The sequence below is a fragment of the Halictus rubicundus genome, unplaced genomic scaffold (genome assembly GCF_050948215.1).
Source record: "Halictus rubicundus isolate RS-2024b unplaced genomic scaffold, iyHalRubi1_principal scaffold0712, whole genome shotgun sequence".
Lineage (NCBI taxonomy): Eukaryota > Metazoa > Arthropoda > Insecta > Hymenoptera > Halictidae > Halictus > Halictus rubicundus.
Genome location: NW_027489253.1, coordinates 1 through 63,677, shown reverse-complemented (window position 1 = coordinate 63,677; position 63,677 = coordinate 1). Strand labels below are relative to the sequence as shown.

General features: G+C 41.4%; 2 protein-coding genes across 2 annotated transcripts; one reads left to right on the top strand and one right to left on the bottom strand.

Annotated features, from left to right (window-relative positions):
* The first annotated feature begins 32,256 nt into the window (after window positions 1–32,256).
* Window positions 32,257–44,184, top strand: LOC143364580 (gastrin/cholecystokinin type B receptor-like). The gene is made up of 5 exons (XM_076804855.1): window positions 32,257–32,283; window positions 32,892–33,098; window positions 33,375–33,519; window positions 43,763–43,960; window positions 44,129–44,184. Exons 1-5 carry the CDS (start codon window positions 32,257–32,259, stop codon window positions 44,182–44,184), a joined length of 633 nt encoding a protein of 210 aa, XP_076660970.1.
* A 2,247-nt stretch (window positions 44,185–46,431) lies between these two features.
* LOC143364579 (uncharacterized) lies at window positions 46,432–55,542 on the bottom strand. The gene is made up of 7 exons (XM_076804854.1): window positions 55,454–55,542; window positions 53,296–53,988; window positions 52,312–52,715; window positions 51,950–52,170; window positions 51,409–51,580; window positions 46,946–47,030; window positions 46,432–46,537 (listed from the first exon to the last, which is right to left on the bottom strand). Exons 1-7 carry the CDS (start codon window positions 55,540–55,542, stop codon window positions 46,432–46,434), a joined length of 1,770 nt encoding a protein of 589 aa, XP_076660969.1.
* Window positions 55,543–63,677: the final 8,135 nt, after the last annotated feature.

Sequence of the window (63,677 nt, the reverse complement as noted above, 5' to 3'; positions counted from 1 at the left end):
AAATGTTCTAACAATGCTGTGAAGAATGAGATACAGCGAATTAAAATTTCTTGGCATGGTGTGAAAATCTAAACAGTATATCACAGTATTAAGCGTTCCATACAAGGAATAGCAAATAGTTAATAATTGACATCGATCGATCGAGTATCCACTTACTTTTTCTGTAAAAATCGACTGATTTTAAGGAAATCGATTGCGCGTTGACTAACTCGGAGCGATGCCTAATTCAGATCTCGCCATCATCTTTTTAAAAATACTCGAAAATTTCTGTGAGCCACTCTGGGAATTTAAAGGTGGGAAAATTATACAGGGTGAATCACGAATCGTGATCAGTAAAGATTACTGTATGATTAATTGGCCAGCTCGTTCGCCCGATCTTATCCCATAAGATTACTTTTTATGGGGTACATTAAAAGAAGAAGTTTATGCAGATGCTCCAACAATACCGGAAGATATGAGACGAAGGATTGTGGATTTATACTCACAATCAGCTATCAGTGCAGAGGCCATAAAAAATGCTAAATAATCTTTTATTCACCGTCTACGCGAGTGCATTGCAGCTCGTGGACACCATTTTGAACATCGCTATAATTAAGGATGGTAAATTTTGATTTGTCAAAAAACATTCGAACGCGTACAACGGCGTAGCATATGATACTCCTTGTAATACAAAGTTTTTTAATTTTTTCTCGACCCAGACGAAAAAAAGATATGTGCCGATATTTACCGAATTCGTCTTGAAATCCTCTAACAGATAGGCGTAAAGAAATTATATGTTTATTTACAGTAAATTCAAGGTGACCTTGAAAAAAACATTAAGAAAGAGAGTTGACAAATCATTTTTTATAATCACGTTAAAACTCTCTTGAAACCATGCAAAAGCTGATAAAAATATTTTCGATCGTACTGCTAATAACAGAATAATCTCTACTGATCACGATTCGCGATTTACCCTGTATATTTTACGGTTCAATTCCTGTTAAGCAATGAACGACAATTAAGCGAAAAGGAATGATTAAACTGGATACATTGCATTCGACAACGCTGCAGTTTCATGTAATAATCTCTGCGTCGGCCGTTTCACACACATCTGTTTTCCCAGGAAATGTTATTCAACGGTAAATATCCGATTGTAAATACCTGCGTACCATACCATGCGTAAATACCATACCAGCTGATATTACCATGATTTCCCTGATCATCAAAGTACTGTTGCACGGTTACTCGGGTAATGAAATTTCTCATTAGTCACGTACAACCGATTATATGCTTATTGCTTTTCTGCTTTCCCGGTTGGTGCGTTGTTTGCAGACTATTCTATCAATCCCTAACTCGATGAGCATTTTCGATAAAGTACAGCATGGTTGCAACAGAAACTTTGCCTTTCAAAGGCACACAAACTTTTTTTATCGTTTGTTCTTTAATATAGAATGCATTTCACACTGTAATGAAAATGTAAAAAACGTAATAGAATGGAAAAATAAACTTCATTTCGTTCGAGGGTGCACGTTGTCTGCCCTGCATCGGTGAGCTTATGATAATCCGTTCATCAGTACAGTGAATCGGGGGTGTACATACATTCACACATCGTCGAGCATTTTATTTAGCCGACATCGCATTATCCCCACTACCCCGGGGTATATCCCGTGAGGGGCCGAAGCTGGAGAGCCACCGCCGTCGCCGCCGCCGCCGTCGTATATCGGTGTAAAACCAGGATACCACTACTAATCCAATAACAAAACTTCTTTATTTTTCATTATTTTTTACGAAACTTTTATCAACATATTCGTCACATTTTTCTGATTAAAATGAAACCAAATATGATATATTTCCGATGATGTTTACGTGTGTAATGAACGATTAAAGTTTCGCGTAGAAAACAAGGGCAACGTATGGGAAAGAAAGAGAGACGCGGAGAGTCGAAGCGTTCGGGAAAAATGAAAGACTGACGTGAGCTCAGGCCTTTAAATCAAAATTTAAACTTTTTATTATTAATTATTTATTTACGAGACTTTCACTAATATATTTGCTAAATTTTGTTTACTAAAATGATACAAAACGCGATACAATTCGGATCATTTTACACTAATTTTCCGTTAATATAATTGTAATGGGAAGTAACTTTCATCGTTCATTACACAAGTAAATATCATTGAAATTATATCATATTTGGTATCATTTTAGTCAGAAAAATTCCACAAATATTTGTATGAAAGGAGAAGGATATTTTCGCAGTCTTCTTGTCTCTAGCGCTTAGTGGTCATAGGTTTTTTTATGACTGGTAGACGGATATGACTCTTAGGGGTCCAGCGTGCCCTGTGTATTTCAAATGCGACGCTCGGCGAGAACCTCCGATTTCGTATAATAGTCAGTCGCCACAATCGCGCAACTGGCTTATGACGAGAATTCACTGTATAGTGCGTACAGGGTGCATATATAATTCATGCACAGTGCACGCTAATGAAAGGACATTTTCCACTTGGATGCACGCACTGCGCTGTGACGTATTTCATTTTGTTGGCTAATGAAACTTTCGACTGTTTTATTAACACGTGTTCGAACACCATTTTATCTCTGTTCCTCTTCCCTTTTCCCTTTTTCGAATTTGCTAATATATTATGATTTTATTTCTCGTTAACACTTTGAGTAACACATCGGTCACATGCTAGTGACATAATATTTTTTTATATAAGACGATTGATCGGGGCGGCTTCGGTCATCACCTGCGAAATTTTAAAGTGCATCGCCTGAAACGTTAGCTTTTATTGTCGATATTATTGCATTTTATTTTGACGGAGAAAACGAGACTGGACGGGCATGGCTTTCGAGAGGCTTTCAAGAGAATGCAATGAAATTTTGATTTCTTGCTGGAAAATGTCTACAGAGAGAAAATCGTTTTATTTCCGTCTACACCATGTAGGTGCTGAGTAGGATAAATAAATTCCGTGTTTTAACAGCAGGGTCTTGTGCAGCTCAATTGTTTTGTTTTGTATCATTATTCAATACCAGGCGTGGGATGAGTAGCTAGTATACCTTCAAGTATTTTGTTTCGGTGAACGTACCAGAAATGTATTGAAATATATTTCTTGAATGATCTTCCGTGAATGCGTTTGCACACTATCTCGCCACTCGTAGATTAAATAATACTGAATCCGTTATTTTGACGCGGCCTCTAGTTTTAGTGTTACTATACGTACTTTTTAAACAAATCGATATGTGGGAATTTTTAAGAGGTTGAATTGACCATTAAAAAATGTTTTTCTCGACAATTTTCGTGTAGAATGAATTGTTTCCACTATTTACTTGAAACGAAGTCAAGACGTTGACCTGTCTTGATTATGAATTCTGGGTCACAGGTGACACATTCCGAATTTCGCATTTACCGGTTGCTTCTGAAGGAACAGGGTTATATAAGGCGGGTGCCTTAGAATAATTGTTCAAATCAGGTGTACGTGACTGAGTCGTTTATTTACAATAAAGAGTGATGTCGCGAGAGCGTCCGGGGTGGTTCGACTAAAACCGGCGATTCGCTTCGACTCGCGGTTGAACTGTTCTTGCAACTTAGCAACGACCGGACTAGACTCTAAGTCACTCGGCGGATACGCGGCTGTGTCTCGACTTCGTGACTTCCTTTTCGCGTCGGTAGTCTCTGCCTTATATTCTCAAAAATGCTTGTCGGCTGATTGGTGGAAGTCCTTGCGGGGAACTTCCACCAATCCGTGCATTTTGCATAACACGCCCACGTTCCACGCCTCTCGTGCGTGAGAAGGGTGAGCGTGTCGTTCTGTTAAAAATCTAATTTTGGTGATGCAGCGGGGTGTCTTCCGGGCCCCGTGCTAAGTGCGGTACGTGACTGCTGGCTTACGTCAATGGGCCCAGCTTTCCCGGGTGATAGAAACCAGGCACGCGTCGCTGGGACACTCTAGGCTGGAGACCCTTAGACTACCCAAAATTTATGGCGTCCACTTGCGCTATTGAGTTCGTCGCTAGGAACTACAAGGACACATCTGTCCGCTAAGTGGCCAAAAACGTTAAAGACGTTTTCTCACAAATAGCGTCTTATGCTGTGCAAACCATAAATCTTTCTTGGCGCTGGTGCGCTGAAGATTTCTCTTCCGGCGCCCAGCTAGCCGCTACACTTCTTTTTGTTCTCTTCTCTTCTAGCCAACTATCTCATTATAAGAATCTCGTGACTCACACATGCGAGAGCAGTCTTTTATTCGCTTTCCGCCGCCATCTTGTTCGTTAGATCGTTATTAATTAAACGGCTTGTCGTTTTGGAACGACTTCAAAGAGACTCAAAATGAGAATTTAATTCGCGTCGCGAAACATGGGATTGGACTACTAACCAAAACTTGTACGGTGACTACGGCGAGTGAGAACTAAGTTACAATGTATCGGACGGCGAGTTAGATGTTAGATGTTGTTGCTTTGCCGGGTTTTCGAGAGTCTCATCTTTCCTGGTCTGCATGCGAACCGAGCGTTGGCGGGGGATTGATTTCTCGAAATTTAATTGGCGGAATATTTTTGTCAGAAGACGCTTCTTGTGGGGGTGGACTAACGCTGGGAATTTCCCGGTTCGTCAGCGCAGGTAGTTGACGATTACGGCAATAAAACAATTTAGACGTTCCGAAGTTTATCGCGTGTTCATAAATGCCCAACCGTTTTGTCGGCAGACGCAGATTAGAAGGTTGTACAAATTACGGTTTTTACGGCGTTTTACTGGTAATTCTATTGCACCCCTGATTAATTTTAAATACGGAGTTTGTGCCACGCTACCCAAAGGCATCCCTGACCGGTATGCTGCACGGCAAGGCAGGCTATACGATATTTTATTTTTTCTTCGTTTGACAATTTAACGGTTCGCTGTTGTTACGCAGTAACAAGGATGTTCTTAATTGTTCAACAATATAACGTATTTTCATAATTGGATCGTGGTTACAAAGTTTCGGATAACGACTTGTTTGCTCTACGGCCAATGCAACAGTGACGCGAAGTTTCGGTGGGCTCGAGAACGCGGATGCGAGGCGTCCCCCACTTTCCTAATCTTTTCTTCCGCCAATCGCTGTCGCGTGCCCTATGATCGCTACGCAGAAACGCAACCCGACGGGAGGGCCCCTGACCTACTCATCTCCCGATTTCCCTAACGATCGCGTTTCTGCGACCGGGAATGTCCAATGACATTCCAGGTCTCCTCGAGCCGCTTCCGCAGGGGTCCATCGGAGTTGCGGGGCGAGGCGTCGGCGGGACTTCGAATCGGTTGTCTTCTGGGTCCCCTTGGTCCCTCGTCGGCGCCTCCGGCTTGCTTGGCCCGGGCTCGGGATCCTTTTCGTTCCTCCCCGGGGAGATTTCCAATAGTTCAGGCGAAGTGAGTGTCCCCAAGTCACGACAGCAGAGGATATTGATTGAAGAAAATGCATCCAGGCCCCTTGGGCCCGGGTTACGGTTCTGAAACTTTTCATCGCGCGATTAGACACGACGCACGAAATGCGCTAGTATTTGTCTCTTAATTTCTCGGACGTCCCTGTGAGAGCGTTCGCAACTATCTTTTCGGAAAAGTCCTGCCACAGGGCGGTCCGGTCCTTCGTACTTGACTGCTGGAGATTCCTCTCTAGCTTCAGAGGAACCGAGGCAGTTTTGTCACCTTATAATATATACAGGGTGGCCCACATAACTCTGAACAGCTCAATATCTCGAAAACTATGCCATCGATTTTAAAGTTCTTAGTCTTAAATTGCATGGAACTGAAGGGCCTTCCTGACTACATAAACGTGAAGTGGCCTCCCTTCCCTTTTAACGGGGGAGGGGAGGTACCTTTATAATTTTAAATGGAACCCCCTATAAAATGTTACATATTTAGATTCTACAGGAAAAAACAAGTCAATTTTGTCGGAAACATTTTTTTGTCAGATACTTCCATGATGAGATATAACAGTTTGAAGTTTCGAGTTGTAGGTACTTGAAGCGCTCGGAAATAGCGTTATGGAATAATACGCGCTTGAGTCCTTTGCTTATTCGTGAAGAAATAAAATGTACTTTAAATTAAATGTTCAAAATGTCCACCACGGGCTTGTAAACATTTACTTACTCGAAACATCAAAGTTGTTCTAACATTTTTTAACATTTCGGGAGTCACTGAAGCGCAAGCGTCACGTATTCTTTGTTTCATATCCTCTTTTGTCGTCGGTGGTTCAAACATAACTTTGTCCTTTACATATCCCCATAAGAAAAAATCTAATGGTTTTAGATCGGGGAACGAGGAGTCCATTGACGAGGTCCCCCACGACCTATCCATTTGTTCCCAAATTTTTCGTTCAAAAATTGCCTGGTGATGATTGCAAAATGTGGAGGAGCGCCGTCTTGTTGGAACCACATTTCTCTTCTAACGTGCAGTGGCACATCTTCCAAAAGCGCAGGCAAATGATTTTTTAAGAAATCACAATAACTTGCAGATGTTACAGTTTCTTGAAAAAAATAAGGTCCAATCACAAAGTCTCCTATTAGGCCACACCAAACATTTAAAGACCATCGATGTTGAAAGGGAACACATCGCATCCAATTTGGGTTTTCCACGGCCCAATAATGCAGATTATGTCTATTTACATGCCCTGAATTCATAAAAGTGGCCTCATCGGAAAAAAGTATTTTGCACAAAAAGTCATTTTTCACAACACCCTGCAGCCACTCACAAAATCTTACGCGGTGATCGTAATCTGCTATCGAAAGCTCTTGTGATAAAACCATGTGATATGGATGATACTTTTGCCGTTTTTAAATTCGTTGAATTGATGAACGACTAATATGTGATGTTTGTGCAAGTGTACGTTGACTAATATGAGGATTTAATGTAATTGCAACAAGAATACTGGCACTATTATTTTCATTAGTGACAGCTTTAAGTTTATTGCGAGTTTTTTTACACAATTCACCGTGCTCGCGAAGCCGCTTTTCTAAATTATGAAATGTTGCATGACATTTTTTGATCCCATAACGTTCAAAAAACACCTAACGTTAATAACATATTCACTTCTGTGTCAAAAGTAGCCATAATCACAATGTTACTGCTTGAATAACAGCTCTAAACTGAAAACGTTTTCATAGATAAGTGAGTCAAACTCAAGAATTGTAAATATTATTGTTTGTGTTTCTTCATGAATAAGAAAAGAACTCAAGCGCGTATTATTCCATAACGCTATTTCCGAGCGCTTCAAGTACCTACAACTCGAAACTTCAAACTGTTATATCTCATCATGGAAGTATCTGACAAAAAAATGTTTCCGACAAAATTGACTTGTTTTTTCCTGTAGAATCTAAATATGTAACATTTTATAGGGGGTTCCATTTAAAATTATAAAGGTACCTCCCCTCCCCCGTTAAAAGGGAAGGGAGGCCACTTCACGTTTATGTAGTCAGGAAGGCCCTTCAGTTCCATGCAATTTAAGACTAAGAACTTTAAAATCGATGGCATAGTTTTCGAGATATTGAGCTGTTCAGAGTTATGTGGGCCACCCTGTATATATGTGACGTTGCAAATTTTGCAACGATCTTCTATCGACAAACCCATGGCTGTTACAAGGAAAAATCATCTGCACAGATCTTTTGAAAATGGAAACGTTGCACACGGGCCAGACAACCCGGAGGCGACGACGCGGGACGAAGGACTATGTCGGACATCAGACAAGGGGGTCCCGGCGAGGATGGTGCAGTCGTCCCATGGGGTGGTCAGATTATCGCTTTGATAATAATGCTTGTAAACATATCAAATCGATGAAAGGAGAATACGAATGTCTGTTTACAAGCACCAGGAACAATTACACGGTACACCGTTTCAATGAAATTTAAATTCCTTCATTTACCGTCCCCGAACGCATAAACGACGCCCCTGAAGTTACTGACAAACATTTCATAATTTCCTCGCTAAGGGTCACGTGAATGTCAACACATTACACCTCGTTGGATTTGTTTTTTCATAAGCTAAGTATAAGACTGTTGTAGTGGAAATATGCGTTCCCATTTAAGAAAACATACGATGACCTTGAAATCTCGAAAAAAATGACCATGAGAAAAAAATTCGGCCCATCACCGCATTGGCGCCTTCAAACAGAATATTTTCTACCCCTGACATTTTTTCTATCATGCAAAATAAGCGATATATTTAAGGTGGTCAAGTTAGGTGAAATATTCTGTATATACTGGGTTATACAGGGTGTTCGGTAACTGATGGTATAAGCGAAAAGGGGATGATTCTACATGAAAAAATAAGTCGAAAATATGGAACAAAATTTTTTCATGTGAGGCTTTGTTTTCGAGAAAATCGACTTTGAATTTTCGCCGGGTACGCGTGCACTTGATCGTGTCTCGTTATAACGGATCTCTCCTTGCCTCTTACTGTTCAATTAATTAGAGTAAGTGTTCGACATTTTGACCTTCAACTTCAATACACTTATTAATCCTTTCTTCAAATGACTGTACACAGGACAGAAGCATATCTGCGGGAATTTCAGCGCAAGCGTTTCTTATGCGTTCTACCATGTTTTCACGAATTGTTGACACTTGTTGATAAACCTTATCTTTTAGGTAGCCCCACAGAAAGAAATCCGGCGATGTCAAATCAGGCGACCTAGCAGGCCAATTAATCGGCCCACCTCTGCCAATCCGCCGACCATTGTATTCACGGTCTAATACTTCCCGTACTGCTATTGAGTAATGCGCTGGGCTACCGTCATGCTGAAACCACATACTTTGTCGAACGTCCAAGATAATATGTTCAAGTAGTGATGGTGGTTCCTGTTCCAGGACATTTCGATATTTGATTCCATTCAAATTACCTTCAATAAAATAAGGACCAATGAGTTTTTTCCCCATGATGCCACACCAAACGTTAACCGACCAAAGACGTTGATGTTCAACTTGTCGTAACCAGTGGGGATTTTCTACACTCCAGTAATGCATGTTATGCCGATTAATGCCACCATGGTTTATTAAATATTATTATTATTAAATAGTACATTAGCAATGAAATTGGGGCTCCAGATGTCCCGGACAACGAGCTCCTGCTCCTTCAGCAACCCCTCCATCTAGGCGTGGGCGGACCTCTCGTTATCGGTTCGGAAGGACGTAGGCAATTCTGCGACGTCACAATATATGTATGTTTTTTATGCACACCCTAAAAATTTCATCGAAATCGATATAGACACGAGCTACAAGCGGTTAAAAGTGACGTAAATCGTAGTAGACGCTGTAAGTCGATGATCGTTTTCAAATGCTGTTCCATAATTGTTGCGAGGGAAAGAATGTACCGCGCGGAAGTGGAGAGGAAAATGCACGGTGCTTATCACTGATCTGTGTTAACAATGTATATTTTATAAGTAGTTATTAACTTGGTTTAACAATGATACTTTTGATGTATATATATAAGGTGGAACGGTTCTATTCTTTTAAAACGTGTGGATACTACGCACGACCACGACAGAGTTTTTATTACGACGCAGGTACGAACCACGTCGGCTTGGTTCGGTAACTCTCGGGTTGCTTCGGCATCCCTCTCCATGCATGCGCACAGAGATTACTTTCTTTACAATAATATTACCATGTTTTGGGTTTGCTGGTTTCCTGAAAATTTAGATTTTTGTTTACAAATAGGTACTTCCATATTTAAATTCGTTTACATAGTTCTATTAACTTACCAATACTTATAGAATTCATCGATACCTCATCTGTCTTATTTTGTTTGACGTCAACAGTCCTGTCGCTGCATCTACCTGAAAACAATAATCATAGTTGATATACCGATATACGTAATGATTATTGATGAAAAATAATTAAACAATTAGCACAATTAGTAACATACAAGTTTTTATATACATACCTAACTCGAAAGCATTTTTAAATAATATGTAGTAGGGGGCCGAGACGCGCGGCCGTGTGTAAACTCGGCGTAGCCTTTGGATGAATACCGAAATCGTTACAATACCGAAACCGACATGATTCTACAAATTACATTTCTTAAATTTTCGTTACAATCCCAAAACAAAAATAGTTGTGAAACGGAACTTTAATAATATTTCTGCCACTGCTAGTAGATTCGAATTCATGGAAAACAGTACTATCATCTACAAATTGAGAGACAGTGACAGAGCTCATTACATTATCGGAGATATTGGCAACATAAATGATATATAGCAAAGGGCTAAGAACGCCGCCCTGAGGGGCGCCCCTACAGACAACTCTGTTCGTATCTTCAGAAAGAGTAGAGAACGCAAATCTTTCATGAGTTAAGAACTTGATGAATTTTAGGATATTAAGTGAGCAGCCAATATTCGCAAGTTTGGAAAGAAGAATATCAACACAAACATTATCAAAAGCTTCATGAACATCAAGAAACGCAGCTAACACCTCCTTTCTTTCTGGTAGTTTTCTTTCTTTCTTTCTGGTAGTTCAAACAATATATGAGCCGTTTATTTTGAAAGTGGCCTAAGTCCATTTATACTTAAATTGAGATATTTATTATTGATAATGTCCGAAGGCAGTAATGAAGGTAATTTTAATTAATTAGTATTTAACAAGTTAACCTCAGTTTTACAAAAAACGGTGCTCAAGAAATAGCTTCATGCATCCTAAAACATGTTAAAAATTTAAGAAGTGAAAGACACATTATAGCTTACAGTGACATGTGTGCAGGACAAAATAGAAACATTAAAGTAGCTTTAATGTGGCTAAAAATTGTACAAACTGTTGAAAATAATGTGGAAATCATAGATCACAAATTCTTAATATCAGGATATTCGTTTTTACCAAATGATAGAGATTTTGGCGTGGTAGAAATGTCATTAAAAAAAAATAATTTACTGTTTGTCCCCCAACATTATTATAATATTATCAAAAAGTGCCGAAAAGGTAATAACTTTATTGTAAATTAAATGAAACAAGAAGATTTTGTATCAACAAAATTATTAGAAGACGCAATTTTTAAAAGGGTAAAAAATTCTAACGGAGAATCGATAAACTGGTTAAAAATATGTTGGATGCGTTTTGTCAGAAATGAACCGTGTAAAATTTTCTATAAGACATTAGTGAATGAGAATGAACATTTTGAAGTCCTGGAATTATTACCACATCGGGGTAGACCAAGAAAGTTCGAATATATTGTATTGACACAACTGTATAAAAATATCAGACACATTACAACAGCAAAATACAAGGATATAATGGACCTACTACGATATATACCACCGGAATATCATAATTTCTTCGAATCCCTTTCACACACACAAAATGTAGATGAGCAGTAAATTGTTTTGTAATTTATGTAGTTAAAAAATGTTTTGAATCGCATAAATTATGTTTTTGAAGTGTTGTAAAGATATATAAAATAAATTGAGTATTGTTTTTTTCGATTTGAAGCATCTTAAATTATGTTGAATGGACTTGGGCTCCTTCAAATTTTATAACGAATCTGGTTGTTAATTTTGAAATTGGCCTAACTCCATTCTTGATAAGAAAACGCATATTATTCACTTAATAATTGCCATTATTTTAATAGGAACTATAAATTTAACTCCTTTATATACACTTAAGCGGTATGACTCATTAGTATTCTGTACGTAGATTTTTAATTGCATTGAAACACAAACCCTTAAATATCTCAATTTAAGTATAAATGGACTTGGGCCACTTTCAAAATAAACAGCTCATATATATATATGTGGGAGCGCGAGCGTTCCCTCTGCGAAGGCGTCTCGATGCGACGTTTCGGAACGTTGCGATCGTTCCCGCCATGGAGACGCATCGACGATTCAGGAAGCTTCGAGAAGCGTGGCGACCGTTGCGAGTATCGACAATTCGGAAGCTTCGAGAAGCGTGGCGACCGTTGCGATCATCGAAGATTCGAGAACGCGGAAAAACAAATAAAACGCGCGGAGGCGCCGGGCCTGGGGGTCTTTCGTCTTCGAACCACGAGCGTGAGCAGTTGATTGTACGTTGAACCTATTTTCTGGACCTTTCATATTAAATTCTTGTTTTATTGAACACTTTGTTAGTCCGTTACCCGTCTCAATCCTACAATTGGGGGCTCGTCCGGGATAAAGCCAAAATTTCGATATAAATCGGTACGCGATCACTCGTGACGATTTTGAGACAACAGCGTAACGGGCGAAGAGAAAAGCGAAACGAGGCATTCGTCGGTACGGTACAGTTATCGCGCAAGTAAAAGTGAAAGTGAAACAATAAGTGAGTGATAACTGACGGAACAGCACGAATTGCTTTAGTGAAAAGACTGATAAAGGAAAAGTGAAAGAAGAAAGGGGAACAATGGCAGATGGAATCAACAATGTGATAACCGCCTCATGTTCGGAAGAAAGCGAAATAGACGAGACCATCTTGGACACGCGAAAAACAAAAGAGACCAAAATAGACGAAATGAAAATACAGGAATTAAGGAAGAAGCTGAAACAATTACATTTAAACACGAAGGGCACGAAATCAGAACTGCAGGAACGATTGAAAGAATACGAAGGAATGCAGGATGAAGAAGCGAGAACTGAAGAATCGGAATACGAATAGTTCGAATCTGAAGAATCCGTAATAGAAGAGAACGAGGTTGAGAGAAAACAAAGAAAAAAGATGAAGAAACGACAGACGGAAACACAAACAAGCATATTCACGATCCGCGACGTCGAGGAATCATTGCCGTGTTTCACAGGCGATGACAAATTGTCGATCCGCAAATGGCTCGACGAATTTGAAGAAACCGGTGCACTACTGCAGTGGAATGACCTGCAGATGTTCGTCTATGGGAAAAGGATGTTGAAAGGGTCAGCCAGGCAATTTTTGACATCACAAAGAGGTGTTACCTCTTGGAAAATTTTAAAGGAACGATTACAAAAAGAATTTAAAACCGTGGTGAACAGTGCTCAAGTGCACGCACAGCTGTCAAGACGGAAGAGGAAGCCGCACGAGACAGGGCGACAGTACATATACGCAATGATGGAAATTGCTAGCGAAAGTAATATAGAAGACAACGCACTGATCGAACACATCGTAGACGGCATACAGGATCAGGAACACAATAAAATGATACTGTATCAGGCAGATACAATCGAACAATTAAAAGCTAATTTAGATGTATACGATCGGATGAAGAAGAAATCGGATCGGAAAGTATATCCGAAGAAAAAAGATGAAACGACAGGAAGCAGAGAAAAACCGAACGTGGCAAGCAAACCACGGGCACCACGCTGCAACACCTGCGGAATACCCGATCACGAAGCAAAGAACTGCCCAGAACGCGGAAAAGGACCGAAATGCTTTAAATGCAACAACTTCGGACATATCGCAAGTCGTTGCCCAAATCAAGAAAACAGTAACAACGCAGTCAACGTAAACTGCATCTCCAGGTCAAGAACGACACGCGATATACGAATAAACGATATACAGTGCCATGCTTTGATCGATTCTGGAAGTGAACTTTCGTTAATTTCAAAAGTAAAATATCAAGAAGCAGGCTGTCCCTCGCTCAAAGCAACACCCACGGTTATTACGGGAGCAGGTAACGCACTGACGCCGGTTATCGGCACGTTTGAAAACCACGTGAGGATAGAGAACGAAGAATACGATCTGAATTTGTTTGTGGTACCGACGCACACGATACCATACGACGTGATACTGGGGCAAGATTTCTTGGCGAACGTGGAAATACAGCTACGACAAGGAGAAATAATAAAAATGCAGAGGATACCACCAGCAACCGAACAAGCAGAGGAAGTTCCAGTCAACGTCACCGACGGGAAGGAGGAGGCAGGGAAGGACCGGGAAGAAGCAGACGCGGAAAACAACAGTGAAACAGTGTGTAGTGAACTGATGAGAGTGTTGTGCACCGAAGTGAATGCTAAAGAATTAGACGTCGAGCGTAAATATAAGGACAGATTAGAGACTGTAATTGCGGAATACACGCCTGAACGTACGGTAAGCACAAAAATCGAAACAGTTATATCGGTAAACGATCATTCGCCAGTTAGCTTGAAACCACGGAGATTGGCACCAAAAGAAAAGACTGTATTAAACAAGCAAATAAATGAATGGTTGAAGGACGGAGTGATCCAACCGAGTAAAAGCGAGTATGCGAGTCCAGTGGTTATTGTACCAAAAAAAAAAAAAACGGTTCGTATAGGGTTTGCGTAGACTACCGCGAATTGAACAAGCGAATTAAGGGGGCCGGCAGGCATTTGGCCTTGACTGTCACGCCAATCCTCGAACGGTCCTCGAACGGTCAGTAGGGAAAACTGATTGTGGAATGATTAAAATTTTTTTTGTGGAACTACATCGCGTCTACGACATATCGGTAAAAAAGAATATATGAAATGCCGACTTGAAAAGTAGTGGAAAAGAGAAACGAAAATTGAGAGAGAAAGCTAGCGACTAGACATGGTTGCCACATATCATCTTCGCCTCACTGTTGCCATGTCATCAAACCCGTAAATTTACAAGCGTTTCGTGAAACTGATTTCTGCATGAGCCCGATTCAGCCGACCAACACATGCTAACACGTACATTGCCACGGGCGCATAGATATACACAGGACTCGTTGTCACATTACCTTTGCAGTTTTTTGCTACTATCTCTGAAATCAAACTCACGTGTATGCAAAAGCTAAGGAAATCATTTGATTTATATTAAATTGAATCAGTTTATTCTTAACATTATAATAATTTTATACATATATTAACAGGACTTCTTTTAAAAAGAAAATGAGTCAGAATTTACTTCCTGTCAGAAAGAAAATTATATTCAAAATGAAATTAAAGCAGCTTTTTTTATGCCACAAAGCGCATAAAAAATTAAACAAAATTTGTCATATTTTTTTACTTTAGATGTCAAATCTGAAGTTAAGAAACAAACAAATACAAATTTACAACTAAAGACTAAACGTAAAATAAACTTGAATAATATCATATATATATAAAAGTTTATAGCATTTTCCAAAGTTTTATATATGTTTACAATATATAAAACCGAGAAGTTAGCCGCGTTGTCTTAGTGACGACAATACAACGAAGACCATTCGGCGTGATGTCTCGATATCGTAACATATCGATACTCGTAACACTATATTTGACAAAGTGACGAAGTTTCTGTCAAAATCAAAGAACTTTCGATAGAAATGAGATAGAGCTATGATTTTTTTTTTAGAAGTTAAAATATTGCAAAAGAAGGGAAAAATAGAGAGACTATGGTACAAACATGTTTTAACTTTGAAAATAAACTTGGAATATTTAAACAAAATTGTGATTTATCCAATGCCATGCACTGTTAGATTTTTCTTGACATTCTGTACATCTGTTCTCGTAGATTTTATCACGCTGACATCAAATCCGATCACAAAATTTGTCTGTCACCTCAGGATTTTGGAAAAAATCGATTTCTGCGAAAAGAAACTAATGAAATCACAATTTTTCCGTTGAAATGATTTGATAACTCTCTGGTTATTCTGGTTCAGAGGCCAAAATGTGAATTTCGCGAGGCGTTCGAAACAAGCGTGGCGTCACGAGATGCTAAGGCGAAGCCACGACCTTCGGCCTGCTATATTTTATCAAAATTAAATCGGTACTTTGAAGTGAAATTGATATTATATATATACAATGATAAAACATAATGAAATTTAAAAAAATACGTTAGTAGACAGGATTTGAACACTGGTCGTCCGGTTGAAAACTTGGTACGCTGCAGTCACGCCAAACCGAATCTTGTTGTACCGTAGAAAAAAATACGGCATTACATAGGAAATAATGAAACTTCAATCGTTAATATCGCGAAAATTATTGAGTATCTGCCCCTATAATGGTGTACATTTGTGAACAGGACAACGAGATCTATAAGTATGCAAAGTTTCAACAGAATCGATGACCCGAAGGTCGTGGCCTCTTTCGAAACGTGCAAGGGTCAGAAAATTTTCAAATTGCCGCTTCAATATTGCAATGAGCAGTTTCTAAATGGTCAATTGTCTTTCCTAAAGGTTCAATCTAGGTCTGTCCAGAGGCCAAAATGCGAATTTCTGCCTCATCGTCGATTAATTAGCAATATTCGGCAACATACCGCCAGTCGCGAGGCGTTCGAGGCAAGCGTGACGTCACGAGATGCGTAGCGAAACGTGCAAGGGTCGAAATCTTGACAAATTGACGCTTCAATATTGCAATGAGCAGTTTAAAAGTGGTCACTTGTGTTTCCTAAAAGTCCAATCTACGTCTGTCCAGAGCCCAAACTGCGAATTTATACCTCATCGTCGAGTAATTTGCAATATTCGGCAGCATACTGCCAGTCGCGAGGCGTTCGAAGCAAGCGTGACGTTACGAGATGCGTAGCGAAACGTGCAGGGGTCAAAATCTTGACAAATTGACGCTTCAATTTTGCAATGAGTAGTTTAAAACTGGTCACTTGTGTTTCCTAAAAGTCCAATCTACGTCTGTCCAGAGCCCAAATTGCGAATTTATACCTCATCGTCGAGTAATTTGCAATATTCGGCAGCATACATATCGTACATATGTAAACCTGTAATATCGACCTGCATTATCGACCGTATTCTATCGCAAGGTACAGTGTTTGCCGCGGGGAGACCGGGGCGCTAGTAAGCGGAACCGCGAAATGGTGCGTTTTTTTCTAGACATTTTACGCCTTAAATTATTTAAGTAATTATAGTAAGTAATCAATTAAAAATGCATACCACCGTGTTCGTACATGTCTTTGCTATGTCTGTCCAGAGCGTTTTTTTCGATACGAACACTAAATCTCTCGAAATTAAGAGAATCTCTCTGCGGCAGCCATCTTGTGACGTCATCCTTGCTTCAGAAAGCGAGATTTCTGCCGAATATTACAAATTACTCGACGATGAGGTAGAAATTCGCAATTTGGGCTCTGGACAGACCTAGATTGGACTTTTAGGAAACCCAAGTGACCACTTTTAAACTGCTCATTGCGATATTGAAGCGTCAATTTGTCAACATTTTGACCCTTGCAAGTTCATATACGTATATGGATTTCATGTATGTGTGTGGTTACACAGAGTCGACCTGCCGGCCCCCTTAAGAGAGATCATTTTCCAATGCCACTTATAGAGGACAGAATAGACGAATTAAGGAAAGCCCGCATCTTTTCAGTAATAGATCTTAAAAACGGCTTCTTTCACGTACCAATGGCAGAACAAAGTAGGAAATATACGTCATTCGTAACGCCCGACGGACAATATGAATTTTTAAAAACACCTTTCGGACTATCAATTAGCCCTACTAGTTTTCTTAGATTCATTGACGAAATATTTAAAGATCTAGTGAGACGCAAAGTAGTTTTTACGTACGTAGACGATATTATTATTCCCGGAGAAAACGATGAACAGGCATTCGAAAATTTATTAGAGACGTTAAAAGTAGCGGAAGAAAACGGGTTAATGATCAACTGGAACAAATGTCAATTCTTCAAAACGCGAATCGAATACCTTGGTCAGGAAATCGAAAACGGAAACGTGTACCCAAGCGAATCAAAAATCAAAGCAGTCGAAAAATTTCCGATACCGAAAAGTAAGAAAGCCGTGCAAAGCTTCCTAGGATTGACGGGATATTTTCGTAAATTTATCCATGATTATTCAAAGATGGCTCGACCTTTGTCGGACTTGATTAAGAAAGAGCAGGCATTCGTATGGGATAGTAGTCAGAGGGAGGCATTTCAAAAATTGAAGTTAGTATTATCCGTGAAGCCAGTACTACGTATCTATGATCCGCAAGCTATCACAGAACTGCATACTGATGCCAGCAAGGAAGGCTACGGGGCAATTCTCCTACAAAAGACTGACGAAGACAGTAAATTTCATCCGGTTCACTATTACAGTAAGAAAACGACTGACGCAGAAAAGAAACTACACTCTTACGAATTAGAGGTGCTAGCCATAATTAACGCAGTAAAGAAACTACGTATTTATTTATTCGGTATCAGATTTAAAATAGTTACGGATTGCGAGGCGTTTAAAAAGACTCTAACTAAAAAAGATTTGTCTCCGAAGGTAGCGCGATGGGCACTAACCCTCGAAGAGTTCGATTACGAGGTAGAACACAGAAGTGGAACGCGACTTAAACATGCGGACGCGCTCAGTAGACATCCCGCGTTAGTTGTTACGAATCATTTACATGCGATGATAAAGAAAAAGCAATTTGAAGACGAGCGATTACACGCGATCAAATGCATTTTGCAAAACGAACCATATGATAACTATTTCATAGATCACGATATTTTAATGAAGCGAAAGAATGATAGGGATTTAATAGTAGAGCCATCCTGTTTGCAAACCGAAATAATACGGAACACACACGAAAACGGCCATTTCGGTATTAAGAAAATGAAAGAAACTATAGAAACCGAATATTATATCCCGCGGCTAGAGGATAAACTAAACAATTTTATTAGCTGCTGTATCCCATGTATCATATCCGATAAGAAAGCCGGTAAGAAAGAGGGAGAGTTAGTGCCGTTGCCAAAAGGCGATAAACCGTTAAATACCTACCATGTTGATCATGTAGGACCGATGTCAGCGACAACTAAAGCTTACCGATATATTTTCGTAGTAATAGACAGTTTTTCAAAATTTATTTGGTTATATCCTACTAAAAGTGTCAACGCGAAGGAAGTTATCAATAAGCTAAGCGGGCAGCAGAAAGTTTTCGGAAATCCCGAGAGAATCATTTCCGATCGAGGAGCGGCGTTTACTTCGGTCGACTTTCAAAACTATTGTATGGATGAAGGGATTCGACATATCTTGGTTACGACGGGGGTTCCAAGAGGGAACGGGCAGGTCGAGAGAACGATTAGGACGATAATTCCGGTACTTACAAAATTATCTTTGGACAAACCCGATCAATGGTACAAATTCGTCGAAAAAGTACAATTATGCGTTAACAGTACCTACCAGCGGAGCGTTGGCATGACTCCCTTTGAAGTCATGTTCGGCATGCGAATGCGACACAAACGAGACCATGATATCCTCGCGATAATTGAACAAGAAACAATTCAATTATTTCAGGAAGATCGCGATGAATTGCGGTTAGTTGCTAAGGAAAATCTCTTAAAAGTACAAGAAGAAAATAGAAAAACTTACAACAAGAAATGTAAACCCGCGAGAAAATACCAGGAGGGCGATTTGGTGTTCATTAAAAGAACGCAATTCGGCCGGCAATTAAAAATCAAACAGAAGTATTTAGGGCCGTAGAAAGTCGTGAAAGTTAAGCGTAATGATCGTTACGACGTAATTCGCATCAGTGATGGGGAGGGACCACACGTAACGAGTACCGCAGTAGATTACATGAAACCCTTCGATTGTAACGAGGAATTAAATGAATGATGTCTTCGAGGGCGAAGAAAATGCAGGAAAGGCCGAGTGTGGGAGCGCGAGCGTTCCCTCCGCGATAACACTTTAAATTAATTTCATTTAATTTCACTTTGTTTCTAACTGATGCCTGTTGCATCCTGCGACTCGACGTTAACTATATTTACGATGTATCGTTGTAGAACTATAATTGAGTGGTATTTTAATGTAAAAGTGACACGAACGAGCGAGAGAGAGGGAGAGAAAGAGAGAGAGAGATTGGAGTATAACGATATATAGAACTAATAGAGGAGGGGCGAAAGAAGTGAAATGAGAAGCGAAATTGCTCACCGGGAACGAAGAATATTCTGCCGAATAAAATCCGAGACTCTAGAAAAAACGTTGCTCGACGACAGAGCACGATAGACAATAGACAAACACCAGGAAACGAACTATACGAAAAAATAAACAATAATAGGAAAAACCCCCTTGGAAAAGTAACAAAATTTCAGCAGAATGAAAATTGATCCACACGTCACTTCGCTTCTTTACACGCGCCCGTCCAGTACGGATTAGAGTCGAGCAAACGAATTATTTGGACCCCAGGTCCGTCGCCTCCGCGCGTTTTATTTGTTTTTCCGCGTTCTCGAATCTTCGATGATCGCAACGGTCGCCACGCTTCTCGAAGCTTCCGAATTGTCGATACTCGCAACGGTCCGAAACGTCGCATCGAGACGCCTTCGCGGAGGGAACGCTCGCGCTCCCACACTCGGCCTTTCCTGCATTTTCTTCGCCCTCGAAGACATCATTCATTTAATTCCTCGTTACAATCGAAGGGTTTCATGTAATCTACTGCGGTACTCGTTACGTGTGGTCCCTCCCCATCACTGATGCGAATTACGTCGTAACGATCATTACGCTTAACTTTCACGACTTTCTACGGCCCTAAATTAAATTAAAGTGATTAGACTTGCGATATGTCCGAAGTTGTTGCATTTAAAGCATTTCGGTCCTTTTCCGCGTTCTGGGCAGTTCTTTGCTTCGTGATCGGGTATTCCGCAGGTGTTGCAGCGTGGTGCCCGTGGTTTGCTTGCCACGTTCAGTTTTTCTCTGCTTCCTGTCGTTTCATCTTTTTTCTTCGGATATACTTTCCGATCCGATTTCTTCTTCATCCGATCGTATACATCTAAATTAGCTTTTAATTGTTCGATTGTATCTGCCTGATACAGTATCATTTTATTGTGTTTATATTAAATTCTTGTTTTATTGAACACTTTGTTAGTCCGTTACCCGTCTCAATCCTACACACACACATATATATATATATATATATTTATAATATAACAACAATTCTATTTCTTATTAGAGAGTGGGCGAATTTTCATCTGCGGATTTTCAACGTGCGAAGGTTTAAAAATTTGCGAGTACTATAATTAGCATTGGTTGCGAGAAGTGCGAGTAAATTCGAAATTTATATCGCCTGTTCACAATTTAAATGGAGATAATACACGATACTAGAGATCATAAACGCGTAAAAATTTATTTTATGTGGGGAAATTATAAATTATTGTATGCGGGGAATGAAGGAATAAATAATAATTGCTATCTCTGTTTGCAACGAAAGTGAAAACAAGACATTTCAGATAATTGCAATGCAGGAAAAGTGAAATTTAAGGTGCACATATTACATTATTGTACGAAAGTACACTTCACAGGTGTACGTAGGTAGACTATGTTAAAATCAACTAATTAGTTTTTAGTACCTCGTTCATTTCAGTGTGTAGTAATGCATGTATTCGGAGATCCGTTGCAGAACCGCGCTTTAGAATATATGTACTTGTAATCCACAACTATATAAACAGGAAAATTTTGATATAAACTAATGATTTAACCCAAAAAGTATGTAAAATTAATTTATTAATGTTTTAGACAATACATCAATTTCAGAAAGATCACATCATTATACTTGTCATTCACATAATTATCAATTCAATGAATAGCCCATTGCAATATTTTTGTAGGTCGAGTATGTTCAAGAATATTTCGATTTTATCGATTGTCGTTGCACACGTCACTATATATTAATGTTTTCACGTAAATGAACCGAGAGCAATATTATAATAATGAATATATGATGACATGTAGTAGTGACACGCACACACACACATATAAATTAATATTGTTAAATTACTTAACAGAAAAATAGTGGAATGTTCGACTTCAATGTCAATCATCCCAAAATTTGACAATTATTGCAGCTTACTGCGAAAATCAATATACAAGAAGAAAATGCATCTACACATGTTATTGATGTCTAACACAAGAAAATAAAATAGCTAATTATTACCTAAACCTCAACATTTGATCCTGAAGTTTTCACATATACAATGTTTTCTCGATATATGTCCACAACACGGGTCTAGCAAAGGGTCTAGGGACATCTATCGGCCAGGAGATACTATTCTTTGATCCACGCGATGCCTCGGCGACCGAGGTCTTTCGAGCTATATCGATTTCATCGTTCTACCTCGTTTCTATCGAATGTTCTTTGATTTTGAATCCGATTTCGTCCAAATTGACCTCTGTGCCTCGCGGTAATTAGCACCGCGTCACGCTGCTACATGCGCCACCTTCTTTAGCTACTAATAAAACAATAAACGACACATAACCCAGTGGTATTGTTTGAAATACTATACACGTTTATACTAAATGCTTATATTTCGATAAAACAAGCCAGAATTCCTTCCTACGCACGCCAGGTGCAAGACTATCTTCCATTATGCATAATTATTGTTAAATGGCAAAAAAAAGAAAATCCTGAAACATGTATCCCCTATTTTGTATCAAAGATAACACCCGTTTCATCAAAATCGGATTTTCGCATCTGAATATGTTCCCTTGTTAGACGAGAAAAAGAATTGAATGCCCGTATCCTGAATCGCGCGCATGCGCAAAAGGGAGGCAAGCTTGCCTGTCATGAGAAGCTTGTGGAGAGAGGAGGTGCGTGGTGAGCACCCACGCAGGGTGCCAGTCGTGTTCGGGTAGCGTCGCGATGCCTCTGATCGGCATTCCCGCGTAGACGCAAAGTCGTGGTGCCCGGCGTCGTCGAGCAGTGAACCGTAATTCGTTCCGAGTCTCGTCACATCAAGAGGACCTCGGGAAGAAGAGGGAGCCTTCCCTGGAGACCTTTTCGGGAGCCTTTTCGACACCTTTGGGGACCTTTTTCTCGGTGCCAACAGGTGAGCCGACTCCGTTTGCGAAAAACGCCGGAAAAACTGCCAGCCAGCGTCGCTAACTAATTAGTTTTAATTCCACTTACCGCGAGTGCTTCCTTCGACTTTTACTTTCCTAAAATGTTTTCACTGCGTGATTCAATTTTTCTGCTGCTTTTCCGAAATAAATATCAATTTTGAACATCGTTATTAAGCGATTGAAAATTAAACCGGATTTGAATTACTTGCATGGAGCTGTTACGTATGGAGACGTTTCTCCACGTTCATTTCGATTAGAAGTTCTAATCTCTTTTCTGAGAACGAAAAGCGTCCCAACAGGCCCCTTGTCTAATGATTGTACTCCGGCTGGACGCAGCTGGCACGAAGCATGATTCAGTAACAGCACCGTACGATTTCCTAATATGGAAATCTTTAAAACATCCCCTTCTGGAATGTTTTGTCAAGATAGTCTTTGATAGGAAACATCCTGGCTAACCCTTCGTTTTACCCCTATAAACAAAAGATCCAGCTGCAAACCTTAAACTCACTAGAAACGACAAATACGAGTATGCGACCGTAAAATAAAACAGATACATTCCCCTCTCATTTTTAGGGTATATAAACCCATGCATTTTCATCCTCTTCGGTTAGTCGAGAAGCGGTTCAGTCAAGATTCAGACGCGGTTCAGTACTCGTGCAGTCACGTCGCGTCAAGTCTAGTGAGATCGGGTTAAAGTCCCTTTCGAATCAACTCGTAACCTTATAGATTCCGTCAGTTCGGTATATATTCTATTTGGCATTCAACAATCGCTATCTAACCCCGCATTGCCAGTGCGTCAACACCGTGCATCATTAGGTAACAATTTCTCTAATTGTACACTTACTACATCCACTCGCGACACAAACAATCATACTTGTAACTATTCCAAATCAGAATATATTTGTCTTGTTTGTTAACTCGCGTAATCTACAACCTTTAATTATTGCCTGATATCCTAATCTAATAATTGAACGTTCCCACATGATACAATCTTACCGCTCGGATTGTATCCATTAAATTATATATAAGTTACGAGGCTTACTAATCTTAGATTCAATTCAACGAAGATTTCTCCAACCTAGTGGCTCCCCGGTTTCGCATTGGGTGCGTCCACGAAAATTATACCATCCTAGCGGAACCCTGATTTCGCATTGGGTTCTTCCGTATCCTAGCAGCTCCCTGGTCTCGCATCAGGTGCGTCTGTGAGTTATCCACCTTCCTTTGAATCGGGTTCGCCGCGTGTCTCTCCTAGTGACTCCCCGATTCCGCATTGGGTGCGTTCACGAAGTTTCATCCTCCTAGTAGCTCCTCGGTTTCGCATCGGGTGCGTCTGCGTACTTAACTCCAACCTCCCAGAGGTTCCCTGATTTCGCATCAGGTGCGTCCTCGACGTCAACTATCCTAGCGGCTCCCCGATCTCGCATCGGGTGCGTCCGCGTACTTAACTAACAAATTGAAACCATATTCCTGGGGTAACAACCCCTCGCCGGCCTCTCGCGTTGCTCGCAGCCCTGGCTCGTAACAGAGCTGAGGAAAATAACGTGACAGTGTAATTCATTTTTTTTTTATGTAGTCGTTGTTTTATATTGTTCAATAGCGACAGTCACTTTATTCGTAAATCAGTATAACATACCAGAAACACATAAAGCAGTCTAGTAATTAATTAATCATTTTTCTTGGAGCTACGACATGACGAAGATGATCAAACTCCTCTTTGGAGGGGGGACAGAATGATTGGTCTTTGAAGTATTAGTTCCCTTTTATAGGATGGACAGTCCATTGTTTCAATAGGATATTGATTTGATCTTTTATCTAATGCGCGTCATTCTTACCATGGGATTAGTGTGCCTTCTTGGAACTTGGCGCAACTGGACACACTTTCTGTTTATTTTTCGGGGTGACATCGATCTTTGCTGCGTCTCTCGCAGGAGGATAATTGGAATTGTTTTGTTCGCTATCTAATTTTCTAGAAATTTTAACGCCTATCCTAATCCTATTTATTTCCTTCTCCTTGCGTGACATTATTGGGTTTCAACAATAGTTCATAATAATTCTTTGTCTGATGTTTTATTCGTTTGATTCTTAAGCGGTCGAATCACCGGACATGACACCGTCTTACTTCCTAGAATCTTAAGGCTTATCTTAATCTTATTTATTCTTCTCTCCTCGCGTGGCATAATTTTTATTTGAAGTTTTATTTGTCTTATTCATGAGCGATCGAACCACCGGACGTGACAGTGTCATCGAGAATTGACAGCGGAATCTCTGTCGTGTCGAAGAAGTTGTCAGCAATCATTTGCTTTGCGAGCCACTTTTTCTTCCCGCATTCCTCCGCTCTCGGCGCAGAAGGAAATAATCGAGCAACTCGACGGTGAAACGCGAAACTTTTGTCGACTCATTCAGCTTCTCAGAGCTCGTGGAATATTAGTTCGAAGTTTGGTCTACGCGAGCGGAAAATATGCGACCGTGGACGGTGTTTCCCCGATGCAATTCAAATTTCCCGCCGCTCGCGGGGACGTTCCTGCGATCGTTATGATGCAACATGAACAGCATCCTCTGGTTACTGTTTACTGTCAGTGTAATTTCCAAGATGGAGGAGTAGGCGACTAGTTGGCCAACAAATGAAGCATAAGAGTGTAACAGACCTGGCTGCGCCAGGCCTGTTCCGAGCCGAACACGGCCGACGGATACCGAGATCCGCCGGCACCCGCGAGCGCCCCTGCGATCCCCGCACCACCGAACCGATCTTGGCGGGAACCGGAACCCGCCATGATGAAATACCGTCGCGCCGGATACAGGACGACGCCGGAAAAGTCGGCCGCGAACCGTACCGCACCGCACCCCCTCGCCTAGAAGACGAGAGAGACGAGCCGGAAAACGGCCTCTTTGGCTTTCCGCCACGCTCGCGTACGGACGTGTCCCGAGTTACGATCGCCAGTCGATACAGTATCGAACCGCTCGATCCCGCCGAGAACCGCCTAGCCGCGACGCCAAAATCGCCGAAGATAAATCCGCGCAGTCCGCGTATTGACACCCGCGAGAGTATAACCGGGAGTGTACCAACGTGTGTCCGCGAACCACAACCCCGGACACGCCGCAGCGTGCCGAACTTCCTGGAGCGCCGACCCGAACGCCGAGCGATCGAGACCGGAACCAGGGTGAGTAGCCTTCCGTCCTATTAAACCCGGCATCTCCGCTTCCGTCCCGCACCCACGGAGAGCGAACCACCCGCGACCGGCATCTCGCCGGTCGTCCTGGGGCACGGGCTCTCCGTCCGCCGAGATTGCCCTGGTCCTGATGCGCCGCTGCGTACGGCCACGACCCCGCCGTGACACGAGTCTCGAATCGCGACCGCCGACCGCCGAAATGCGAAGCCGGGACCGCGACGAACATTACGAGGAAACGTGTCGCTAAACGGCCCCGCCGTAACCCTCGCGTTATCCCGCGTGAACCCGGCTGCGCCAGGCCTGTTCCTGACCGCACGCGCCCGAATCCGAGCCCCCGAACACGACCGACGGATACCGAGCTCCGCCGGTACCCGCGAGCGCCCCCGCGAGCCCCGCATCACCGAACCGATCTTGGCGGGAACCGGAACCCGCCATGATGCGACACCGGCGCGCCGGATGCGTGACGACACCGGAAAAGCCGGCCGCGAACCGTACCGCACCGCACCCCCTCGCCCGGCAAGACGAGAGAGACGAACCGGAAAACGGTCTCTTGGGTTTTCCGCCGTCATAGCGATCAGTCGGATGATCGAACCGTATTCCCCAGCCGCCGATATCGACCGCCCGGATACGCTCGAACCCGCGCTGTTCCGACGCCGAGAAACCGCCCGCCGATTCTCGCGGAGTACTATTTTACCCGCGGGTCTTATAACCGCGAGTGTGCCGAGTTATTCGCGACCCGCGAACACCGATCTACGCCGCAGCGTGCCAGACCACCTGGAGAGCCGCCCCGAACGCCGAGCGATCGAGGACCGGACCCAGGGTAAGTACCTTACTTTCCCGTTAACCCGATACCTCCGCTTCCGCCCACACACCCACGGAGAGCGAACCACCCGCAGCCGGCGCCTCGCCGGCCGTCCTGGGGCACGGGCTCTCCGCCCGCCGAAATTACCCTGGTCCGGATACGCCGCCGCGTACGGCCCCGACCCCGCCGTAACCTGAGGCACGAACCGCGACCGCCGACCGCCGGAACGCGAAGCCGGGACAGTGACGAACATTTGGAATACTCGTGTCGTTAACCACCCGTGCCCGACCGTCCGCGTCCCGCCGTAACCCTCGCGTTATCTTGCGAGAACCCTGGCACGGCGAGCCAAATCCGGCCGCGAGGAATTCCGTTGTTACGAGATCCGCCGGGAAACGGACTCGTTACAATATTCTGATAAGAAATAGCCCGGATAACCTTCATTAACCACTTTTTCCAAAATCTAACTGAGGCCAGCTTTTCATTAGAAATGACAAAAAATGTGACTGTGACCCTACGTGACATTAAATCTTAAACAGAGTACCCCTTTCATTTTCAAGGTATATAAACCCGTTCATTTTCATCCTCTTCGGTTCAGTTGAGATTCAGAAACGGTTCCGTAACGTTATAGTAATCGTGCAGTCACGTCGCGTTACAGAGTCAAGTCTAGTGAGATCGGGTTAAAGTCCCTTTCGAATCAATTCATAACCTTATAGATTCCGTTAGTTCGGTATATATTCTATTTGGCATTCAACAATCGCCATCTAACCCCGCATTGCCAGTGCGTCAACACCGTGCAACATAGGTAAACAATTCCTCTAATTGTACATTTATTATATTCATTCGCGACACAAACAACAACACTTGTAATAATTTCAATTCAGAATAAATTGTCTTGTTTGTTAACTCGCGTATCCTTAATTATTGCCTAAAATCCTAATATAATAATTGAACGTTCCCACACGATACAATCTAACCGCTCGGATTGTATCAATTAAATTATATAGAAGTTACGAGGCTTACTAATCTTAGATTCAATTCAACGAAGATTTTTCCAACCTAGTGGCTCCTCGATTACGCATTGAGTGCGTCCACGAAATTATACCATCCTAGGCGGATCCCCGATTTCGCATTGGGTTCTTCCGTATCCTAGCAGCTCCCTGATTTCGCATCAGGTGCGTCCGCGTACCTAACTAACAATTGAAACCATATTCCTGGGGTAAAAATCCCCTCGCCGGCCTCTCGCGTCGCTCATAGCCCTGGCTCGTAACAGCCAAAAGAGCAAAAATAAATTACGTTGTCCATGAGAAACACTGTAGCTTTCTCTGCCTTAGAATAACAGACCAGATGTCATCGGGCCCATAGGCCTGGTATTTGTCGTACCCGAGGACCAGAGCAATAAACGATGCAGGCCTGGGTTTTTCCCTTATTTCAAGTGGACGAAAGATTTCTCTTTCGCCCCTGCTTTTTCTTTTCTTCACTTCGAGTCCGTTAGCCGAACTTGTTACATCGTCCTTCCGCGCTGTTTAATAAAACAGCTATAGAAAGAATTCTCCAGTGAAGTCGATTATTTAAATACCCAATCCTAATAAATTCAAATTCAAATTCAAATTAAAATTCAAATTACAATTACAATTAAAATTACAATTCAAATTACAATTCAAATTACAATTAAAATTGCAATTAAAATTAAAATCAAAATCAGAATGAAAATTACAGTTACAACTAATATTAAAATTAAACTTAAAATAACTTATTAGTAACGTTTATGCGGTCGGACGCCCTCTTCAGCCATAATTGTATTGACGTTTCTGAATCTCTCTTACTGCCGTGGATATTGGCCCTTTCTGCAGCACCTTGAATAAGAATTTCTTTTTTTAGTGATTTGCATACGAATCATCGTTATTATGGTAACACCAAAGTAAGGGTAATAATTACACATTACGATCTCCGCGATCTTGGAGCAGTGGAAGGGCTTCTTCCCTTTCCTCCCCATCCAACTGTACTGCAGAGCAACTTCATTGGTTAGGAGGGTCGTCAGTACTCTCTTCACGAAGGAATACAAATTGTCTCCTCCTATTTTAGACATTTCCGTAACCTAAAATAAAATTTTATTAATAGGACATTCTGTTAACTAAATGAAAATGAAAGATCAATTACTATTAGTTTATTTATTACATCTGTAAATTGTACTTACTCCATAATCAAATTCCTTCGGATTGCTTAGAACTTCTTGAAGCAACGTTACCTCTTCTAACGATTTTAGCGGGAATTTTAAATTCGGGAATTTGTTGAGAAACGACACGCTGCGTGATCCTCCTGCGTTATTGATGTGTGTTGTCTCCTTCAGTGCTCGCACCTCTGCTAATATTTCTGTGAGCAGAACTATCGTTAAATGGTTCCCCTTGCAGCAGTTATTTTCCGTTTGCTCTCCTATTAATTGTTTGTTAGATATTATATTTTTTAAAGTGAACTTATTTATCTCTAAAATATTTTTCTTAACTTACCAATACTACACTGCTTATCGTAATGTATCTCATCCTCTTACCCCTCTCCCTGCGATTCCTCGCCAACAGAGTGCGAACAAGTGGCTGAAAAGAAAATATATTTTGATTAAAAAGATATACTAATTACAGAACCAGAATGATTTATAACTATGAATGTAATATATAATGTTTTATCGAGTGCTTCCTTTTGAATTGACATACCTATGTTCCTCTGTTTTTTCAAATCTGGAGCAGGGTAGAAAACTGCTGCCTTGTCAGAGGAGGTACTGTCTTCTAATGTAAACGCTGGCCTCTTTCTTCTCTCCAATGGTGACTCTGCCTCCGATTGCAGATCGCTCGTCTCCTCTGCGGCCTTTGCCCTGTTTCTGGCCTTCATGTAGTCATCTAGAAGCATTAAACGAAAACGTTACAAGCGTTATTATTTCAATTGTACATTTAGAGTGTATAATAATTGTAACTTACCGAAAGTGCTGTTTCTAAAAATCTTGACCTTGTACTTGGTCCATAAATTGTTACTGGCCTCCATTTTTTTGATTGCGGTCATGAAACGACCCCGTTGCAGTGGTGGCCAGTAACAATTTTCGCCCTCTAACCACTTTGTTGGCACTGCCTCCACGCTGCCATCTTCGATGAACTGAACCACCGTCCATGTTGCAGTTTCCATTGTTTACTTGCCTAGAATTTAAAAATACAGTCAAAATTTCTGTGGCATGGTTTATAAGAAAACATACTAATTTAAACATGTCGTACTTGGAGGCTTGTTATTGTAAGCCGAGATCCTGTTTAGGCGTCCGGTGCGATACGGGACTGTGTCAGGGCACTTAGGACATAGGCCCGATGGCGGGCCATAAAAATGGGAAAATTCCCATCGCCGACGAGAATTGTGCCTGCAGTCAGTCACAGCCGAAGCTTTGAATGATACGGACCTTTCTTCCTTCACTGTAGTTTTATATACCAACGACCGCTCCGCCTTTAGCTAGATTTAAGATTCCTACAAAACATTAATTAAAGAGATATATACGAAAATTAAGAGAAGTTATATCAATGTAACAAATATAGCGGAAGAACATAAGCAGAAACACTAACGATAACAAATAGTAGCAATAAAAATACTTACTTGTCTGAATATTACAAGAATGACGATGTGGAATTATGTTGTTCTCACTTCACACACTTGCTCCTGCTCCCAGATCGATTCACTCGCAAAATTACTTAAAGTGCCGAATACGTCTCCGGATGGTTCCACGATAAGTAATGAGAAGTCACTCACGCTCACTAGAAGACACCCTCGCACATCCCCACTCCGCGGCCATATCCCTTAAGAACAAGGTATCGTCCACAGTAAAGACCCCTAACTTTCTAAACATGTGTCAACGAAAGCTCCCCATCGGGTGTGAGTACAACCTCAAGTTGCCAGCCATCGCACAGTGGCGAATTCGGTCGAGTTCGTGGCCAAAATTCGAAAACGTTGTAATCAAATTACAAATTAATTACGTGAAAACTCTTTTCCTGGGCACATTTGATTCGAAATGAAAATACGAAATAACCTATTTGGAACAATTCATTTCGCACCGTTGTTTTCAATATTGTTGGTTGAAAATCAAAATTATGTATTTTACTTAAAATTCGACGAAAGAAATGATCCCCAGACTCAAACCTGATCAACAAGTCATCTCATATAATTTCGAAGAACAATTTTAAAATGATCCCAAACAAATAAAATAAAACAACGTGTTATTTTAAATAATTTTTCAAATAATATCATTTCAGAAGTTCCGAGGTCTGAACTGAATATAGATGAACTCTTTCATTATGAAACTTTTAGAAAACGCATTTGAAACGAATATTGAAATTCATGGAATTCAAGAATAATCATTCTGGAAATATTGGTCCACTCTAATACATTTTTAAAATACCATGAATGTTTTACTGAATTTGCTGTAATACTTTCACAGAAAAGAAGAGAACAGTTTTTAACTTTAAAATAACTTTATTTACATTAAAATAACTTTAAAGCTGTATCTTGATCATTCAGCTTATACATAATTATGTTTGGACAAAATGACTATATTCCATTCCTAAGTAATTTATGTTTTCATATCAGGATGCACGGAGTATTTTCAATTTCAATAATAAATATTTTCATCTCTCGAAACGTATTCATTCTGCGATACAGATTTGCTGCATAAAACAATCAAGCAGTTTCATGTAATACCACCTGAACGGCGTGTAACATTGTGTTCTCATTATATAATTTATAAATTATTTTGTGACATATCATCCGCAATCCGCAATCTATTAATCACTTATAGGGTTGTTATGAAAAAAAAAAACAGTTTCATTTTATAAGCAAGGAAGAGGGAAAGAAAATGAAATTGATTTTCGTTCGCTGTAGAGATATTGCTAGTTTATAGAAAACTATGAATTCTGAAGAAACATTCTAAGTTTATACTACGGTCACGATTTTTATCAGCTTATATGTATATCCCTCCGGGTGGTATGGCCATTTTCTTCTTCTCAAAGTTTGTTGTCTTTTTTTTTACTTTTTTAGCTTTGATAGAAAACTTATTGTTTTTTAACATACGAATTGTCGAAAATGTTAAAATACCATATATCTTGAAAGGCAAATAATGACAGAAAGTCTGGTATTATTTTTAAATATGTTATCAATGAATATATCAGTTTAACACAATTTTTCATAGCATTTTCATCTGAACTATCCTCTTCCCCCCATTTCTTTTCAACATAATTATATGGTTTTCAGTAATGTAAATGTGGTTCCACTTTCTACACTTTCCTTGTTATATGAAAAGTGGTGTTGAAATACTTAATAATACTTTTTCTAATAATAATTCTATATCGAGCAAGCTCTTCACCAAAGACACATTTTTTCTCGTTTGATATCAAAAAATAGAAAGACGTGGATAATTTAATATCAGGTACTTTTTGCAACCATTAGATATTCAAGTACTGCAAATAGAACTGTGCATCATCATTAGGTTGACATTTTTATGCATTTCTTGCTCATAAAAGTCGCCTAAAGAGAATAAGATAAGGAGCTTCGTAGAGTTATCCTCTTTTACGTTCTTCTTCATCCGCAACCATTGATACTGGAAATTCTTAATTTCGCCTTAGATTTGCAACTGTTGCCAATGAAAATGCAAATTCATATAAAAATTGGTAACAGTGCCAATGTTACGCATTTATGACAACAAATGGGTAACTGCAATTTGAAATTACTATTAGTGTAAATCTTTCTGTAGCTTTTTCATGCAAAATGCACATTTCAAATTTTCGTTATGAGCACAAATAAACCAGATAAAAATCGTGACCTCCACTTTTTTCATCAAAATTCCGAGCAACAGCAATTTCAAAAAACTAATCCTTCTAACATCTCAAAAAAAAAAGAGAAAATTCAAATCGTTCGGTCCAATTTTTGAAAAAGTTATTAACTCTGAAGCCTCCCGTTTGAATATAGAAGCATGTGAATGGGTTTCCGTTGAATGAAGCATTGAATAAAAATTCGATATCGTCGCATAGGATAATTGTTATAATACCTTGTCGGCGTGACAATGCCAAAACAGAACAGATTTTCCAATTGATTGGCAACAGTTGAACAGTTTACGGCGCTGTAGAATCGTTGCGACAATTTTGATCGGTTACGACACGATGTGTCTGTGTCGCTGAAATTCCACGGTACGAAAATACAATTTCGGCAGACAGGATAGAAATCGAACAGGAAAATAGCCTTCACCAGAGTCTATTTCACGTGGGCCACATTCGGCAACGAACAAACGCATCGGCCCGCATACATTCTGCCTTTCTAGAGCAGGAGACGCCAAAGGTCAAGCTTCGTTTCTCTCGTGCGTCCCCCGCAATCCACGAGCGAAAAAATAATTTGCGCCCTGGTCAATGAAAATCCTGATTCTCGGTGCTCACGATTAAACTGCGGATTTTTATGTGGATTTCATGATTTTTCTATTGAAGAAATGCACAAGCACTATGTCAAAACTAGTAGACGATTTTGCAAAAGAGTTCGTGTCCGATCCGAAAGTAAAACACAAGCGGCTACACGCTTTAAAATAATGTCTCAATACCATTCAATAAGCCAATGAACTCATTTTACGTCCCGCTAATGAAAGCGATCAATTGTTCGTATGATAGAAATGGTGTTAATCCAACCGAAATTATTTTATGTTTTTTCTTTTTTATGTTTTCGACTATAAGAATCCACTTAATTAAGCGAAACGATCCTTATTAATCTGGTCACGACGTCGAACGGTTTCAACTTCCTTCCAGTAATTAATTAGAAGTTTGAAATTCATTTTCTGATTTTCCAGGCAGTTGCGGATCTGCTGCTCGGTATCTTCTGTATGCCCTTCACTCTACTTAGCCAGATTTTGAAGAATTTCATCTTTGGGATTATGCTATGCAAACTTATATCGTACTTCCAGGGTACGTATTGTTTAATTAAGTTCCATCCAACACGAACGACCCAGGTTCGGGGCCTATAATCTTCTGGGTTTTCGTGTCATTTCTACAAAACACATCTGCGCAATCTACATTTTATATAAATTATTAAAAGTTGAACTATCATCATTGTTGTGTATTCAACGATTACCGATGACTAGGCTGCAGGTCTTCGTGCATTTACAGTACAAAATTTACCTTGTTTTTACAATAGGAAATTTTAGAGTCGACGAGGAAAATTTTCTCTGAATTCTGACTTTCATAAAGTGACCTGTAAACATTCTGCATAAAGATTGGCAGTCTAGGTTCATAAAAATTGAAATTTTTCTACGTACCAGAGTATATTAAATTATTGTACATACACAGGGGCGGCGGTGGTTCAGCCGAGAAGGGGGTGATTCTACATGAGAAAATGAGTGGAAGATATACAATAAAATTTTCTCATCCGAAGCTTCGTTTTCGAGAAAATCGAGTATGAAAATGCAGCGAACACGCGTTATTCGATGGGAAGCATCCTATGCCGGAATCATTCGTAACCCGTAACGGTGGGGATAAGCTCGAGCGACCATCAATACATTTTATTCCGACATACGACGTCGCTTTTTATTTCGAAATAAGAAAATCGCTGTCCCCTCTTCGTCTTCTTCATCCGAAGTACAGGAGTTCGAGAGTTGAACTCGATTTTCACGAGAACGAAGCCTCAAGTGAAGAAAATCTAATTTTTCATTTTCGATTTGTTTCTTCACGTAGAATCCTTTCTCGGTTTTACCACCGATACTGGGACACCCTGTACATTATTTGTTTCTGTGAATAATACAAGTGAAAAATAAAAATGATTTAGTAACTTTTCAAGTTGTAAGTGAGATTAACATCTGTATGGAATTAAAGGTTGGTCGATTAAAATTACGTCGAATCTTCTACGTTTGCCCGGATTTAATATTATAGTTAACCTGAATAAATACGGACTATTATTTGTTAAACTGTAAAATAAAAAGAATGACATTGAATTTTCAAGCTCGTTGGAGAATTGATCTTTGAAAAAGTGTCATCTGAAATTGTGCACGGATCTTGGATAACAACTTGAAAAACAGCACGGCAGAAGAAATTGAATGTTTTCACCCGTCTGTGCTCCAGATTTCAGTCCCTTCCAATTATTCTCGAGGATTTATGACGAAGACAAAGCGCGTCCGTATCTTTAGAAACATTTCAAAGAAAGAACTGCGGTAAACTGCTTAGTGTATGCAGTTGCCGCATTAATCTTGCGAGCTGCAACGCAAAAAATTGTTTCCGACATGCATTTCCTTCTCGAGTATACGCATGTCATTTGTACATGTTTATCGTAATATTGCACTCAACGTATTAGCAATATAAATGTATTAAATGTAATAAATTTGGAGAAGTTCGTTAAATACTAGCAGGACTTATCTGCAGATAAATTCGAAAGATTCTTTTGCACTGCGCAGGAAATCGAAGAACCGGAAGGTGGTAAATCTTTCGTTGACAACGCAATAAAAAATCAAAAAACCACAGAACCACGAACCCTTCACAATGAATTACGGCCCGGCCAGTCCAAGAAATTAACGAACCGAGAAGAGAATGTAATCTTTCGTGAAGTGAAAACGTATCTGACGATTTCTGCTCCAAAAGTTGCTACACTAAGATCGCTAATGGTTTGGGGAATCAAGTTCACGCTGAACTCGGTCGAAGAATACGTCGCAAGAATGATTTTTATGGCCGCGTTCCCCCGAAAGGAGTCATTCGTTAGTGAAATTAGTAAACAGCAAAAAATCAATTTTTTAAAACACAAAATCGGAGGAGATAATAATTTACACTCGACCAAGACGGGGTAAGGGACCAAATTACTGAGGGGGTGCCAATTACTGCGCCTGTATTAATTATACTTACTTTTAAAGCGTAACGAATATTAAAAAAGAGATATTAAATTTTTTCATGAAAATCAGTTAATAATTTTGTACAGCTCACTTTTAATATTCGTTATGCTTTAGAAATAAGTATAGTTAATATAGGCACAGTAATTGGCACTCCCCAGGAATTGGGTCCCTAATGAGAATAGATTAGTAATTATGGGGACATGTATACGGGTTAATAGCATTGTAAAAATTCTTATTATCTGTTCTTATTGAACATTAATATATTGTAGAAATTAAGAGTGTGAACTATTTTTCTGTATAGTCGCCGTTCGCCTTTAGTTTTCGAGATATTTGAAACAAGCTGTGAACACCACTACAGTGAATTTTGGTTATACATACTTACACGTCTGCGGCGGTGTTGCATCAGAATGGGAATGCCGTTTATCGACTGTCTCCACCAACACATCGCAACGATCGAAAAGCAATTTACATAACAGGTCGATCTTGTCGAGAAGGCTCCTGAATATTAAGTCTTCGAGACATTTTCAAAATTCTACGTATATCAGTGAAACTGCAGCAATAGTAATTGATAGTAAAACGATAGCAAAGTAACAAACATTGAGAAAATCCGCTGAACTGCATAATTACCTATCATTTCTTTTTCTATTTAATAATGAGTGTACGGCGAGTCCCAAAAATGTCGAAAAATCGACTGAAAATGTCGCGTCCGGTTTGAAATTAAAACACAAGCCATTGATTTTCAAATAATGGTTCTATTAATTAATTACATAGTCACCACTATTTTTTGCAATTGTCTCCCAACGTTTTACAAGCTGATAGATTTGTTTGTTGTATAAATTACGTGGTTTTTTTCCAAAGAAGATCTTGAAGTCTCTGAAAACCGGGTACAAACGTTTGCAATTATTCAACAGAATTAGATGGAGAACTGTGAACATCATTTTATCGGATAAAACGGTTTTAGTTAAGGAGTTCTTCGTACGTAACGAGCGTTCTCGTGTCGTCCACGTTTAATTTCAACTCAAATATTTTCTTTAAATTATCACTCTCCTCGTAAATCTGGTGTTTGTTGCGCTCCTCCTCGACCGTCTGCGAAACTGTTTGACTCATACGAAGCAGACGGCACTCTTAGGAACTATTTACATCGTTACACCAGTTCTGTTCTAATTAATTAGTTTTCTCAAAGAAAGCCTGCAGAGCCTAACATTGTGGAGAAGAAGTGGAATACCATGGAACTTTGAACGAGTATTTCGAAAACAGTTAAAACGAAGAGACTCGGATGTATTTTCAGTAAAAATACTCCTCTTATAAAGAGGTGCAAAAATCGTTCAAAGTTTCAAACTTCCGACTCGAGAATCACTGGAATTATTTATATTATACACTATTGTGTCATTTATTTATACAGAATTCTTAAAATATTTCATGCGTTAGATCGTCAAAATAAAATTTGCGGAATTTTTATTGTTTATTTAAGATGATTTTTTATTTGAATGGTCGAACCAGGATTATTTCGAATAGTTTTATAATTATTTATAATAAATATAACAAGGTGTAACGTAGCCGGAGGAATCAATAATAATATTGCATATGACAATTTTACATTAAACATTCGTCACTATATTCATTACCTCGCACGTATCAATCATGCACAATAAATTGCAATAGCACTGCACCGCAAGTTTCGAAAGAATTGGCGGTGATCCATCCAGTGTATGTGATACGTAGTACAATTTAATACCGACCAGTATTATCGTCGTAGGAGACAAGAAAAAGTTCTTTGAATTAAATGATATCTTTTATCCTTGCCAATGGTATCTTTCTCTCTGGCAGTTCAGGTATTCAGTGGAGGGAACTAATGTAAGTTACGTAGCGAGAAGGAAATGTGAGATTTCCGTGGATTCCCCGTTAAATGGCCATCTGGCCGAATAGGGAGTGAGAGAGAAAATTCCACAGAGCAAAATCACTTACCGTAGAAATAGATTAGAAAATCGGTTGAGCAAGAGATACGATCCGCCGTGATCGAGCTTCCGGCGTAGATACCTGCGTCGATCCCGGGCATGAAAACAAAATTTAAGCGCCGCCGTGATCTCAGTGCGTGCTTTCACAGTCAAGGTAAAGAACTTTATTAGGCTACTAAATTCTTAAACTGCCAGATCGATTAGTTTCTTTCCCGGTACTGATTCCAAAATTCGGAAACCCGAGTTACGGATACTAGGGTAAGGAACCCAATTACTGTGAGGGTACCAATTACTGCGCACTATATTAAGTATGCTTATTTTTAAAGAATAATGAACATTGGAAAAGAGATATTAAATTAAAAAATTTTAATTTTAAAATAAGTATGATTAATATAGACACGGTAATTGTTACCCCGCAGTAAATGGATCCCTTATCCTATTCAACCTTCTTAACCGAACTGTTAATTATACAAATTAATTCTCGGACTTTCCGCAGAAAAATTAATGTTTATCTATTCGGAATCAAATCGCAATTTACAGTAGCATCTCCGTAATTGTCGTGTCGTCGGCTGCGCCAAAATACAGTTTAGGGGAATGCCATAAAATACAAATTAAATGCAGCATAGACGAAAATATGCGACAGTAAAAAGTGTCCTCGTGTATTTCTCTTCGTGCGCGTCAACTCGCGCCGACTGCCGTATCCAATAGTCGGAACGAAATCCTCGAATTTCATGGTACTCGAGAATCTGCAGAGAAGGTCCCTCTATTGTTTTCACAAACCACACGGACGCTTACGAATTGTGCTACTGGTTTCCGGTATTTTCCGCTAAACTAGATTTTTACTGTCCGACAAGCTCGCGTGGCCAGCGTTTTTACGAAGTAGAATTAGCAGATCGTGATCAAACGCATCAGACGATTCCTGTTCAATAACACTCGCGCCCGCAGAATTTTCAATTTCCGGGAAACGAGGCGTCGAATGAAAAAAAATTATCCTATATCTCCGACTTATTTTCTCATGTAGAATCATCCCCTGCACGCTTACACCACTCTGGGACACTCTGTAGACATATGGAATAAAAAAGTCCACCAAACTCTAGAGTCGTTTTTTAAGAAAACGATTGACTCGAGGCATATACTTTCTTTGAAACCTTTTATCCTCTCGATGAGTAGATTACGATGCTGCAATAAAAAATTTGACATTGAAAAAACCGATCAAGGACAATTGTGCACGTAATTTTGTGAAGGTGCAGAATTCACTCGGATAGTTTTTACACATAATTTTGGTATACCCTGTACATTGATACGGAACGAAAGTCGTTTTTCAAGAAAAAAAATCCACGTACAAGGGAAATCGTATTACCTGAAAAAGCACTGTATTCTTTTATGTTTGTCGACCACTTCCGAACGCCAGCTAAGAGGTTCATCTATAAAAAGACCGAATATCACCTTGAAACTTTGTAAACGAGTATCTAACGGGATGCAGTGTAGTCATTTTGACGAGACTAAACAGTTATTTTCTAAAAAAAAAAAAAACGGTTCAACCTGTACCGGTGTATAAGATGGTCCTCCTGTGTTCTTCGGTTGTGAAAATATTTAATATGCAGTTTGAGTGCAGTTAAAAAAAATAATCATATGTTCAAATATGGACAATTTCTCGAGAACCGGAAGTTCAGTGGTCGAGTCATTTTTGGTTCCGCTGTACGTTACATTCTCAAACAATTTTCTATAAGACAGTGACGGACTTTCTCATCTATTTTGAAACGCTCAAATGAATTAATAGACGGGAGACATATAAATCAAGCACACGTCCCATCGAGTTTCTCTATACTCTATGGCGCGATGTGAGCACGAACATTCACGTGCACAGCTCAACGGTTCGTCGCCCATTGCGATGTGCGTCTCCCCATAAAATCGATCCTCTCAAGCCCTGAAGTTCAAGGGAATTTTAGACTCGTGTGCGCTGTAGCGTTCACAGATGTGAACCTGACCTGAAACGAATGACAATGAGACCCGGTCAACTTTCGGACTTTTCGCTTTTCATATTTCATATGGGACATCAAATTTGTCTCTGTTTTTTTTTTCTTTTTAAATGTACTCGATGTCTGGATTTATTTGTCTGGACATGAAAACTAATTTTCACGCTGATAAATCTGGTGACTGTCCCAAACATCTCTACCGAAACTGTTCAAATTTTATCCCGGCCACTGTAAGTGTGAGACTCGCACTAATGCGAGCGAAGCAAAAGATTGCAACTCCTCTAATTTTTTACTTTTTTTTTTTTATGAAACTTCTAGCGCCGTGTTCGTCTCGTTTTTCTAATTAAAACGACACCAAACACGATATAGTCACGATCACAGTTACTCGTGTAACAAGCGATTTATGTTTGGGGCTAGACAAAGGTCGGCCAGCGGAGGAGATAGAGAAGCAGAGGGTCGAAGCGTCTAACTTCGGTCCCTCTTCCTTTCCTCAATCGCTAACCTACTCTACGTTCGACACACTACAAGGAACGTAACACCTCTAACATAACTGTCGCTCGACATGCCCGACGATACGACAGTTACGGAGATACTAGCGGTGAAGCGTTTCTGATAATTGGCTCGAACGCGAACACCAACGAATCAGGTTAGTTAGCACTTTGCTACAACCACGATCAAAGAAGACACGTTCAGCGCGAGTGAACTAGTGCAACCGTAAAGTATTTCGTTTGTCATCGGTGCTCTCTAAGCGACTTGCGTTGGCTCGTTATTCGCTATCTCTCTGTTTCACTCATTATTTGTGTTTCCACTTGGATCCCCCGACGCGATCTATCGTTTCCTACAGGACGAATAACGAACTTCGAAGGGTCTCGCAGTGAAATGTCTCCCCCTGCCCCGGTGCCACGCCGCAAGCCGTCTTTCCAGCTTTGCACTACCCGAAATGTAACATAAGGAAAATTAGCTGTTTTCGGAAACTCCGAAACTTCGAAGGTTTACCGTCGCACCCCGAACAAATGTCGACAACGAATTCACGGATTATGCGTCAATTCGGACGAGTGCAGCCAACGAACATATTCGCACGCCCTCCTTTAGGTGCCGCGACGACGCAAACGATCAGTTTCGAGGACGAAAAATGGAGGCAATATTTGTCATTTCATTTCTTCCGTCGAATACTGGGTTTTCGTGGATTATGGGAAGTGGGCAAACATGTTCGGGAGATTGGGATAAACAAAAGAGACGTGTACTTCAGCGTAGGAAGCAAGAAAATTCTCAAGAAAAGTTCACTTCGTTGGATTTGGTAAAGTGAATTCAAAGAGAGATTCATTTGATGACATTTATCGTGTAAGTTTCGTTTGTCGAATGTAGTTTGCGGATGTTATGACGTAAATGATCCTCACATTGAACCTCTCTCATATCTGTTTATGATTTTTTCACATAAGTAGGCTTAAAAAATGAGAATAATTAATATAGGCACAGTAATCGGGTCTCCAGTTTATGGGGAATTATTCAACAAATTTCTTTCTTCAGACGTATATTGTGAAAATCGGTAAATTCGTTCGTTCGCACTTTTCTAAAGTGAAATAGTTGCTTTCGGCGCCCCGTAGATTTAGTGTTAATGTCGTTGTCTCTGTAATAGAATTAATTCGGTGGAGTGAAGCGTGAATCTCTCAAGCTGCAAAAAGCTCTATACAAGAGTACTATCCGCCCATCTCAGGCGTGTTCACCTCCGCTAGGTAGATTTATCCTCGAACGAAGATTAAAATACTTTAGCGCTCCAGCCCAACACAACACGAAGCATCATAGTTAACTCTGTAAATTTGGTTCTGTATCCTACTTTGTTTTGACCCACATTTTGCCGAGACCAATTGTTTAAACCTTGCCACACCTCCTTTTAACGCAGAATAAATTCGTGAAAGCAGGAAATAAAGCAAGGAAAGCGAAGCACCGTACTCGAGTAAAATAGGAACTGTAAAATACAGTACTGAATTTCTACAAATATTTATATCAATACTTCACTGCATAATTCACTGAAAAAATTATTGAATTACATTAATCGAAGTTATATTGTTGAATCACGACTGCGATTGTTACTACTGTTAAAACAATTACTGAGACGACTAGACATTATGACCAAAATGAATAAATATTAGAACAATTTAAAACTGGTTACATTGTTTTGTACACATTGGAGTTAATATACGTTTTTATGAATCTTCTGTTTCCAGTAATTGACACAGAAAATGTTTATTTTACAGAAAACTCCACAGTCGAATAATATTTTGTCATGATATAAATTTGATATAAACTTGCACGATGTAAATTACTGCACACCATCGTCCCTTGTGAATCGCAAAGGGAAAGCATAAAGTTCTCTTGAATCGGAATTAACCGTTACACAAAATACGTTTGCAATCTGAAATATCAACGCTCTGCATACAGTAAACCATAATGTCCACACCAGAGATACAGTTAACTACTAGACACTAAATCAAGCTACTAGGTTATACGATTCACGATAGGAATCGCCTATAACGCGGAGCACGTGGGAATGCAGCAATAGTAGATAAAAACACTATGAAGCATCGGTCACGTGCAACAATAAACTGCTCATACCTAGATGCACCACCGGTAACAATCAAAGCCATAAATGATAAGAGATATCTGTTTGTAGTGTCGGGTGTATTATCAGAAATACTACAATTCAAATAAGATGGCTAGTTAATAATAGTATAAATTTTATTTACATCATGCACATGTTTTACATTTCATCTTACACATTTTTTCATAATTATACAGCGAGTATCTTGTTCAATGAAAGTTAGTTGAAAGTATGCCTAGATTTATAGCAATAATCGCTAATTGAGAATATTGGTCGCATAATTACTGCGACCGTCATTATATACAATTTTATTCCGATATAAGACGATGCTTTTTATTTCGAAATAAGAAAATCGCTATCCCCTCTTCTCCTTCTTCATCCGCAATACGACGAAATCCGGTCCCGAGCAATCGCCTTATATCGAAAGGAAGCTGTGGCGAAATATCGGCGTGGGTCAGAAATGACCCATAGGCCTAGAACTGACAGAAATCCGAAGGTTAACCTACAGAGTATCAAAATCGGAATTTAATTACTTACTGTATGCTAAGTAAATGAATGTTACACGAGTAACAACAAAAGCTTAATATAAATTAATTAATCTACAAGAACGATCTCCGACAGTATACTTTAAAAATATTGTGAAAAGTATCTATTGTCTGAGAGTTAGCCAAGTGTACTTATAAAAATGTTTATAAAAAGGATTAATTGTTTACGAGGAGATCGTGTCCACACTTCTCTGTAACAGACTGTATTTTGACAGACAAAAGTATGTTTACAAAATGTTCAGATAGATTGTTTACGTTTGAAATCCGCAAAAAACATCCGCGGGCATCGTACTGCAAACAGAATTAGTGGAAAACAATTGCCAGTTCAAATATAACGGAAATTTTAGTTGCTATCTCTCCGCTATATCTACACGCGAGAAGGATAAATTGGAATATACACTGTGAAGTGTGCTGTCACGAACGAATGTTTGAACGAACAGCCTGTGACAAAAAAAGAAGGCTGCATGCAATAGCGAATTTTTCATTAGAACTCCCTTGTCGTTAATGATTTCCCAGATGAGAAAGACAATCCGCGTAGCATTGATATAAAAAATTTTGCAACTTTAAGGAATACCGGTATATTTACATTTTTAAAAAATGAACACACGCCACGATTTTCAGTTCTTAACTTGCACTGAGAATTCCGGAAATTTGATTGTGAATCCCATGACACAGAAAACGGGACTCAATTACTGTGGGGGTGCCAATTACTTTGCCTATATTAATTATACTTATTTTTAATTGATAAATAAGAAGTTTAATATCTCTTTTTCAATATTCATTATACTTTGAAAATAAGTATAATTAATATAAGCAAGGTAATCAGCACCCCCACAGTAATTGGATGCCTTACCTTAATCTCACTTGTTAAAATTGTTGAACTCTCACAATACCTAAAAGCATTCTCGGTACTGTCTTTAGAATCAGAAATTGAAAATTTTTTTTCATTTTTTTGCCATTTTTACGTTAATCAATTTCGACGAAACTTTGCGCATGTATTGTAATTTAGACTGACAAAAGGTGTGTTCTAGATTTTCATTATAGGGTCGGACGAAATAGTTAAAAGTCGTGACCTTTTCATTTTCATTCGCAATCTTGAGCAACAGGAATTTTTCATTAATTTTGTACACTTGATTTAGTAATCTAATTCTTCCAACGTCACGCACAGACTGAAGTCGTTCGGTCCACTTTGAAAACAATTGTTCCTGTTTAAGGGGAGTGTGAATATTTTCGTTGCAGCTGTATTATTTCTTGATTGCAGTTGCGTCGGTGTCCGTAGTAGTCTGGACTCTCGTCGCAATTTCATTGGAACGGTACTTCGCTATTTGCAAAACGCTGGAATCAAGGCGCTGGCAAACCAAGTTCCACGCTTACAAAATGATCGCTATAGTGTGGATAGTTAGTCTTATATGGGGCACGCCTATGCTGATTGTCTCAAATCTGCAAAGTTTACGTGGAGGTATGAATTTGTTTCATCGCGGAAGTTTTAATATGTATATCCATGAAAATATATTTAGTTACGTAAAATTCAGATAAATATGAATCGTTATATCTTCAAACAATATCAGCTTCCGTGTTTTTTTAATTTTGTTTGTTTACTATAAATCTCCTGGTAATCTTTTGTCAGGGGAATTGATACTTGAGGAGAATACAGTTACCCCCTCTCCGTCATTACCAGGCTAGTCACGACGCAGTCGCAGACGCAACGCGAATTGGGTGCGCGCGTCGCGTTACGTGACCGATCCGTGGCGGAAGCGTCGGGATGCTTGCCACCAGAAAGTAGGGGAATAACGTCGTAGAAGGGGAAGGGTGGGGGACAAATCTTTTTTCCACGACAAATCCACGACAACAGTGTTCATATCAACTAATGCATTCACAGTTTGGTTAGCCATTTTCATCATGGACGCGTAAAACCCACGTTCAGTTTCTTTGACTGTGGACACTGGGTCCACGAATAACAATTAAAAAACGTAAGCGTTCGGTATTTCTCTCTTGTTTTTCAGGAAGACACAGATGTCGAGAAGAATGGCCGACTGTTGGCACCGAGCTCGCCGTCAATTTGTTTTTGGATGGAACCTTGCTGCTGATCCCTTTAATCATAATGAGCGTCGCCTACTGGTTAATCGGCGCAGAACTTTGGCGCGGATTACGAGAGGAAATACGACAAACATCCACCTGTCAACGGCGTCGTAAGTATATCGAAAATGTTTACGATCGTTTCCCACGACTCGGCACGAGCGTTACTGCCAAAGTTAGCTACCGAGCTCGTAACAGTGCCATAAGTCGTAAACCGTGAACATTAGAATCGGGTACTTGTACACTTTTGTTTCGTCATAGTGGGACAATATGCTTGAAAGTTGTCGCGGACATGTTTGGAATTTCTACTCGAGTTCAGGTGAAATAGGTTTTCGATTTAAAAAATGCAATTTTCACTGTTGTTACTAGACTAGATGCCCGTGGGCACCAGTGTCGCCGGATGAGAGAAGGGAGCATGAATTGAGGGGAAAAAGTTACCCTCTCTCTGTCAGTACCAGAGGCGGAACGCGTCACGTGACCGGACCGCGGCGGAAGCGTGGGGAATAGTACGGTGGAAGGGGAAGTTAGAGTGGGGACTCAAGTCTTGATCTGGCAATACTGGTGGGCACAGCTACGGGCAAGTAACTTAGCGAAGTGGGGGTAGGCCGTGGCCATGGCTAGCCACGTAGCTGTGACAAGGCTTCGAGTAAGCCAGCCATTCTGTGTATGCCCAGGGCGAGAAAATCGCTGCCCGTACGGGCAGACAGCTCTGCACTAGACTGTTAATTAGTATACTTAAATTCAAATGTATTATATTAATCGCAAAATATACTTAACTTCAAATTATAAATTCAAAAATTAAATATAAATTATATCAATATACCTAAATTCAAATTCTTGCTCGCCAAACACTTTAACACGGTAATTCTCAAAATGATATTAACATTGAAGTAACGAGCAGTTACTGTCTCACATTGTCATGCAACTTGACGCAATTATGAGACGGAAACTGCGTTAAACTGTTAGAAACTCGGTGCTATAGGCAATGCTACTACCCGCCGCAGCATAACTTGTAGTCCGTTATAAACTATGATTTTTAGATAAATACACACTATGTTCGATCAACTCCCGTCGTTACAACGGACAATCCGAGAACGGAGACTAGAAACGCCAGATAATAAACTATTTCAATTTTTCATTGTTTGAGCGTCAATATTTTATCGACAATAACATTCAATCACTCTGAATTTAATCGTCGATGGTCGTGGATATTGCAACAACACCAACAAATACTACCGTATTATCGATCACGCCAAAATTAGTTTTCATTAAATCGATGCAGACGTGTTGTGCTTGACGCATACGACGATGTTCCTCGTCATTTCCGAATGAGATTTTTCCATTAAAAACTATTGCTCAATTCTCATTCAGTAAACGACTTCGCGACAAGTTCCGGCATGCGACTTGTAAAATTAAATTGCGGACTCGACCGGCGCATTTGGACCCAGCATTATTCTCGGTAGCCTGATCGAAGCAAATCCGTGTTACAGTCGAGAGTACTGAATCCAGTGGAACAGTCCGGAATTCATCGTACGGCAGGGGTGATGGACGACTCAGCACGATAGTTATCTTGAATGATCGCAGCGCATCCTCGAAATTAAGGTGAGTATTTAAGGTGAGTAACTGCAGCCAAATATCGCCAGGCGATACGATTAAGTACTGTACAAATAAAACATAAAAATTTAGCTGTTACGCGTATACAAAATTGGCTCATTATATCAGTTAAGTAAACGAGAAGGCCATTTCAACCAATGCCGCAACAATTACACGAGCCATCAACGTCGTGAAATCTATACAGAGTTTAATTGCATGCTTACTAAATTTTCTACACTAAGATAGTAAAAAATTCTTCCCTCATTTGCTCTGAATTTCCACCATTTGCATGTTTCTCACGTAGTTCCTTATCTCATATCTTCTCGTGTGAGTTCGAAACTTACTTAATTCTGGTACATAACGTGACCTGAAAACATAATAACTTTACATAAAGAACGTATACTACCACAATTTATAAACATTTTCAAATTATCTGCTATTAGAACATTTCATGCTTAATCATTTTTAATGGGACTTTAAACCCCCGGATATTAAAACGACATCTGCTCTAATTTAATGGTCGCATCGAACGGTGATCCAGTGATTCACGTGCATTGACAACTTTGTGAAAACAAGCTACAAATTCCACGTTTAAGGGGTTATAGTGGTAATTTGAAAGAATCGACTTTAAAAGCCTCGTTGTTCGTGAACACTTTTATAAAAATTTCACGTAAATATTTGCGAAATTGCGGAAGTTATAGGACCGAATGTATACCTAAATCACAAGCTATAGGACCATCGTTGAAAACTTTAAAGCCGTTTATCTTGAAATTACATTTCTAAGAACTGTACGGTTTTTAGGGTACTTTTAAGAACACCGTGACTCTCGAACACATGAATATTTTTACTTCGAGTTATACCTGAAGGCATTAAATCTCATTTTTTATAGAAAGAATGTCAATAAGAATGAATATAAAATGATATAAAAATTTTCCTTTCATTTCAAATTTTCAAACACACGAGACAAAATTTTCCAGTTTGCAACTTTCACAATTTTTGTTTAAATTCGCCGATCGAGTTCCACTACCTAGCTTTTGATATATGTAAAAGGATTCATTCCAATTGCTTTCAAATAATTAGTATCTCTGAATTTCTGAGAATTATTTGTTACTCATAAATGTGTTCGCAAGTAACCAATTTTTTTGAAACTTTGTTTAATTGCTCGTGATTATCCCGAAGGATGTTCGAGCTTGTGATGTATATTTACACGCGATTTGTCGACAATAGGGATGTGCGGGCCGCCCGATTGTCGGGCGCCTGAATCGTCGGGTCGGGTCGCAGACAGTCGGGCGGGCTTGATTCGGGCGCGCGATACTTCATGACACATCGGGCTACCCGAGAGTTTCGGGCGGCCCGAGCGCAGAGTTGGGCAGTATCCGATGAAAAATTTATTTGAAGCGCCTTCGGATACAAATTCTCTGTTCTTTTGTTTCTATTCGAAGTCGGATGAATCGCGAGCAGTTATTTGTATCTTTATTCGACGAGCGTCTGGTTTCGAGATTTGTATTCGATGTGCCTCCGGATGATTTTCTGGCTACGTCAGAATTTATTCGGATGGTCGATTGCAACGCCCCCATTTATTCGACGGATTTATTTGTAGATACTCGGCGTCCGCCGACCATCCGAACGATTTTAGGCGTCGAATAAAAATTAATTTCAGAATGTATTCGAAGGCAGATGTCGCGGCGAAATTTATTCGTAACTTTTATTCGATATCCGAAGCTCGATGTGGCCAGACGATTTATTTGAGGATTTATTCGGGACGAGTATTTGGCAGAGATGAAAATGAAATGTATCTTTTATTCCTGTGACCAGAGTTGGGCATTATTTAGATAAAAAATTATTTAAATAACGATTCGAATAAAAGATACTTTATCTTTATTTGTTATTTGAAGGTTCGAATAAAAAAAAGCATCTTTATTGGACGAGTATCGGATAAATAATTTTATTCGTCGAGAATTTATCCGACGAATAAAGATAATGTTTTCTATTCGAAGCGGATTTATTCGAACTTCGAATAATTTTTTCATCTTTTATCTATATCTTTTATTCGAAGGCTTCCAATAAATCTTCGAATAACTTTTGCCGAGCGCCGAGCATCAAAGACTCAGCGAAGACAGACGACATACAATGTAAGCGGATGGAGAATCGCGCACGAATGAAAGTTTAAACTTTTAGATTTTTCAACATATCCTCAAAAAATTGTGACGAGCGAATGGAGGGGATTTTCCTGATGAAAATGAGATCAAATTCGAGTGTAATCGAACAAGTTTCACTGATACGTAATGGTACGATAAAAATTACAATCTCATTAAAGACAGTCCAAATGATGTCGTGTTTGCACTCGTTTTGATCGGAACAAGCTCTACAACTCATTCGTCTTAACAATATTGTTCTGATTAAAAACATACAAGCATAAATTGCCAATAATGCACGATTCTCCATCCGCTTACATTGTGTGCCGTTTGGCAGTCGCTGGGTCTTAGACATTCGGCGCTCGTCGGTCCTCGTTGGCCGTCGTCGCCGTTTATTCGTCGAGCTGGCAAAAGTTATAGCAAAAATTATCGAAGCCTTCGAATAAATCTACGGATAAAAATGCTAAATACAGTCCAATTTGTACCGTGTTTAGTGTCATTTTAATCAGAAGAATGCCACGAATTAGTTGGCGCAAGTCCCATAAAAATATCATGAAAAACAATGAAGTTTTGCAATTGGATTGGTAGTTGTTTCACACCGATATCTCGCGACTCTGCGAGCTCGGAACTTCAAAGACCAGCGACCGACCAACAGCCTACAATGTAAGCAGATGGGGAATCGAGCATTACTGGCAATTTATGCTTGTATGTTTTTAATCAGAACAATATTGTTAAGACGAATGAGTTGTAGAGCTTGTTCCGATCGAAATGAGTCCAAACACGACATCATTTGGACTGTCTTTAATGAGATTGTATTTTTTATCGTAAAATTAGGTATCAGTGAAACTTGTTCGATTACACTCGAATTTGACCTCATTTTCATCAGGAAAATCCCCTCCATTCGCTCGTCACAATTTCATGAGGATATATTGAAAAATCTAAAAGTTTAAACTTTCATACGTGCGCGATTCTCCATTCGCTTACATTGTATGTCGTCCGTCGTTGCTGGGTCTTTGAAGCTCGGCGCTCGGCAAAAGTTATTCCAAGATTTATTCGAAGCCTTCGAATAAAAGATACAGATAAAAGATGAAAAAATTATTCGAAGTTCGAATAAATCCGCTTCGAATAGAAAACATTATCTTTATTCGTCGGATAAATTCTCGACGAATAAAATTATTTATCCGATACTCGTCCAATAAAGATGCTTTTTTTTATTCGAACCTTCAAATAACAAATAAAGATAAAGTATCTTTTATTCAAATTTTCATTTAAATAATTTTTTATCCCAAATAATGCCCATCTCTGCGAGGGCCGTTAGCACCGTGAAAGATTTACTTAATATTTAATTGAATTTAATAATTACAAAGAGGGTATCATGAACAAAGTGCATGCACTTGGAACTGTTACAGAAATATGTAAGATCACCCTTTCGATGAAGTATCGAATGAGGTTTATAACACGAGCGACTGGAATCCGCCTCTTTTGAGGAGTATAGTACACACTGCATGTCTAGCCTTCCTTTAATTAGTTTTGGAGGCAGGTCTCTGGAAGTTGTGGATGCATTCGCTTGTACGGTCTGGCTTGCGAGTCAATAGCAATTGTTAGCGTACCATAAAACTCCAGATGTTACACAGAACACGGGTAGGTGTGCTGGGCGCTACGTCACCAACGCACTAAAGGACTGAAATGAAGGAAACACTTTTGTTTTTTCAATGGTCGTCGCAAAAAATTGTTCTTCCTTGAATATGGATGGTACCATGGTATTGAGTTGTAAAGGAGTGTTAAACAGAGCTGCAATGCAGCCCATAAAAAATTAGTAGAACGGTGAAATAAAGAGTAAACTAGAATGTTTTCGAGTAAAATTATTTAAAAATAGTTCTAATGTGTTTTTAAAGTCATCTAGTAAAAATCTTATGGTGCTGAGGTGGAAAAATATTTATTCGTGAAAGAAAAATTTTTTAAATTAATAATAACAGTAGCTAAATATATGAAAAAATTTAAGATAGTGTTGATGACAATAGCTCATTATTAAATTAATATTCAGGTTGGTCGCTTTTAAACTTCGATATGAGATCTTTATTTGTTCGAATTTTTCCGGATTTTCCATTTTTTACAACTAAAGTTTGCAACTACAAACTTGGAAAAAAAATAAAATACGTATCATTACAATTAATATTAGAGATTTTGTACACAAGATTTACATGTTAGTTACATATTTCATATAAAACAATTAAGCTGTACGTTCTAATCCTGGTTAAAAAAATAATGTGCGTTCAGTTTTATGCTAAAAGACTGACCGGTTCTGTGCCATGCTAAAAGACTGACCGGTTCTGTTCCAGGTAAGACTGACCGGTTCTGTGCCATGCTAAAGCGGCGATGTCACGAAAGTGGGAACGCCGAAACCCCGGGCGTGAGCACTCTCATTCCTCTCTGGTTTCAATACTGGCACCGTCTAACTTATCGGATTTGTGGCGTGTTTAGACTTGTTTTCATCAGCAAACTATTTGCAATCGATTAATAATGTTCCCATAGCAGAATTATGAATTGTAACAAACATTTTATTGTTATTAATAAGTTGTGGGAGTCGGGTGAAATGACTGAGGCCGTGTTCGCGGGTATACGTCTTTATTCGTCGGTGGACCGTCAACCGTCCTATACCGACGTTCGCGAGCGAGTGTCGATCACATGCCTTCGACCGACCGATTCTCCCTCGCGTCAGTCGTTTGTTTAGCAGATGGCGACCGTCCCCGAAGCCGATCTTCACGTGTTTCGCTGCGGCTTTCCGAGGACGGTCGCCGCCGCGTATACATTGTATGTTGTCGGTGGTCGGCGTGCTCTTTGCGCGGGCCGCCACATCACCCCCCTTGGTGAAATTAGGGGTTCGCTCGCTTTTATTTACCGCTACAAGTTTACTATTTACAATACTATATACATTGTTGCTTACAAACTACTTACACTAATGACTAAATCTAAGGAGTCGCCGCATAGCGGTCGGGAAAATGAACGCGCCTTCCCGATCTTGTCGAGCGTTCGATTTGCTCCCCCGTACTGGGGACCGGAGCATCGCTGTTGACCCCCCGCGGCGAGGGCCTGTCCGGTGTACCCTGCTCGTCGTCGTTTAGCAGGTACGCGGGTTTGAGGCGATCTAACGACACCGGAACCACTCGATCTTTAACACGAATGTTAAAGTGTCTCGGGTGCCGCTCAATCACCTCGTAAGGACCGTCGTACGCAGGCTGCAAAACAGTTTTCAGTGCGCCGTGCCTCACGAACACCTGCGTCGTCGTATTGAGGTCCTTGAATACAAATGTTTTCTTTTTTTCCGTGGCGCGTTACAGGCGTCGGACGCAACCCACGGAAATGTTCGCGTAATCTCGCGATGAACGCCTCGTCGTTAACGTTCGCGTCTCGCCGGTCTAAAAGAAGCTCGCCCGGTAGGCGAATCGGTTCGCCGTAAACCATTTCGGCGGAGGTCGCTTGAATGTCCTCCTTCCAGGCGGCTCGAATGCCCAGAAGGACGATCGGCAACGCGTCGGCCCAGCTGTCCGCGTGGCAAACGATTGCCGCTTTCAGCTGGCGGTGGAATCGCTCCACCATGCCGTTTGCCGCCGGGTGGTACGCGGTCGTACGGAGGTGTTTCGTACCGATAAGGTGCGACAACTGCTTGAACAACGCAGATTCAAATTGTCGCCCTTGATCGGTAGTGATTCGGTGGGGTGTACCGTTCGGGCGATCCACCCCGAAAATAACGCGTACGCCACCGTCTCGGCGGTGATGTTTTCGACGGGGAACGCCTCCGGCCAGCGCGTGTAACGATCGACGCACGTCACGCAGTATCGATATCCCCTCGACATCGGCAACGGGCCTACTATGTCCACGTGGACGTGTTCGAAACGCGCCGAAGGAGTTCGAAAAGTACCGACCGGAGCAGACACGTGTCTACCCGTTTTCGCCCGTTGGCATGGTACGCACGCTCGTGCTCAGGCTTTGCAATCTTTTTGCATACCTGGCCAAACGAATCTTTGTGCGACCAATTTCGCGGTCGCCTTGGCACCGGGGTGCGCAAGATTGTGTAGCGACGTGAACACGTGTTCTCGGAACTCCCTCGTTACGAATGGTCGTAACGCGGAAGTCGAAACGTCGCAGTACAACTCGGTGTTGTCGCTCGGTAAATCTATTTTCTTGATATTAAGAGAGGAGTCGGGTGATCGCAGGAGCGTTCGGAGCTCCTCGTCCTCTCGCTGCGATTTCGCGAGTTTCGCGTAATCTATCGCGGTAGAGATCTCCGCTATCCGGGACAGAGCATCGGCGACCACGTTGTCTCGACCGGCCACATGCCGAATGTCGGTCGTGAATTGGCCGATGAGGTCCAGATAGCGGAACTGTCGCGGCGTATGTTTTTTCGGGGCGCTGCGCGAACGCGAAAGTTATGGGCTTATGGTCGGTAAAAACCGTGAATTCGCGACCCTCGACCATATGCCGAAAATACCGTACCGCCTTGTATATCGCGAGCAGTTCCCGATCATACGGACTGTATTTGCGCTCGGCCGCCGTTAACTTCTTTGTAAAGAAAGCCAACGGCTGCCATCCGTCGCGTGACCGCTGCTGCAACGCAGCGCCTACCGTGAAATCCGATGCGTCGCTGAAGATCGCAAGGGGCAGCGTGGTGTCGGGATGGGCCAGAAGAGCTGCGTGCGCCAGGCTTTCCTTGCACCTCTCGAAGGCCTCGATTCGCTCCGGAGTCCATGTCACCGGTGCTCGTCCCTTCACGTTACCCTGGAGGGCCGCGTTGAGTGGCGCCTGCATCTCGGCGGCCGTTCGCACGAATCGTCGATAAAAGTTTATTACGCCCAGAAACTGTCGAAGCTCTTTCACCGTTTCCGGGCGCGGGAAAGTTCGAATCGCTTCGACTTTCTCTGGAAGCGGTCGGGTACCGTGCGCGGACACTGCGTAGCCGAGAAACGTCACCTCCGGCGCACCGAACACACACTTCGCACACTTGACGAGCACCCCGTACTCGTTTAGGCAGGAAAAAAGTTCGCGTAGGTGCTCTTCGTGTTCCTCGACTGAGCTCGATGCGACCAGAATATCGTCTATGTAAACGTAGCACCAGTCGAGGCCGCGTAACACTTCGTCCATAAACCGCTGGAATGTCTGCGCCGCGTTTCGAAGTCCGAAAGACATCCAGGGGAATTCAAACAGACCAAACGGGGTCGTGATCGCGGTTTTCGCGATGTCCTGCGGGTTCACCGGTATCTGGTTGTATGCGCGCACCAAGTCTATCGTAGAAAACACGCTTTTTCCCCCCAAGCGCTGCGCGAAATCTTCGATGTGCGGCACCGGATATTTGTCCGCGATTGTTCTCGCGTTTAATGCGCGGTAATCCCCGCACGGTCGCCACTCGCCGCTTTTCTTCGGTGTCAGGTGTAGGGCCGATGACCAACAGCTTTCGGATCGGCGCGCTGTTCCGTCCCTCACCATCGCCACGAATTCCGCCTTAGCGATGCGGAGTTTATCCGGGGCCAGCCGACGGGGCTTGCACGATACCGGCGGGCCTGGCGTCGTCCGGATGTGGTGCTTCGTCGCGTGTTTGGCCGTGCGGTGTCCTCCCGACGGCCGCGTGAGGTCCGGGAATCCCGCGAGGATCCTGTGGTAGGTGGACTCACCGGAAATCGCCTTCACGCTATCGGCACAACACGTCACTATACGACCAGCCGCCGACAGCGTCGTGACACCGTCTATTAGTTTTTTCGCGCGCATATCGACTAGGAGTCCGTAATGGCTCAAAAAATCGGCGCCGATTATCGGGGTTGTAACGTCCGCGATCACAAACCGCCACGAAAAGTCCCGACGCAGGCCGAAGTTCAACGCGAACCTCACGGAGCCGTACGTTGTGATCGTTGAACCGTTCGCGGCGTAAAGTTCATATGCCGTCCTTTCGCGTGCACCACTCACGCGCGAACGCGGGAAAACGCACAGGTCGGATCCTGTGTCCACCATGAAGGTGATTTTTGTTGTCCGATCCGTCACGAACAGGCGGCTTGTAGCCGGCGCAGAGTCGTTCGCCGCCATCAACGACCGTCCCGCCGGTTTTCCGTCGCCTGGGAACACGGGTCGCGGCACTTCCTCGCGGCGGGACCGTGCTTCCAGTGGTACCAGCATCTGCCGTCACCAGGTGGTACCTCGTCGCTTCGGCTTCGCGACTTCGACGCCCTTCTTTCGCGAGGACCGCGCGACTTGGACCGCGCGCGGCGGGTGTCCATACCGACGCGAAGGGCCGCGATTTCGCGGCGGAGTTCCGCTATCAACGCCTGGGTCTCGTCCATTCGACTCGTCGATGCGGCGTTGACCTGCGGACGAGACGACACCTCGATGACGGCATCGGCGAGGGCTGCGAGGTCGGACAGCGGGTCAGTCATCGCTGCGTTCCGTAATTAATTTTTTTTATGCACCCGAACTGCACACTACCGCGGTTCGCTCTGCCTTTGCGCGACAGATCACGTCGGGGTCACCAATTATGTGGGAGTCGGGTGAAATGACTGAGGCCGTGTTCGCGGGTATACGTCTTTATTCGTCGGTGGACCGTCAACCGTCCTATACCGACGTTCGCGAGCGAGTGTCGATCACATGCCTTCGACCGACCGATTCTCCCTCGCGTCAGTCGTTTGTTTAGCAGATGGCGACCGTCCCCGAAGCCGATCTTCACGTGTTTCGCTGCGGCTTTCCGAGGACGGTCGCCGCCGCGTATACATTGTATGTTGTCGGTGGTCGGCGTGCTCTTTGCGCGGGCCGCCACAAAGTGATGGTGAAACGCTTACATTGTTGTCTCCAGGCGGCACATGACGCGACGCTCCATATGGTCGTGATTCAGTGTCAGAGGCAACATTGTAACCAGTAGCGTATTGGCGTTTACCAACTAAATCTAATATTATTTCTTATTAACGTTACCATAATGATATCATTACCTACCGATTGAAAATGTTTTCCTGAACAAAATAAGCCCAAACGCGGTACAAATCGGATAATAATATCATCGAGTTGTACTGCATTATTGTTGCGCCTTCCGCCGCGCGGCCGTGTTTGCATGCTGTCCTTTTCTATCTACGTTCGCCGCAGACGAAGCGGCCACAAATGTATACAATATATACATGTATATATGTGACAGTTTCTTATGGCTGAAGATGTGCGTGTAACACGTATACGTATGCTTCACAAAGATCCCTTGTTCAAGGATCATTCCCCGAAACTGGTGTCGCCTTTCCGCTAAGTGTGGGCCTACGATGCGTGAATTGTCATTGAGTGGAGTACGGCTGGTCTGTTTCTCATTTCGAAACAAGACATTAAACTTTTAGCCGTACCCAAGTCCGTAACGAATTCTTCGGGCCAAGCATGCCAATAAATAACTCAAAAATGACGGTGTCCCATTCGATTGCAGCGCATACCCAGTCACGATGTCTAGACAATTGTAGACACAGACGTGTAAAAAAAGTGTCACCCCTTTTTCAGTAAATTATCAGACTAAAACCAACAAACCGATGAAAGTGAATTTTTAGGAGCTTATAGTGAAAACATAAGAGTAAAAATGGTCCATGGTAAAAATGGTTTTGGTTCTACTAAAAATGGTTTCATTCGACAAAAATGTTTTTTTCACCATTTATTTTGCAATTGTTTTAAACAAATGCAATCTTTTCATAGAAGGGAACGTTCCAAAAATTTGAAATTTTGGAACATTCTAAAATCGACGAAATTAAAATTATCTGAAGCGAACGCTGCATCGCGATATACAGCCTTGGACAACCGCAGAGTTGGGCATTATTTAGATAAAAAATTATTTAAATAACGATTCGAATGAAAGATACTTTATCTTTCTTCGTTATTCGAAGAAAACGAGAAAGAGAATTTATCCGACGAATAAAGATAATTTTTTTATTCGAACCTTCGAATAACGAATAAAAATTTTTGTATCTTTTATTCGTTATTCGAAATTTTTATTTAGATAAATATTTTGCCCAACTCTGGACGGCCGCACACTGTGCTGGAGAAATTTCGTGACATTTTACAATAATTCTTGAACCATAAAAGATATCGGGATGAAATTCACACTAAAATTCATTAAAACATTATGCCTATCCACTGATAATTATCGTGATAAATATATCTTTTTGGTATAATGTTTTAATTAATTGTTTCAATTTTATTGTCCCAAAATAATATGGTAAATGGTTAACTATGTTACTTATGTAGTACTTTCCCAGAAAATTTAAATCACCGATGTCTTTGATTATAAATTTCTTCGTATTTCTTGAAATATTTATAATATGAAGACTAAATGTCAAGAAATACGAAGAAATTTATAACCAAAGACATCGATGATATAAATTTTCTGGAAACGTACTACATAAGTAACGAGTTAACCATTTACCATATTATTTTAGGACGGGCCCGGGGTGTGAGCTGACCCGGGCCCCCGGGGGGGAGCATAGCTCCCCCCGTGATAGGCCGACACCCCCCGGGTTAGTTTCCCGGTGTAGGGGGGTGTCGGTCCGTCCCTCCCCGATTGGGGAGGGGGATCCGTGGGGGGTATTGGGTGAGGAAGGGTCGGGGCGTGCCGGATCACGCCTCCGACGGCCCTTCCTTCCGGTGGCGGCGTCTTCTTGTCTCGGCCGGGGCTGGTTCCTTCGGGACACCGGCCCCGAGCGGGACACGAAGACTCCGGGGGCTGTGGGTGGACCGAGCTGGGGCTCGGGAAGCCCAATCCGAAGGCTCCAGGGATGGGGACACCGGGCGGGTCCCTCCGCCCGGGGTCTTATAGCGTAGGCAGTGGGGGAGGTTAACCCCTCCCCCGGGGCATGATGATAGCTGGGAGGTGTCCTGTTGAGTACTCGCGTGATCCAGGCACCTCCCATGTAGCTCAGGTGGGCGTGAGGTTTTAGTGGGTAGTCTCCGGGGGCTCCGCAGAATCCCACATAACCCCGGCTTCCCCCAGGGAGTCGGGGTATGTATAAAACATTTCCTCACGATAAAAAAAAAAAAAAAAAAAATATTATTTTAGGACAATAAAATTTCAACAATAACAAACAACAACAAAATAAAAAAAAGTACAAACATTATCGAAAGACATCTATACAACATGCAATCAAACAAATGAGTGTCAAACAAAAGTTGCATTTTTCGGCGGAGTACATATAATGCTAAAGAACATTTCTTTTTTGAATTCCAATTTTCGAAAATTCATATTTACGAATCTTTTTACGATAACCTTGTATTTAGTTGCATATAGTTATAGAGCATGGAAAGAGTAATTGAACGATATACAGAAATGTTTACCATGTATACGATGTATTATAATGGAGAAAATAATAATAATAATAATAATAATGTCAAAAATAAAAATTCCCAAGCTCGAGGCGGAACGTTTTCCCGTTGTTCGATCGCAGAGTTGGGCAAAAGTAGTAGGAGTATGCTTGTGTGCAACGTGTGCGTGGGGATCGCCTGCGGGGCCTGCGGTAAGAATGGCTCTGTGTGCGTTGGCCCTCCACGAATCACACGGTCAATGGTAGAGGGTCACCCGTTGATTGGTCCGTTGATGCGATCTGGCGCGTTTGACAAAAGACGATCGTGAGAGGTTTCGTGGTTGATGCCTAACGCGACGAACACAGTCTCTGCATAAACGTGGTCCAGTAGAGTGCATCTACCTTTCTCGGCTCACAGTAAGTATATACTCTACAAATCTCCGTCCCAAATCAATTTATTGATTGTTTACTCGATAAATATCTAGAGTTCGAGTAGAAGCTCGAGAGTTCTTTATTTTATAAATAAATTATTACAAATAAAGAAGTTATGTTATTAGATTTTAGTAATGGTCTCCTGATCTTACACTCACACCGATGTACCCGACCAGTATTATGATTACAGTATTATGATTCCTTCTGGGACAATTACAGACCAGATATTTTGGACATTTATCGAGTGAACACTGTACTGTGTGATAATGTTTTCATTGTTTTGTACTTGTTCACAACAAAGATGGAAAACCTATTTATCCCGGTCTCGGCACCGCCAACACCGGCTCCGACACCGCCAACACCGGCCCCGACACCGCCAACACCGGCCCCGGCACCGCCAACACCGGTTTTGGCCCCAACACCGGCCCCGACACCCCCAACACCGGCCCCGGCACCGCCAACACCGGCCCCGGCACCGCCACCACCGGTTCCGGCCCCGGCACCGCCACCACCGGTTCCGGCCCCGGCACCGCCACCACCGGCCCCGGCACCGCCAACACCGGTTTCGGCCCCAACACCGGCCCCGACACCCCCAACACCGGCCCCGGCACCGCCACCACCGGCCCCGGCTCCGCCAACACCGGCCCCGGCACCCCCAACACCGGCTCAAGACGATCTTATGGTGAGTTACAGAAATTACGGTAATAATGCACAAATGGTTACACTTCACCGATTTTGATAAAATTTTCAATATGTTGTAAAACAACATTCTGAACAACTTTTTCCTATACATGTAACAGCCACTCAGCCTTAGTTTTTGAGATATTCACCATTATTTTTTAAACAGAATTACGTTACATTATAGAATTTGCTAACAAGTGGAATTGGTGTTGATTTGGATTAGTTTTTTTTCGAGTGATCAACTCTGATGATTCTCACATTCAACAATATTCAACAATACAATATAAAGTGTTCACGCGGTATATAAAGATCGTTCGACGATCGTCGTGATGTACACTGTATATACAATGTATCTGTAGACATAGTTGTCGAGCAGCCGTACCACGCTGTATACGCACGCCACGGACGTACACTTATAGGCAAAATCCAATGTGGTAGTAGCTGCAGTTTTTCGTGAATATCTCAAAAACTAAAGCTGGCGATGTACTAAAAACGTCAAAATCGGTGAGGTGTAACCTTTTATGCTTGCACTCGTGCGGGCACGTGACATAGCTCGACATATTTGTTACTTTTAGTTTCATTAATGTACTTTTGATATGTTGCAGAAAAGAATCATGCGCGAGGTCAGGGAGCGCTTTTTTAAGCGCTTGGGTGGCAGTGGCCGACGAGGCAGAAGAGGGGCTGGACGAGGAAGCGGTCGAGGAAGGGGACGAGGGAGCGGTCGAGGGAACGGCCGATGGAACGGCGGTCGTGTTTTTAAGCGAGGGGGCAATACATACCAATTTAGTTTTCAATAAAAAATATATATATATGTAATTTCTCTAATTTAATTTCCTTCATTTTCCTTTGTGTTCCCCTTATAATTTTAAATTAATCGTTTAAATTTTATTGTCCGGAAATAATATTTAAAATTGTTTCTTATTTATTTTTTTATTTGTTTATTTTATTTTTTGGTTATAAAGGCTATAGCCTATAGTAGGAAAAAATAAAAGCCATTTTTCGGCGTTTTTTCCGTGAGAAACTAAGTTATAATTATCGTAGAAATATATTATGTAATATTAAACATTACTATGTTCAGAGAAGTATCGTCCAGACTTAAAAAATTCCGTAGTACAAAAACAAAAGTTATACTATGCAGGGTATATTCGAATATTATCGAAGATAATTTCAACGGTGTCGGTTGGTGCAATGGCTAAGGTCTCTGACTGCGTAATCGTTGAAGACTTTGGACCAGGTTCGAATCCCGCCCCGGGCCAATGCTTTTTTTTCGTTAATTAGTTCTTTTTTCAATTCCTAACCTTATGATTGTTATTACGTCATTGTAAAAACATTTTTTAACTATGTTTGAACTATTTGTTAATAATTTTTCGGAAAAATATTTTTGGAGTACTTTCGGCCTTCAGTCATTTACGGGCTGTACTACTTATCTACTTAACATTTTTACATGGAATAAGTGCATCGACTTGAGCGCGACCAACAAGTTGTTTTTTAAAGTGCCTTTTTTATTTGCTCTTATAATTCCTAGCAATTGCAATTTCTTTTAAATCTTTCTTGCACGTCATAAGGTAAACCAATTCTTCTAATTGCTAAAAGAAAAATCTGGTCGTTTGGTCCAATTTGAAAAAAGTTATACTGTTTTAAAGGGCGTTCGAACACTTTCGTGTGCCAGAGTGTACGTTACTTGCTCACCGCTTCACTGAGGAGTAGAAAAGTTGGGGACCTAAGCTGTATACACGTTGCGGCGTGCGATCACGGATGCATAGGTATACGGAGGATCCATGTAGTAGTAGCGGTAGATTTTCACGAATATCTCGAAAACTATTCATTTGCGCCAAAAATGACACGTACATTTCGTGTTCAGCATGTCAAAACTAATAGAATGACGTTGGTCATCTATCGAACGGAGGGTCGGGGGCGGGGTGGGGCCCAAGTTTTGCCGATAAAAATTGTAATCTTATTGAAGATAGTCCAAACGATGTATTTCGATTCGTTTTCATCAGCATAAACTCTACAACTTATTCGTATTAATAACATTATCCGTATTCAAAATATAAAACTTTAAATTGTCGATAATGTTCGGTTATTCATCTGTTTACATTGTAGGCTGTTTGTCGGTCGCTGGTTTTTGAAGTTCCGAGCTTGAAGAGTCGCGAGATATCGGTGGGAGAAAACGACCAATCCAATTACAACACTTCTTTAGCGTAGAATGTAAGCAGATGGAGCTTCCCTTTTTCAATAGTTATTGTGGTGTCGCGTCGATCCCGGAATTGGGGAGAATCGGCTCGCGACTGGGTAAGGTTTAACGGCGAATGAGTGTAATTTCAAACTCCGGAGAACTAGTCTTTATTTCTAAATGCAAGACTCGGCTTGCCTTCGGTAACTTCTAAACAGCTCGGTGTTTGAAGGAATTCGGTTCTCGATAGTTCTAGACAGCTCGGTGTACTAGACAGTTCGGTGTATCAGACAGTTCTGTGTATCAGACAGTTCTAGATCTTGTTACAATATTTCGGAATAAAGAAGGCTCGGATGTGGGTGTGGTCTTAGGAAGTTGTCTATGATAGCTTAGTTTCTTACGATACTCTGCTAAGGGAGGTCGTGTACGACAAGACTCAAATCGATATTGTATGATATATTGATAAATTTTCATGTTTCTGGTATCTATTGTTGAATGTTTTTATTTATTTGTTTGTTATGTCCATACAATCTACAAACGAGCCAACATGTAATACATACAATAGAAATATTGAATTAATATTATTTTTTCATAAATCACGATGCTGTTAAGAAGAAGAAGAATAAGAAGAATAAGAAGAATTAATTCCACATAAGAATTGCATCGTTTTGTCTTACGACACGGAAAAATGTACATGGAAACTTCTGAATTCTTGTCCATAATGACCTAAAAATGATTAGATGGAAGGTTCCCTGGCAGGAATGCTATGGCGTATCTATATCTTGTCCAATGAGACGAGACAGTAGACGTAAACATAGGCGCTCGAGTGCGACAGAGTTGAAGTTACCCTTGCAAGACGATTAGCAAAGGACGCACGCTGGGTGCTTCACTGCCTCGGTCTCGTTGGTCAGAGCATAGGTACGAATGCGCGGCCGATTGGATCAGAGTGCAAGGGACAGGCCTCGTTTCACGCGTACTTTCGGCTACAGTCGAGATATTGGCTACAGCGGTCACACATACTATGTAGCGGGCGACGTCGAAGCCAAAACAATGGGACTACGGGCGCATCTGTGGTGGGGATAGGCATACCTAACGGTGGGCTTCTTAAGAATGGTGACTGTTACGTCCCGCGGCTCGCGTTTGGTTTTCTTCCCTTCCCCCTTTTGGGATCGCGAGATTTACCGCGGATCAAGACGCTAATTACCCGACTTCGGTCCACGCGGCGCGTACGTCCGTCGTATGACTCGGGATTCGCGATATAATGGCAAGTCCGGCACTTATCAGCGCTGCCCTATCGTCTCGCTGCTGCCGTCGACGGGGAGTTAGTCTATGGCCTTGGTCACACCGCTGGCGTTCACCTTCGCGTACAGCTTCTTCCTCGGGTCGCGGGCAGGTATTCGGGTGACGTTGTGGATGACTGGTGGAAGGGTGATTGGCACCAGATCGTAACGTGGGCCAGTAGGGATGACCTGTGTGCGTGTACGCACAGGGACCCTGACTTCCTTTTGTGACTGTGGCTGCTGCTGCTGGGCAGGAGCTGGAGCTGGACCGGCGACGACTCGTATTCTCGCGGAACACACGGTTTCGCGGATTATACGCGGAGCGGAATAGATGCCGACGTACGGACTGAAGCGATAGTTGGACACGTCGGATTCGTACTCGCGAGCTAACCGCTTTAATTGATATTTTCGTCCGGCGCGGCGCGGCATGAAGAGCCTTTAGAACAACCACGAATTTACGATGCACTGTCTATTCATTCGGGAATCTTCCGTTATCGTGCCGAGACTGCCTGGTGGGCTCAGACACACGCTAAGGGAAAGATTCAGTCTTATTTCGCGAGAAATTCCGTTCTTGCGCCGAGACAGCCTGGTGGGCTCAGACACGCAATCAGGGAACTTATTGATGATATTTTAATTATTATGTCACGATGCTCTTCACTTCGCGTAGAACCGGAATGGGAATAATAAACACTGAGTTTAATAATAATACTTGTTTAATACGTGAAAAGGATAATACAAAGGTATAAGCAAACTAAAGATATAATTAATACGCGTGATACTGGTTAATGATATAAGCGGTAAAATACAATATGGAAGTAGTAGAAGCTATAAGACGCTTGATATAGTAACGCTTTGGAACGAAATTGCAAGATGTGAGCGCGACTGACCGGCGATCAGGCGCGAGCTTGCCTTTTTCTAGGGGCTACACGGACCTTCTTCGCTCGGGGTCCGTGTGGGGCGAGTGTGACGCAACCGGGTATCAAGGTGGGGTTCGCTAGTACCTGATGACGTACTGTCGAGCGTCTTGGCGCGCTCGCGGATGGAAATGATGGGGAAGTAATAACTTATAATTAACTTATTTTCTACCTTAACCTATGATGCGTCGCGGGTGACGTCATCAACAACACGTCGGTCGTCCGACGTGACAGTGACACTTTAAAAATGGCGAAATTAAAATGGTTTCAAGTGTACGCTGCGACATTGCCTTCTTTTTGACGGCAGACGAGCGGTTACGAGCAGCAACCGAGCAGCTGTACTTGTTGTCCTTACACCATGTACATATGCGACTGCCACATGATCTAATACAATTATGAATTGTTAGAGAAATTCACTTCACGGACCTGTTTTTAAAAAATCGGACACTTCAAAATTGACGAAATTAAAATTATTTGAAGTGAACGCTGCACCGCGATACATAGCCTAGCAGCACGGTTGGCGCACGGTAGAAGCGGGCCCGGGAGGCTGTTAGGCCTATGGCCTCCCGGGCCCGGGTTCACTTGAAATAATTTAGTTT

What these genes read in the sequence shown, in the direction of transcription:
- LOC143364579 (XM_076804854.1), bottom strand. Translation starts at nt 55,542, where the DNA reads ATGATCCTTGAACAAGGGATCTTTGTGAAGCATACGTATACGTGTTAC. An exon ending in GTGCTCGTCAAGTGTGCGAA is followed by an intron (nt 52,716 to 53,295) that starts GTGTGTGTTCGG and finishes GCGTTCGCGCAG; the next exon opens with CGCCCCGAAAAAACATACGC. An exon ending in ACCGTACAGTTCTTAGAAAT is followed by an intron (nt 46,538 to 46,945) that starts GTAATTTCAAGA and finishes TTATGTTTTCAG; the next exon opens with GTCACGTTATGTACCAGAAT.
- LOC143364580 (XM_076804855.1), top strand. Translation starts at nt 32,257, where the DNA reads ATGTTACGCATTTATGACAACAAATGG. An exon ending in GCATTTATGACAACAAATGG is followed by an intron (nt 32,284 to 32,891) that starts GTAACTGCAATT and finishes CTGCCTTTCTAG; the next exon opens with AGCAGGAGACGCCAAAGGTC. An exon ending in TCTGCAAAGTTTACGTGGAG is followed by an intron (nt 43,961 to 44,128) that starts GTATGAATTTGT and finishes ATCTTTTGTCAG; the next exon opens with GGGAATTGATACTTGAGGAG.